Below are 72,089 nucleotides of genomic sequence, written 5' to 3'. Positions count from 1 at the left end.
TATTGATAATGGAAACTAAATATTTCAATCTACTAGAGTGAAAGAAAATAGTTGCAACATATGTTATTGCCTTTAAACTTGATATCTTTTGTCAGATAATTTATATAGAGTCAAATTAATCAACTTCTTTGTCTAACTTAAAATCTTCCTGCTCCAATATTTATTTCTAATTTTTTTCTATATTTTCTTATTTTATAATAATGCTTTTCACCTTTAAAAAATAAATGTTTTTATCTTTACTTTATCTGGAATTTATTTTGTAGACTGTTTTAAATATGGATCTAACTTAATTTTTTTTCTCAGATGGCTACCCAGTTGCCTCCAGCTCTTTCTTCAATTACAGAAAATGTTATTTCTCATGTGCATTTATATCTGGTTTATCTTCAGATTCTTTTGACTTCTACTGATTTTTTTAACTATTTTATTTCCTATTCATGTCCTATTCATCACTATAGCTTTCTAGTATATTTTGTTGTCTAATAAGACATGTCCCCATCATTTTTTCTAAAAATTGATTTATTCTTATATATTTTCTATTCTGTAATAATTTGAGAATCGATTTGATAGGTTCCATAGAAATTTGATTAGGATTGCACTGAACTTAGATTTATGAAGGATTTATTGAGTCTTCTCAACCATAAATGTACCATACTTATTTTACACCCCTCAGTAAATGTTGTGGTTTTCTTCATATTCATATCAGAAAATTTTATAACTATCACTGTTGTATAGATAGATAGATGATAGGAAGATAGAATCTGCCATGTTGCTGAATTTTCTTAAGAGTTCAAATAGAAAATTCAAGGAAGACTGCCTGATAAACTACTTAGATTTTTATATAACTCCAAATGATATTGACAGTATCTCTTTCTTGTTAGTGGCCATTACTTATTTTCCATATCTTATTGCATTATCTAGGACCTCCATTATTATGTTGAATAGTAGCGATCATAACAGCCATAATTCTCTTGCTCTGGATTTTAATAGGAATGCTTCTAATATTTTAACATTAAGTGATATGTGTGCTGAAGGGACGTAAGTGTTTATATAGTTTGTATCCCACAAGTGAAAGCAAACTTTTGTATGTGTGTGAAGCAGCTTCAATCTCACAGACAGTGTTGGAAAAGACTTAATTGTGGAAGGTTTCCTCATCTTCAGTCACAATCTTTTAAGGAGCCCCCAAGAGCATCTTGAGAAAAGAGCCCTAGTTAACATTTTCTATCACTCTTTAATATTCCTCATTGTTCTCCCATTAACCCAAGGACATAAAAATTCCTCCCCTTAGATTAAAATCAACCAGAATTGGTCTTATTGGTCTTATATGTGTCAATTCTGTCTCAATTCTGTCACCATGCAACTCTGCCCAACATATTCACTCCTGCCCAAAGTGCCTGAAAGTCATCATTGCAACAGCCCATCTAGGCAGCACCATTCCTAGTCCCCTGAAAATCACTCTTTACTATTGTAATGACTCTTAATTTGGGGCCTTTTAAAATAACTCTCCTGACATACATCTGGATGGACCTAATGGATATCTGGTTAGGACCTCTTCTGTCCAGAGCTCATCATTCCAGGCAGTTAGCTTTGATGTGTGCATGACCTAATGTTTCAGAGGTTGTCTATCAGGATAAATTATTCTGCACTCATATAGTATCATCACTTACTGTATGCCTAGTACTGTACTAGAATATTTAGTGAATAACAAAAGCATAAAAGATACTGGCTTTTTCCTACAATTTTTCTACAATTTCTCACATTGTAACTGATTCACAAATATAAACAAGACCTGTTTCCATGTCTGAAAAATTATTCTTGGAGGAGGGGCATTCTTAAATTGGGGCCTAACAGACATAGATCAGTATAGAAGGTCTAGAAATATGTTTTGTTTTGGACTGATGCAACATGATTAGTAGGTCCATCTTGGCTGCATTCAGAATTGGGATACATACTATTGCATTTCTCTCTATATTGAAGCCCTTGCTTCATAATTAGACACTAAGTCACCATCATCTCCATCATCTCCTTTTCACTCATATTCTGACAAGTGCCAAGCCTGCCTCATGTATCTCCATAGGAAGTCCATGCCTATAACCACATTTACCTCCACCTGGAGTACTGTAAGTATTTAGCCTCACCTGGAGTATCCCCATCTAAGTGGCCTCCACACCTCCAATTTCTCATCCCCCAATCAATTATATCATTGTGATAGCTACCATCACAGTCTTACAGAGAAGCTTCAAGCATGCCAATCCTATCCTCAGAAATGTAATGATTCCCTATTGCCTACAAACTTAAGTCCAGACTTTTTATACGAATGTTTAAGATCCTGGATGACTTTTCCTACCTCTTTACCAAGCAGTGGGTTTTCCATAATCCAACCACATGTAATTGCACAACCTAAGTCCTTACCTTTGCTTATACTGTTAACATCTCCTGGAATATCCTCCTCTCTTCTTATTCCAAGGCCTTAGTCCAATGTCCAATACCAAAACATTTCCTGCATTATTTCCATCTCTCATTAATTCTGTCTTCCTCTGGACTTTTCAGTCCTCTTAAACTATGTGTGGCAATTAAATCACACTGCTGTTTTATATATATGTAGCCCTTTTTTTACCCTTCTCTACTAGATAGATTGTAAATCCTCTGAATAAGGTATTGTGGGCTACATCATTGCTATATTTTCTTAGGATGATCACAGTGCCTAGAACATAGGGCCTTTGTGAATTTCTTCCACATTGAATGGATCACGCAAATAAACTGAGATAACCAAAGATTATAAGGCTACCCTTGATTGGAGTGATTTCTATTCACAATATTTTGCATTTGTGGCCCAAAAGAGTACATATAAGCCAGCTTTAGACACTGAGTAAACCAAAGTAGCAATTGTCAACTTTTTTCTCTTCCCTAGAATATTTACAATGTTGCCCTACCCACTTGCTGTTAAATACCAAGAGGGAAATGGTTAAAACAGATTTCTGAGCCTATTGATTTTCTTCACACATTTATGAGCAAAAAGTTAGAAAGAAATTCACAGCAGAAGTGCATTTAGAGAAGGCTAAGAGCAGCAGAAAACCAGATGACACATCCTGGAATGGGAGCAATCAAGGTTCTATTCAATCCTTTCCTTCTACCCTCTGCATCAGAATATTTCCCCCTTTGAAACTTCTGCACAGTTGCACAGGTGTATTGAATTCACACTGATCCACCAAAAAAACAAGAAAAAAATTGTTTTTATGTCAACAGCATCCAGAAATTTCAGCAAATTATTTAAGATGTAAAGATTAAAAATAATCCACTAAGGATTATCTCCTACTAACAGGAAAGTGATGATACTTTTCAGCTGCAAATAATCTGTTGATCTAACTGTAAAACTGTAGAAAATATAATCCGTTTGTAGAAAAAAAAAAATTATCCCTAGTGCTGTGCCAGGTAATGGGAAGGCATATGCCTAGACCAGGAGTCAGCAAACTTGCTGTGAAGGGTTAGGTAGTAAATATTACAGATAGTAACTCTGTTGCAACTACTCAACTTGGCCTTGTAGCCAGAAAGCAAATTATATAAACAAATGGTCATGTCTGTGTTCCAATTAAACTTTATTGACAAAACAGGCAGTTGGCTTGCAGCCATAATTTACCCAGGGCTACACCATATGTTCTTTGATTACAGTGATCACATCTTTCTTAGTAACCATTGCATCTTCCATGTCCAGTTTAGTGCCTGACTTTAGTGACTGTAAATTTAAAAAAATTAATTTTACAAAAATATATTTTCTGTCCCCAGAGAGCTTACTATCTAATTTTTATTGTAAGACAAAACAGGAAAATGTAGAGTAAGAAAATTTCAAGGATTGTAAACATGAGATTGGCTCCTAGACTTACCATAAACTCTAATAAGGGTTTATATTTCAACTAATCCTATCTCCATATCTCAAGAAGTCAGTTTTTGTAACTATTGAAAATGGATTTAGGGTTAGAATTAGTTATAAAACTACTACAATCAATGGCTTTTCAGGTTGCTTTTCTGAAGCTCAGCTTAGGTCAGAAAACCAAAAGAGGCCCCATAAAGGTCACGAGATAAATAGAGACTGAGGTAGGCCCCTCTCTTTTCACCTTTACCTGCCATTTATAACACATGAATTTCTCTCACAACATGGAAGAGTCAGACTCCATTGCCACCATCAGCAAAGTCCTTAAGAAGGGCTAAATAAGGGAGATACAGCAAGAAAGCGGGCATATTCAGAAAGACAGGATTATTTGATATGGAATTCTTTCCCTAGCCAACACAGGTCATCTCCTGGGGGCCTATAGCTGGATCTTGGTTTAAGATAAGTTGATGACTGGTATATAAATCAGAATTCCAAAAGTAAGCAGATAGTATACTCAGGATAATTCATGGATAGTTTATTTACAAGGTGTGGATAGCATATAGGGAAGCCACAAGGGATGATAATATCCCAGGGTTAATAAGAGCAGAGACATCATCACCCCTAAGCCCAAAGGACAAGGGGAGGAAGAGTTGTGGGAATCCTGAAGAAGAGAGTCATCAAGAACACCCAGATTCTCATGTGAGGGGCAATGACCTTGTGTTGAGGGACATGGCCAGCCACAGGTAACCTCGCAGGGAGGGAAAAGGAATGTAATTCTCCATTCTCATTTCCCTTCCTCTCTTTGATGTCCTGCCAGGGCTCCTGTTTGATTGAACCAAACCAGATCCCAGGGGCCAGGAAGCCTGTTGGCATGGTCCACATTGGTCAGCCTCCAAGGACAGGGAGCAGGGTGGAGAAGGTTGAGAGCAGTTCTGGAGCAACAAACAGAAGATGTCCAGCACAACCAGAGCTCAACAGAGCTGATAGCTCATTACCCCAAGGCTGTCTGTTGAGGGTTGTTAGGTACATTGGGATGACATCGATTGATCATCCACACACTCCCATTTTTCTCCTGAATGAGATTTTCACCACTGTCTACAAGGAAATGAATTGAGCAATTTTCTGTTCCCTTCAATATAAGGAGATCTCTTGCCAGCCACTCTCATTTACCAGACGGTAGGTGATACCGTGAGGTCTGTTTGACTCCTTCTGAGGCAAACAGCCAGGGAGACAGGGCGTTGGGGTCAGGAGCTGTAGTTCTCAGCAGTGGCTCTGCCCCTAGGTGACTAGGTGACCACAGGGAGGTCACTTCTCCTGGGGCTTAGTTTCACTTTCCTAATTTAAAACATAACGTGACTGGATCTGATGATCTGTGATCAGATCTTTTAACCTAGCATTCTATTGAAATCATTTAAAATTTTGTAACAACAACAAAAAAGTGTTTGTGCACATGAGCATTTTCCTATCATAATAATAACAGCTCCTTCTTATCAAGCACTTACTACTCAGTAGGCATTTAGGCACTGTGCTTAGCTTGTTCTCTCTCCCCATCTCTTCCCTTCCATTTTCTCCCAAAAAAATATATTTAAATCCTCACAATAATCAATGAAGCACTTGAGTCTTTTTCTTGTTTATCGTTCAGTGACTTGCCCAAAATGCATGGTTAGTAAGTGGCAGAATGAGAATTCTCACCACTCTCTAATCCTCAGGATCACGGCCCACTTTCTCCCTGCTGTTGTCTCACTTCCCTAGGTCAGGCACATATAGCTAAAGATCCCAAGTGTATATTACCTACTCCTATAGGAGAGGCCTCAGGGCAATGCTGGAGGACCATTTCCCAGAGGAAAAAAGTTTGGGAGTTTGGGTATTGAGGTCCACAAGAATGACACACAGCTGAGGAGAGGTTAGGGAAAAACAATTCCAGACTGGGACCATCAAGTCCTGTGGAGGCCTGGGGGTGAGAGAGCTAAATACCATAGCAGGCCTGAAGGTCAAGGAGACTTTGATGCAGAGCAAGAGTGCTTCCTCTCACCTTTTTAGATGTTTTTTTCCTGTAAATAGCATGTAAACTTCATTGAACAATCTGAAGAAGCATTGACCCATTCTCTCCATAGCAGCCTCAAAAAGCTCTGAAGAAGCAGCTTCTCTATCCTACCAAACTTTCCAGAGATCTCAGGCAACAGAAGATTGGGGTTCTTAGTTCCTTGTGATCTGGTATATCTAAGCAAATTGAGCCACCAGAGCCCAAGCTGGGATTGCTGCTGATTGTTCGGCCACCATCTGGAGAGCCTCTCTGCCATGTCTTGGCTGCCCTTTGAAAGCCAAGCTTTTCTGTTGCTTATTCCAAAGGAAGCCAATGTCTAAAGAGCAACTGTAAGGCCAAGATGCCCCATCTGTGAAGCTCCCAAGATATTCTGAGGCTAAGAGTGCTTTTCTGACCCATCCTCCGAGCTTCCAGTGGGCAAGAATCCTCTGAGCCAACACACAGCCCTCGTGATAGCCTGGTCAGTGAATGGCACCTACCATGAGATGCCAGGGACACAATTCCCCTGGAAAAAGAAAGGATTTGCTGGCCTCTCTCTGCAAGGGCAATGGGGGCTTTGGAGTTCATCAATGCTGCATCTCAGAATGGATTACTCTACTGGGCATAGGCAGCAAGTAAGCCAGGGTTATTCCTCTTTACTGGCAGGAGCCATACCAACAGAAAACCTTGGCAGCCCCATTTGACCTGGATCATGAATTTGAAATTCTCTGCATGGCCTAGCAAGGCCTGTAGATCCCACTTTGTTCTGCCAGAATCCTTCCCTTGGCCTCATCAATCCATGTAATCCCTTCCTTATTATCTGGCTACACTGATGGTTTTAGCGTAGGTTGCCTCTGAGCTGCCTGAAACCTGCAGTCTGTTACCACTGCTGTTGCCAGAAATCTCAGCCCAGTAACCAAGGCCTAAGGGACTCTGGGGCCCTCCATCCAGGCACCAGGATGGAAACAACCACTTGGTCTGGCTGTTCTTGACTCAAAGAAATGTGAAGATCTTTTTAAAGTAGCCTATAAGTGATAAGATGGTTGATGCTGTATGTTGATCTGCCCGTTGTCTGTCCTCACAGCCTGTGCTGACATGTCAGCAAGAGATACATTTTCCTTCTGCTGGTTTGCTGATTCTCCCAGCTTCCCATCACTGACAATCACTCTGAAATAGCTGGAACTTCATTTCCTCTTTAAACTGTGACACCTGGCTCTTTGGATTGCTTTCATGAATGGGATTTCACAGATGAAGAAACTGAGTTACAGGGAGACCAAGCAAGCCATTAAAGGTAACAGAGCTTGTCAGTGGAAGAGCTGAAATGCAGGGGAGGAAATAAGACTGGACACATCTCTTACTGCACGGTGGGCATGGCAGCAGGCCTCTTACACATCCCCTTAATTGCTAACCCATACTGGATATGGACGTTGTTCTCATTATTGCTGCCACCTGTGAGAACACCTAGTCCCAGCCTTCATGGAGTTTGCAGCCTCATGTTCTTTCGTGATACCACAGTGACTTAGGTTTATTCTACCCATATTCTACCCATTTTGAAGAACTGTTCCTTTCATATTCTCTTCTTCTGAAAGCTTTCCTCTTATTTAGAAATTGAAATCCATGGATGACTAAACTTGCATTTTATTTCTTCTTGCCAAAGCAAAATTGAATCAGAAACTCATGAAATTCACCATTAACCAGGTTCCTTTTAGTTTGTCCCTTAAACCAACTTTGACCATCCACTCTGTAAAAGGCAACAAAAGGCATCTGAGAGAAGAGGTTCTGTCCTCTAGAAAGTTAGAAAGTAGATGGAAAAAGACCCAGAAATTCTATTCCTGCAGGAACTCTTGCATATGAGAACCTGGAGAGAGACAGTTTTAAGAATGATCAACAAAGCTTGATCATGATATATTTTTTACATGGAACAACCCAAATATATCAAAAATAGAATGGACACATAAAGTGTGGTATAGTCATACATGTAATCCTACCCAGTAGGGACAATGTGTGAACTCCAAATGCAGGCATCTCTGAAGATCAACCCCAAAACATAATATAGAGCCACAGAAGTCACAAGAGAATGCAAGTCATCTGTCCATTTATGTGATACTGAAAAATGAAAAACTAAATGAAATAACATCATATGTTGAGTGTATAGGTTGTGACACTATAAGGTGAGCAAGGGCATGATTCCTCCACTCATCAGGATGACCTTTGGGCCTGGGGACGTACAGAAGGGTTTGACTGAGAAGGGACCAGAAGGTTCTTTTCAGGTAAACGTTCTGTGTCCTCATTTGGAAAGTGGGAACCAGGTAGTCTTTCTTGTGCTGCTTCTTTGAAGTGTATAGATGTTTTTTGTAGATCCTTTCATATGTGTGTGTCTCTATATACCCTAGAATGTAAACTTGATGGGGGTAGAGTTTTGCCTGTTTTATGTATTGCCAGGTCATTAACACCTTCAAGGGGACATTACAGATAGCTGACATTCAATACCTATTTTTGAATCAGTGAATGAATTTCAGCCTCTCTTTGAAAGATTAACAAGAATGTGTATTAAATTCTCCCTGTGAATCCACTGTGTTTTCCCTTTGCATTAAGTTAAAATTCAGACACACTTCCACCTTAACTTCATTTTGAGCTTCTGCTGGCTGTGGTTCCAACCCACAGCCTTAGATTTCAGTTTCTCTCTCCCTCTTTCCTCCACACAACCCTAACTCCTATAAGACTTCAACAAGGAGTAAGGTGCCCAGAAAGAGAATTTGCAACCTTAAAAGTTCCTTTTTAAAATTTAGAATAAAATATAGAAGCAAATCAAAACTTCACAATTTTATCTTATTTGTGAGCTTGGGTTTTTTAAATAAGGACCCCTCCTTTCTAAATCAGACTGCATTTGTGTTATGAGAAAAATATGACTGGAAAAAGAAATCCTATAAACAGAGAAAACAGATATTCAAGGCGCAAAACACAAACATCCTAGCCCCTCTTCTGAGTATATCTTTTAAACCAGAAATGCTACATCCTACTGAATTGCTTCCAATTAGCAAATTAGAATCAGAGCCCAGAAAAACTGCCTTAAAGTCCTTTCAAAATTGAGATTCACCTGGTCTCCACCCTGGGTTCAAATGAAACTGGCTCTCTTGGTCCTGTCTCCCTATGCACGCAGAATTCACACCAGTCTCTGGTGGGCATCACCAGTGTGGGTGGAGGACAGTGGATATGGGCAGCTGCCCCTGTTGCAGTGATTACTTCTATGAGGTTTGCCCTGTGCCCTGTCACTGGTAGAATGTGGGCCATGGGTGAAAATTAAACAGCCTGGATTAGGCCTCATCCTACCTTTCCCCAATGCCATGTAGAGCTTACAATGATGTTTTGGGTGTCACCTGGAGAGAATATTGCCAAGAAGAGACCTTCAGAATGTCTAACAGACTTAACCCTGTGATCAGCAGAAAAGCTATAAAAACAGAGGAAGAAAATCAAAAAAGAAGGTCAGGGCATGTAAGCAGAGAGTCTCAGGACAGAATTCAATGAAGATTTAAAATATTTGAAGATAAGTGGTCCAAAAAGCCTCTTTTGAAAGAATAGACAAAACTGAAAATAGATACCAGGAGCTACAGTACAGAGAGAAGAGAAATCTTCTAGTACCTAAATTCTTGTAGTACCTGGTGTCTATGTGTGCAGGATTTTGTAATGAGGCTTCCACCTTTCCCTCTACCCAACTCTCCCATACATATACACAACAAAAAAGAGACATTTCACTGTGCAGCAGCAGATTAATCCCTTCTCTTTGCTGTCTCTAGACTTCCCATTTTAGTTGGTTGATTCTCCAGTACTTAGTGGTGTACAATCAGATGATAATATTACTATGAATACTACGACCACTACTACTACTACTAGCAGTTAAGGTTATTAAGCACTTCCTGTGTACCAGGCACTGTTGGAAGCATCTTATAAGTATGAGCTCATTAATCTTCATAGTCCCTTCCCCATAGGAGTAAATGCCCTCCTTATATACAAGAAAGGTGAGGCACCATCTATGTAACACACTCAAGGTTACACAGCTAGCAAGTGATAGCATACTAGAAAAACTGGAGGGAAGATCAGTAGACTTAGGCAACTAGGCTCAGGCAGTCCACCTAACATAGGCCTGGGGGTTATGAAGGAGGAAGAGGAGAGAAATGTCAAATAGGTTGGACATCGAGAAAGACTTTTAGCAATACCAGACTAATAGCAGGTGGAAAAGAAGGAGGAGAGGAAAGGTGCTTATCAGAAACATGGCTTATAGGTTATGAATTTTATCAACTTTTATGTTCTTAAAGATACATACGTAAAAATTGAGCTTCCTTTTGTAATGTTTATGTGTTAGACTGGGTTCTCAGATCCTAACTCCATAGAGTCCAGAACATATAAGGACCCTGCTTTTATGTGGGTTACCTAAAGTGCTTTATGGTTTCATATGTGTCCTCTGACCAGTTAAGTGTAAGTCTCATGAGGATAAAATGTAGTGGTGATGTGTGTTTGTGGAGAGGGGGCAGAAAAGAGTGAAGTGCCTCCAAATAGCTTAGAAATGAGATGGCTGCTCTCATAATGAAACTATGAAATTAGCATATAATGGATGCATTCATTTAACAAATATTTATTGAGCACCTACTACATCGTAGGCACTGTTATATACAGAGAGATATAGCAGGGAACAAAATAAATTTTTTGGAGCTTACATTCCAGTAAATAGAGAAAGATAATGAGCAAATAAATGAGTAACTATTTACCATAATGTCAGTTAATGGCTGACTCAGTGGTTCTGAGCTAAAATCTTGAAAGTTGTCCTAAGATTATATATCTACCAGCTCTGCAAATCTCATTTTAACTATAAGATTGAATGTATTGCCCACCAGAGAGGAGTTATAGAAGAATGGATAAGAGTTACAGAGTCCAATATCAACAGAGTCCATGAAGAAACTATGAGAGAGATATATTTCAAATCCAAGCTCTACCCTCTTCAAGCCATGTGGCTTTGGGCAAATTATTTATCCTCTCTGTGACTGAGTTTCTTCAAATGTAATGATACTGTCTACATGTTATATTTCAGGTATACATTCAGCAAGGCAGTATCTATAAAGTGTGTACCACGGAGAGTGCCTAATAAATGTTGCTACTATAATTGCAGTGACCCAAATGTTGAAGATGCTGGCCCCGCAAGAATTGGCAACACTCGTACATGCTAGACAGATGTGAAAGCTGCTAGAATGTACAACAAGAGTCCAACTTGGTGACAGAGATCCTTACCATTTATCAGAAGCCTCAAATACTTAGGTTGAGGACCAGAAAGACACTCAGCACAGATGGAAAATGCCCTCCAGAGATACTGGAATCAGGTTGTCTGTACATTTTTCTGTTTTCAAAATATTTCTTATTTTTCTTATTAACAAGAACAAACATCGATAATCATTATCAAGCATTAACTGGGTGCCAGCACTAAACCCATATTCTAGAGAATACAAGGACAATGATAATAAAAGGCCAAATTTAGTTCCCTGCCTCAGGGAGCTCACCACCCAGCTAGGATGTATGATCTAAAGAAATTCTTGGATCAAAACTCCCCCAAAAGCAGCACAAGACAAAGGCAAGCCTGGGGGTGTCCTCTGAGCACCACAGAAAAGAATGAGAAAGATGTCACCTGGAAGGAAGGCAGAGTTCATAGGCGGATGCAAAGAGCACACTTTTGTGGAGCCCTCCTAAGTGCCAGCCACCAAAACACACAATTCCATTTCCTCCTCACACATACCCCATTAGGATAGGTCCTTAGGTCCATTTTACAGATGAGAAAAATAAGTCTCAAAGTTAAATAAGCTTCAAAGTTGAATGATTGAGACCGGGCACAGTGGCTGACGCCTGTAATCCCAGCACTTTGGGAGGCCAAGGTGGACAGATCACTTGAGCCCAGGAGTTCGAGACCAGCCTGGCCAACGTGGCAAAACCCCATCTCTACAAAAATTAACTGGGCATGGTGGTGCATGCCTATAGTGTCAGCTACTTGGGAGGCTGAGGTGGAAGGATCGGCTGAGCCTGGGAGGCAGAGGTTGCAGTGAGCCAAGATCACGCCACTGCATACCATCCTGGGTGACACAGCAAGACCCTGTCTCAAAACAAACAAACACACTAAAAAAGTTGAATGACTTATCCAAAGTCATCTAGCAATTCAGAGACCATCCCAGGATACAATTTGTATCTGCCCATAAATCCTTTATAATTTTCCCTATTATAGGGAGTAGTGGTCAAGGGTAATGGTCAAGGGTGTGGAGGTATCAAAGGACAGAGCTAGGATTTCAACTCTTACATCTAACTGTGTGATTTGGGAAAATTATTTCACCCCCCTGTGCCTGTTCTATCAGATACAAAAGATGTTTCATGACAATATCTCTCACAGCATTGTTGAGAATGAAATGGTATAATCCTTGTCCAGCACATAAGTGGCATTCAATAAGCATTGGCTGTTGTATCAAATATGACATTGCCATTACTTCCTTCTGCCATCCACTCAGGGGAAGCCACCCTAAGAAAGCTCTAAGATCTGGAGACAAGCACCCTTAGGAAGGAGCGGTATCTTGAGAGCGAGAGTGGCCATTGTGGGGAAGTCTGGGGCAAATGCCTAGACAGGCTTCCAGGGCCTGGCAGATCCCACCCACCAGCTACCCGGTTCCCTTCAGAAGCTGCATTGCTTGGGATGGGCTCTTTTGCAAACTACTGGCCATTATAGCAGACACTGTCACTTCTCCCCTCATGGTTTATGTACTCACTGTTGTTCCTTCCTGTTCTAAGTGCTTGCTCTGACTGCAGGAGTAGGCAAGGCTCCTACATAGAGCAGGCCCAAAATAGGTGGATGTCTATGCCAGCCTCCTTACCTCCTGGAGCAGGACAACTCAGAAGTGTGTTCTCCATTGTCTGCCAGAGTCCCCGACAGGACTGAGCTCCAGTTGCCCACACAGTAACCTGCTGATCAACACATCTTTTGTTGCTCTCCTTCCCTTTCTTATGTCACCTCCACATTTCCCTACTTGTGTTTCCTGGGATCACCCAAATCTTAGTTTCAGAGTCTGCTTAAGGGAGAACCCAGCTGTAGACAGCTGGACTCAAAAAGCTCTCCAGCTCAGCACACAGTTCTTGGTTAGGCCACCCCATTGCACCCCATTAGCCCTCTCTTAGTTTCTCTTTGCACTGGGACTTATAATGACAGCCCTTTTGCTTGAGTAGAGCTTATTACCAAAATACAGTCTTCTTATAACAGAAACTGAAATGAAACCACTGTCACCAGTTTGCCAGTTTTGTTGTTGTTGTTGTTTGCAAATGCTGTATACTCCACTCCCATCCCACCCACCTGCTCAGAATGGTGTCCTCTCATCCCTGGCTACCTTGATGCTCTTCTCAGGGGAGAACTGAAGGAAGTAGTCAATTTCTGAAGTATCTCTGAACTAAGGAGTGTTTAAACTGAAGAGTTAGAAAAAAAAGGTTTCCTGAATCAGCAAAGATTTATGCTAAACAACCCTTTTATGAAATGACCCACTGAGAAAGGAAAGCTTCACTGCAGCAGTTTCAGAGATTTCTTGGGTAAGAGAAAAGGAGTCATAGTCTTTCTAATTAGCTGACTCTAAGTACTTAGAGAAGTCTCCCATGATGCCAGCCAGACTCTTAGCAAGTGCAAAACAGCTATTTGCAAAGGCTTATCAGATATTTAATTGAATTATTTAGAAAATAGTTAGTGGGTGCAGCGCACCAGCATGGCACATGTATACACATGTAACTAACCTGCACATTGTGCACATGTACCCAAAAACTTAAAGTATAATAATAATAAATAAACAAATTTAGAAAAAAAAAGGATGTTAAAATTTCAGGATTGAAATAAAAAAAAAAAAAGAAAGAAAATAGTGGTTGAGAACCTACCATGTGCTCTGGTAGGCACTGACCTAGAGAATGGGGATAGAATAGCAACAACAAATAAACAACAACCCCAAAACCACACAGAGTCTCTGTCCTCATGAGACCTACATTCTATATCAGTTTATTGCTACATAGCAAGTGGCACCAAAACCTAATGGCTTAAAGCAGTAACCACTTACTTTCAATTCTGTGGGTCAGCAGTTGGGGCTGGGCTTAGCTGAGCTGGTCTTCTGTTGGTTTCACCTGGGTCCATTCATGCACCTGCAGTTATGTGGCGCCTTATCTGGGGCTGGTGGTCTAAGAAGGCCTGACTCCCAGCTGGCAGGTGGTGCTAGCTGTCAGCTGGTTGTTCAAAGGGCCTCAGCCGAGACAGCTTATCTCTGCTCCACATAGCCCTTCTCTTTCCAGTAGGCTCCCTCAGACGTTCTACAGTATTGTGTTTCAGCATTCTACTGGTAAAATCAAGACACAAGGCCAGTGCAGATGTAAAGGGTACTCCATCTCTTGATGGGAGAGGCATCAAAGATACATATAAATGGCAGGTATACAGGTTTGGAAGGAATTTGTGGCCTTTATTTATTTGCAATCTATGGTTATTCTAATAGTTGAGTCAAATAGCAAATATATAACAATGTTTAGCTAGAATTTCTCAACCCTGATTCCACATAAGAATTACCTGGAGAGCTTTTTTAAAAAATGCCAGCTCCTCTATCACAACCAATTAAATCAGGGATTAGAGCTTGGGAACCTAGGCAGTTACCCAGCTCTCCAAGTGATTCTAAATTGCAGCTAGGTTTGAGAATCACCACTTAAAGTGCTCTGAGGGGAAATGAAGCAGGGTAGAGGAATGTCGAATGAGATAGCTGTGTGAGATGTGGAAATCAAGGGAAGACTCTCTAAAGAGGAAACATTTGAGCTGAGATCCACATGGATGAAGGGGGCCAGGGAGCCTTGGTGCTACTTGGAGAAGGGAGGGAAGAGCAAGTGGAATACCCTGGGGCCTGAGATAGACAGAAGAGGCTGGGTGGCAGGAGCAGATGTGGTTGGTAGATGTGTTGGGAGAATGGTCTAGACCATTCTAGACTGGAGGTAGCAATGCCTTTTAGGAATGATATGTCTGGTTTCCCAGGAGTCAAGGCCTTGCACTTTGATGAGTTGCCTCACTTGGTTTTTGTAGAGAGATAAAGCAATAAAGAACGGACTGAATAGACTGTGGAAGGGCATATGATTTTTTAGAAGGTATTTATTGAAGAACTCACCAATTGAGCAGCCATCTCTAGAATATGGGAAACAAAGCAGGAGAGGAGAAGAGTATAGAATATGAGAAAATAACAACAACAAAAAATGGATTGCTTATGAGAAGCCAAATGTAGAAAAAAAGAACTCTAGGCTGAGAGACAATGGAAGCTGTGAGCTGACCTTCCAGGCAGAGACACAGCACCTGGAAATGTATAGGAAAGAAGGACAGGTAGCGGCTGGAAATGCGGGCATTAGAAATGTCACAAGACATAATCTTCCATGGCAATTGTGCTGCTTATTATGTGTAGGGAAGGCAAAATCTTCTCTCTTCACACTTAGTTTTTCAGCTGGGCATGAGAATTTGACTGATGACAGATTAATAAAAAGGGGAAAAGCATGCAAATGTATTTAATCAAAGTTTTTTTGTAAGCCCTCATAAGGAAATGAAGACTCAAAGAAGTGGCAAAACCTAAATGCTTTTAGACCAGGTCAAACAAAAAGAGGCAATTGTGTAAAAGTAAACTGTGTGGGGAGGCTAAAGGAAGATAAGAACGATTTTAACAAGGTCTGTTTGTACAGAATTCTCTCGGTCTCAACTTCCTGTCCTTGATGATAAGAATGTTCTTTCCCTTCTGGTACAGGGAGGCCATCTTTCATATGGGGGTTTATCTCCTGCTTTCAGGAAGATAACGGGGAGGGTCAGAGCACATTTCTTGCACCTGCTGGCTTTTTTAAAGGGCCTTTATCCCAAAATAATCTGTGTGCCAAAGTAGCATATTTTGGGGTGGCAGATTCTGCACCCTTCAAGTTAATGTATGAAATCCCTGGCTGGAAGACTTTTGCATGATCTTCTAAAGGTGCTTCCCTATGTGTCATGGCGTTTACCCTTCACATTGCAGCTATGGGGTGGGGGTCAAGCGTGCCAGCAGTATGTTCTCCATTTTTGTAAGAGCAAACAGAAGCCCTGAGAGCCAGAAGGCTGACACCACATCCCCCAGCTACTAAGTAGCTGAAATGGGAAAGAAAGCAGAGATTCTAGCTCCTGCTGTCCTTACTCACCTTCCCAGCCACCCCCCTCTTCCCTACTCAGCTGACATTCTGCAGTCCGCCCTTGTCAATGCACATTTATGGACCACCAGAGGGATCTTCAGCATCTTGTCCTCCTACCCACCTTCTCTGACAAAGTTTCTAATTTGCTACTTAGGCTGTAGCTTCCCAGGAAGAAGCCAGCCCTGTGCACAGTTGTTATTTCACAAAACACCATTTGTGTCCTCACTGGAGGGAGCGGTGTCTCTCACCTTGTGGAGCCACCTTAGAAGGTAACAAGAATGGGATGTAGCCCAATTCCCAGTAATGGAGACCCTAGCAAGAAGGAAAAGTTCTGGAAGAAACAAAATTAAGACCTAAATTGGATACTCCAAACCCACCAAGGGCTAGCCACCAAGTGAAATATGGTCAGTGTCCCCTCTCCAGAAACTATATGGCTGGAGGTTTCACCATCTTCTTTCCTGCTCATGGTGGAACCAAAGTCAGCAAGCAAAGGGTTTGAACTGCATTGAGAGTTGGCCACAGCCTCACTCTGTCAGGCTTCTCCCTAAAGGTCCTGAGAGCCTGTATCAGAAGCAAGCAGGAGGCAGAATTCCAGACCCCTCTCCAACCCATTGAGTAAGAGTCTATGGGGTTGGAACCTAGAACTGCTCATTTTAAACAAGCTCCCCAAGGTAATGTTGCTGCAAGTTAAAAATCAAAACTTTAAGTAAAAACTTAAATTCAATTCTCAGCCCTCTAGCAACCAAGTGAATTTCTCTCTCATTGGTCTAGTAGGAAATTCCAGACCCAGAACCCTTTTTCAGAACATGTCATAAACAAGAGGCCTTAGAGCAAGACCATGAGCCCCTACTCTAGCAGAAAAAGGGCATTTCCCCAAGGAAGCACTTTTAATAAGCTCTGTAAAACAATTCATTCTGTAGCCCATGTTACCTACAGCATCCTCCTGGCTCTCTGTGCACTAGCAGGAGCTTAGTAAACTTGAATGAGGAGACCCCCAAGACCAGGGGTCTTGCTGGCTTGAGCTTACTCCTCAGATTAGGGTTTTGACATTGTTGATGGAAATCCTAGAATATAGTTCTGGGAGAAAAGAAAAGGGAGACTCTGACTTGTGCATTTCTCACGGGTAAAAAGGTTTTGTTCTGTTGGATCCACACACTAGGACTAGATGAGGTGTGACCATAAGATGGTGAGAAGTGGGAGAGGAGACGAGGCCAGGAGGCAGGTGAAGATTCAGGGAAGCCCAGCTCCACCTCCTGGGCGGCAGATCTAGTTCTCTTCTCTCTCCCTCTCCTCTCTCCCCTTTCCTTTCCTTCGCTCTCAACCTTTTTATTTCTCTCTCCTTGTCTCTTTCTTGTATCTCCCTTCATCTCCCACATTCTCTTTTTCTCTTTCTCTCTCGCTCTCTCCCCTTCTTTTCTTCCTTTTTCTCTTTCCCTGCTCCCCTCACCTATTCCCTCATTTCTGCTACACAGATTTACCAGGTGTCCAGTCTGTGCTCAGCACCATGGATAGCAGAAAAGGAAAAAAACAGTGGCCTCTAGGAGTTCCCTAGATCATGGGGAGGATCAAAGAATAGGCAATTGCAGCTCAGTTATGAGTGGTGAGGTGGAGATACCTAAAGCAGGCATCTAATGCAGGTTGCGGTCCCAGGAAGTAATGTTTAAGCAGACACCTAAGAGAACAGTGTGTAGCACACCAGTAAAAGGCTGGAGGCGGGATGGAGAGGACTCTAGGCTGGGCAAGGTCCCAACTCAAGAGAAAACATGGCACCTCTGAGAGTCCAGGGCTGCTACACACAGTTGTGTAGGTTGCATCCTGCACCAGGGCCCTGGGTCAATGAACAAGGGTCTAGAGCCTCCCTGGGGCATGGACCTTCCTTTCATACAGTGAGTCTCCTATATTGAGAGGAATGGTGTGCCTGTTTCTTCCACTGTTACTTTTCTTCCTAGTATACTGGCAAAAGACTGGGACAAGGACAGTAATACAGAAACTTAAGTGGGAGCATTTTTGTTCTAGTTTCTTTGTTCAGGAATACAATGATATCTCAGACTCTACCCAGGCTGAGGCTCACCTGATATGGTCAAATCTTGACCATTTCCTCCACACTTTACTTTGGGCGTATTTGGTACCTCTGCCTTCATATTATGCTCTCTTCCTCACAGTCATTGTGCTCTTAGGTTGCACTTCATGGAAGTGGTTTGTTTCCCAAATTTCTAGCAAACGTTTACCTAGTGATGCCTCATTGCCATTTAGAGAACAACTTTCAACATGAATATTGGGAATCATCATTTATTCTCCCCTTTGGAAACAGAAGACATTTTGATATATTGCATTCTTTTTCAGAATTTGGCTCCAAATATGATCCAAAGGCAAAGAGTTAAATGTGTCTAAAAGACATATGCATACTTTTCTAGTAATTAAAATTCATTTAATTGATCAGGGAGATGGTTTTCAGCCAAGACAAAAATGACCTCAAGATACCAGCAATTCCTTCCTTCACCTTCAGAACTAAAACCACAAGGAATACTAAGAGTTCCTGTCAACATCTCTTTCCTCTATAGTTGAACCGAAAAAGCTAGACTTTGCTCTCTCATTGAAATTGTGTTGACTCAGCCTTGCCCATCAGAAATCTTTGAAGGAAAGATGATTGTCCATAGAAATGGGATTCTAAATATTTAGAAAAAATATATATATAATATATAATATATTTGGGGAAGATATTTTGAAATAAATGGACTTCACTTTCTTTAAATAGAAGAAACTATTTCTTTGAAAATAGAGTCAGTGAGAAAAGAGGCTCCTCCGACTTTTAACCTTCCTGCACTATCAGGAAAGGAAAAAAAGAAAAGTTGTTTTGCCCTCCAACAAGAATGAGGGGTGAGAAAGATGCATGGTAATGATCTGTGATGGCATGTCCCAAAGTATGGAGATGTGGTTGGCAGACATCAAATCACAAAGGCAAAAGTCATAGACAAAGAGATGAAGAGACCTGGAGGATTGTCCTGTACAACTTCTTGTTCTAGAGGTGAGAAAACCAAGGGTCACTGAAGACAAGTAACTTTCCCAAGCCACAAAGCAAATCAGTGACAGTGCTGAGATGAGTCCCTAAGATGCCTAATCTGCAAATAACTTTCTTCAATACCATGAAGAAAATAAATAAGCTTCATTCACACTACTGTTTCTTGGGTATTCAGTGAGGTTAGTGGGAGACAATGACTTTAGACATGGAGGATAGAAGCTGATGGAGAAGAGAGTTACTTCCTTTTCTTAACAATAGACCAGAGATAGGAGTCAGTAAAAGTCTGTATGCATGCATAAACATGAGTGGGGTGTGTGTGTGTGTATGTGTGTGTGTGTCTGTGGTTTTTGGTAGAAATGGCACATAAGCAACACATGCATGGAAAAAAAGCATGGATCTTGATATCAGAAAAACTAAGGCTCAAATATTGACTCTCACATTTACCATGTGATCTTGATTAAGGGAGGCAACCTCTCTCAGCCTCGCTTTCTTCATTTCTAATGTGAGGATAACAAGTTAGCAACCACTTACATGGAGCTTTGGTGTGCACATTGAGCAAGGCAGAGAATGTAAAGTCCCTGCACCAAATGGTTAAAGGAGAGGTCATTTTCTTCTTTAGGGAGCAATTATTAGGGAGAGAAATTTATATTGTTATAAAGGAAGACTATACATCCTGTTTTCCCACATTCTTTAAATTCTCAAGAATTAAGATGTTTTCAATTGTGAAACAGAAGGGAGGAAACAGGAAGGAGCCTTTATTAAGGATGAAAAATTGCTACAATTTTAATTTTGAAAGCAGGCTTATTGACAGAATGTGGGTATGTTTTCAGAATAATTAACAGGAAAGCCAGGACTGAGGAAATTAATTGCTATCAATATAATTGCCTTCCAAATGGCAACCTTGAGGCTGATGTACAATAAGGCCTTAGTTTATCGATGGGATTAGGTAAGGGCCCTGTTTGATAGGCTGCTCACTGGCTTGGGAGACCGAAAATGTAGCTCTGTCCATCATAATGGGATCTTCCTAAGATGGAAATGAATATTTGTTAAGTTTCTACAACATGCTCAAAGTATACTAGCTGCTGTTTTCTATGAAAATTTAAATATCAATCTTATAAATCAGGTAGAATTAATTCTATTTTACAGAGGAGAAAAGTGAGGCCTGAGAGTTTGCTCAAAGACAAATGTTTGGAAATTGGTAGTCAGTTAGAACCCAAATCTGCCAAACTTCAAAGCTGTGATCTTTCTTCTCTACGAGAACACGTTCCACAAAGCATGTAGTGGATGTGAGAGTAGAGGTAGACTTAGGACACTAGAGATCCAAAACTCATTTTATTGATGGTTATTCCACTCATCCTAGGTTTTACGGCCACCATTTAATAGCTTAGTGACTTTGGCAAGTTTCTTAACTTGTGTAATACTCAATTTTCATATCTCTACCAATTTTGTGATTTTGAATGTGTCACTTCCATCCTACTCCTGTAGGATGCTGTCAGAGCCTAACTTTAGTGGGTAGAAGAGTGGGAGGAGATGCTTATAGAAAAATGTGTATGTGTGGTTGTGTGTGTGTGTGTTTTAGGATAGGAGGTATAAACCAAAAACTTCATATTATTTCCTTTCATCACAGTCAACCCAGTCCTTATCCACCAACTTGGATACACTCCCATTTCAGTGGCTGAAGGTGAGAATATATTTCTGACTGGTTTCTCGAAGCATGGAGGAAAAAGTTTGAAAGACTGGAGATAAGGGTGTACATGGTGAAGACATATGGATAAATATACACGTGTGGGCACAAAGAAATCTGTATCTCATGGTAAATCCCACCAGAAAGCATCCACCTTGGAAGATGCATTGAAATACCAAGGAAACAAAATGACTGGGATATTGATGTTAGACAGCCTTTGTTTTCAGCCACTGCAGACATCATCTGATGAGCAGGAAAACAGAGTGACCCTGGCTGCAGAGATGGGTCACAAATGGGCCCAACATGATGGTCTCACACAAACACATCCCACAATTCATTCTTATGACACTTTGTATCTATCCTGTACTGCCCTTACCATAATTATAATTAAGCCTTATCCCTTTCCCCAAATGGAGACTGAGGGGGAAAGAGCTCTTTCTAGAGTAGACATTTTGCAGTTTCTCTTTGCGTAATTGAGGGAGCCTTGATGAAGGGGCATATGGTCTCTTTCTTATGCCGGTAGGCCCCCTATGTCTCAATCTGGAAGGAGGAAGGAATAATAATTGGACTTACTTTGTGGAAAAGGAAGGGCTCTGCAGCTCACAGGCACTAGAGTAGCTACATTTTTCCTCTTACGGCTTAAGAATCTGCTTTCTCTGAGAACTAATAATGTCTTCAGAGATGTGAGTATGTGCACATACCAACAGGTACCATGAATTAAACAGATGTACCTGTAAATCATTCTGTCAGAAAAACCAAGCAGGAAGATATACCTGCCCCCACCTAAGCCTGTGAGATTTGGAGCTCCAAATTCCCTTCCCATGCTGGAATACCAACAGGTATCTCCACTGATGCTGCCAAATTTCTAGGAAACCAGTCCTGATGCAAGGACTCAGATTTGGGAAATTGTCCAATGGCAGGATAAGAGAGTGAGAATTGGGTTGTTGATCACCTCACATCAACAGGGGTGGCACTTTACACAGGAAAAGATACAGGAAGAGTGAGTATTTAAGGGCAGAGAAACTGGGAGAAGAATGAGAGCCTCTATATAAAAGCTACTTTCTCACTGAGTTTTGGAAAAGTTGTATTTAGCACATAGCTTTGTATTTTTCTTTCCTATGTTGTCTTTTCCTTTTTGAAAAGTATATATTTTATTAGAAACAACACACATTCCAGCACATGTATATCTAAGTGGACAACTCAATGGATTTCTTAATATGAACACACCTCTGCAACTCCAACTCCCAGGTTAAGTCAGAGACTGTCTTCATAACACCTGTAAGTTACTACTCATCCCTCCTTAAACTCAACCACTGACTTGGTTTCCTGATAAGATAGAGAAGTTCATGCAAGCCATGTTCCCATGAAGAACAAGAAAAACTTGATAAGTTTCAAAAGGTATACATGTAAAGGCATTAGAGTGCTGCAGAAACAATGAAGACTAGCAGCAGTGAAATTCTATGGGGGAAAGCATTGCAGAGGTGAGCTAGGATTTAGCTGCCCTTTGCCAATTCTGGGCATGAGCCAGAGGCTGAAAATTTGGGCTTGGCCCAGGCAGAGCAATGATGCTAGGGCAAGAGCTAAGAAAGTGGTACAATAAGGCTTGGAGCAGATGCACAGGGATGCAGTGACTTAAATGGGAAATGGAATGGCTTCAAACTGAGAACATTTTCTCTTAGGACATTTGCTAAATGTTGAAGCTGCTTGAAGCAGAAGGAGAAAGCACTATGACCTGTATACTAAAAACTCTAAGCCCCTAAACTGACTGAATGGACCCCCTCTTGGCCAAGAGGATCTCAAAGAAACTGGAAAAACTAGTTCAGGCCATGATGGGAAAGGGGGTCAGACATGCCTCATTATACCCTCCTCCCTTTGGAGTTAAGAGGTAACTGACAAGCATTAACATTAAAACAGAGCTCTTAAGCCTGGCAAAATAGACTCTATGTAGCAATAAGATACCAAATTCCAACCTGATTCTGGTATAGCATCACATGACAGAGAGCAAGCACAGAAGGAAATCAAAGTAAAGTATTTTACCCCAAAATGTTTTTCCTTGATATATTTTGAATGATCGTGCAAAGTGTCTCTGGTGGGGGAAATTTGCATTCTGTAGAGAATCTCCTGTCATTATTAGGTCTTTTCTGAAGAGTCTGACATCTTTTAAGGCTTGGAAAGAGATCTCTTTCTCTAAAGCTTGCTACCTGAAGGCTTCATTTACATGACAAGAACCTTGGCTTCCCCCTGTCCCTGCCCCACCTTACCTTAACTCAAGCATCTCTTTATGCTGACTTCAACTCTTCAGGCAGAGCTTAACTCTTTCAACTAGCTGCCAATCAGGAAATCTTTGAATCCAGCTATGACCTGGGAGCCCCAGCTCAGAGACGTCCCATTTTTCTGGGCCAAACCAGTGTATACTTTTCATTTATTATGTCTTTACCTATAACTTCCATTTCCCTAAAATGTATAAAACCAAGCTGTAACTAAACCACCTTGGACACATGTTCTCAGGACCTCCTGAGGTTGTGTCATAGGACATGGTTCTCAACCTTGGCAAAATTAACCTCTAAATTGATTGAGACCTGTCTCAAATTCTTTTTGGTTAACAATCCAAACTCTGAAAAGAACAGTAGAATATCCCACAGTCTCGCAGTGCCTAGGAGACAAGGAACCACTATGAGAATGGGCTCTGAGAAACTACAGACCAGGGGTATTATGGACTTGTTACAGGTAGTTAGGCTTTGATTGGGGCTCTTCCCCACCCACTAGGAATGTCAGGTGATGGTTTGAATCATTACATTGCATCTCTAGAAGTGATGAATTGGCAGCCAGCACCAGGGAGAGGCCATTTGCTGATGGTCCATATCTGTGGCATTAAAGTGTTCATTGAGTACAGTTGCCAGGGAGAAGCAACTGCCCAGGCCTGTGCACTAAGAGACAAAACGGCAGAGTTTGACCTTCCAGGACACTCCACCAGAAAAGGGAAGAAACCCTTAGGTGGGGAGGCTTTCTATTGATCACAGGACCATGTGATCAATAACCAAGGGGAAAGACAGATGATAAAAACAGCACGCGTACAACTTCCCTAAACACACTGCTTGTGCTCACCTGCCAGGGTAAGGAGGGCACTGCACATATGGGCAGCCCACCCTAAGGGAAGAATCATGGGAAAGGAGCCAGCCTCTAAGGTCCTAAGATAAGTTTAAACACCACACTTGACCTTCACATCCCCAGTTGGGACTCTTCCAGGCACACGTGCCTTTCTTTCCTGGTCTAAAGCCTTTTTAAATAAACTTCCACTTCTGCTCTGAAACTTGCCTGGATCTCTTTCTCTGCCTTACACCCCTCAATTGAATTCTTTTTTCTGAGGAGGCAAGAATTGAGGTTGCCACAGACCTGTTTGGAATTTGCCACCAGTAACTGGGATACCTGTCACCTGTAACAGACTGAATTGTGACTCCTCTGAATTCATATGTTGAAACCCTAACCCCCAGTATTTCAGAATGTGACTGGATTTGGAGACAGTATCTTTAAAAAGATAATTAAAATAAGATCATCAGAATGGCCCCTAATCCAATATGACTAGTTTCCTCCTAAGAAGAGGAAATTAGGAACCCAGAATGGTGGCTCATGCCTGTAATCTGTACTACTCAGGAGGCTGAGATGGAAGGATTTCTTGAGGCCAGGAGTTCCAGATCAGCCCCAAGTAACATAGGAGAGAGACACTCATCTCAAAAAAAAAAAAAAAAAAAAAAAAAAAAAAAAACCAGAAGAAGAAAAAATTTGGCCACAGACACAGGTACAAATGGAAGACCACATGAAGACAAAGGGAGAAGACAGCCATCTACAAGCTAAGGAGAGAGACCTTACAAGTTACCAACCCTGCTGATACCTTAATCTCAGACTTCTAGCCTCCAGAATTGAAAGAAAATAAATTTCTGTTGTTTAAACCACCCAGTCTGTGGCACTTTGTTATGGCAGCCCTAGCAAATGAATACAGCCCTCAAGGGAGTCATGAAGCAACATTTACTATCTGCAACTGTTTTCCCCCTGAGCACTTGCTAATCTGAGCACATCTAAAATCTGCAAATCCAGGTTTGGCCTTGGCAAAGGGCCACTGCTATGGGAGAGATAAACTAGCAGAATTGGATTTTGGCAGTCATAGTGGGCTGAAGTGACAAAATTGAAGATTTGAGGAGCCTCAAACATATAACCAATATCCTCTTCAATACCTTTGCCAAATTCTGAAGTTATAAAAAGTGGTGAGTCAAGATGCAAAGCCAAAAATCTCCTTAAAGTAGAGCAAAAAATTCTGCAGTTACTCAGTACTAAAAAAAAAAGAAAGTTGGGTTCTCAATTAAGTTTCCTGATGGCCACAACCTAACAATAGGAGGAAATTAGATTGAGGCTGATAATTATGAAAAGTGTAGCCCAGGCTTGACCCATTCAGTCCCTGACTGGAATAAGGAAATTAGCCACCCCATCCCAGCCTCCTGACATCCATTTGCCCATCAGAGGAAAGGACAAATCTACCTGTGAAAGATAAGATCAGCTGAAACTCTGCAGTGTTTTAAAGATATTTAAATAGTAATGATTTACTAGGGATGTAGAAACAGGACCATGTGATCAATAACCAAGGGGAAAGACAAATGATAAAAACAGATCCACAGATGATTCAAAACAGTCAACAGTCAATTCTTGTTATTTGTGGTAGCTATGCTCTATAAATTGCTAAGAATGCTGAAGTAATGAATAGTGAACTATTGCTACACAGGGAAATATAGGATGTGGTTCTGAAAACCTCTGGTCACAACAATTTTATCAGCCAAGATTCTGTTGGCATTATATAAGTTTGTTTGACAACTTCTTGTAAGATGAGCCAGTGTTATCAGCTTTGACGACCTGCTCTTCCACATAAATCTTCCTGTATAATACTACTTGGCAGGTATTTAAAAAATTTTTCCATGGCCTCATGATCTTCAGAGCCTCCTTTGCCTACATTTAACATTTCTCATGCTATATCACCTTTTCAAATGTGCGAGCCACCATCATTAACTGGGAAGTGTGTAACATTTTCCTGACCCTGAGTGATGTTACAGTAAGTTTATTTGACATTCACCATCATGGTAGTGCTGTACATTATGCTTTTGAGAAATCAATCATCATCTTAATAATCCACAATTTTAGACACTTTATAATCTTTTCCATGGCTTCATTATGCACTATACATGTTACTTTAGCACTTTCCAGAGTGGCTTTACTTACAGACTGGCAAATTTTCTCTTTCTTTTTCTGCATGTATCACATTATTGACTCATTAACATTGGACTCATGACAAACAGTACTATAACTCATGCCTGAACAAAGCTTGTCTAGTATACATATTTTCTCTGTAAGGTACATCACAGCCATCTTGCACATTGAAACACCAGACAGCACTTTAGCACAATGCTTGGGAGCCATAAACAGCAAAACTGCCAAATAAAGCACAAAAATGCAAAAATAGACAATAAGACACCTGTTTACAATAGCAGAGCTGAAACAATACTGCAGAGTGTCACCTTGTTCAATCTCAGCTGGGAACATGTGCATCAAGAAAATAAAATTTTTCACCACTCTGCACATTTCCATAAATGACTGTGAAAGTGCCATGAGTATTGATTTGGGGTTTACAAATAAATTTTAGCAAGCAAGCAGATTCACAAATATGGAATCCACAAATAATGAGGATGCACTGTATTCATGTTAACAAAGACTTCAAAATAACTACAATTCATATGTTTAAAAGTATAAAGAAGGAAAAAAATTAAAGATTTTCATCAGCGAACTGGAAGCTATAAAAAAAAGAATCAAATAAACATCAAATTAAAAACATAATGGATAGATTTAACACAATATTGACCATAGAGAAGATGGGGTTATTTAACTGAAAGAAAGGACAAACTGAATATACTGAAAAATGGAGGCAGGTGGACTAATTTAATAAATAATAAAACAGAGCACAGTATACATGTGAGGGACACCAAAATCAAACTGCTAAAAATGAAAGACAGAGAAATCCTTAAAAGTAGAAGGAGCTAAAAATGCATATTACCTCCAAAGGAGTATTAATAAACTTGAAGGCTGACTGTATAATGGAAAGTATACATGAGATGATTTTTTTTTTTTTTGAGACATTGTCTTGCTGTGTCGCTGAGGGTGGAGTGCAGTGGCACGATCTCGGCTCACTGCAAGCTCTGCCTCCCAGGTTCACGCCATTCTCCCACCTCAGTCTCCCGAGTAGCTTGGACTACAGGCGCCCACCACCACACCCAGCTAATTTTGTTTTTGTATTTTTAGTAGAGACAGGGTTTCACTGTTAGCCAGGATGGTCTCGATCTCCTGACCTCATGAGCTGCCCGCCTCGGCCTCCCAAAGCGTTGGGATTACAGGCGTGAGCCACTGTGCCCAGCCGAGATGATCTTTTAAGTTCTGAACTGAAGAAAATAATTACCCTGATTGCTCCTGCCATTGATTAAGTGTTGCTGTTTTTGAGCATTATATAAATGGAATTGTATTGTACTCTTTTGTGTCTGGCTCCCTTTGTTGAATATTATGTTTTTGACATCCATCTATGTTATTGCATTTAACAGTAGTTCACTTATTTTCCTCATACAGAGCAAAGATCCATGTAACAAAGGACCACAAATAATTTAGCTGCTTTACCATTTATGCACTGTTTTGTTATTTCCAGTTTGCAGCAAATAATAAAAAATACTGCTATAAACATACTTAAGCATGTCTTTTGGCATCACATTTCTATTGGTTGCAGTCTAGCAGTGGAATTGCTAGATCATGTACAATGCAAGTGCTATAGACTAAATTGACTCCCCTCCCCGCAAATTCTTGTGTTGAAGTCATAACCTCCCATGTGTCTGTACTGGACATGGGGCCTTTATGGAGAGTAAGGTTAAATGAGGTCATAAGAGGGAAGCCTTCCAATAGAACTGGTGCCCTTATAAAATGAGGAAAAGACACTGGATCTCTCTCTCTCTTTCTCTCTCAGCAAGAAGGCAGCTGTGCACAAGCCAAGAAGAGAGCCCTCACCAGAGCATGAACATTCTAGCACCTAATCTAAGACTTCTAACCTCCAGAGCAGTGAGAAGGTATATTTCTGTTGTTGAAGCCACCCATTCTATGGTATCTTATTATGGTAGCCTGAGTTGACTAATACAGTCTGTACTAAGTGACAGTATATATTATTAAACAAGTTTCTGAAATGTTTCAAACCAGCAGTTTACAATGGTTTCAACTGATCCATATCCTTTACAAGAGTTAGTATTATCTATATTTTTCACTGTGTCAGTCTTGTTGTTCTGTTGTGGTATTTCATTGTGACTTTAACTCCCCTGATTAATAATGATATTAATCATTATTTTGCAAAGTGCCTTTTCATGTCTTTTTTTTCATATTGATTTACAGGAGCTCTTTATTTCTTAACAAATGTCTTCTACTCTCTTTATTGTATTTTTCTTTCTTAATCATGAAAATAAGTTCTTTATTGCAATGTAGTTCAATGTATCAATCTTTACTGTTAGTACATTTTGTGTTCTGTTTGAGAAATCTTTGCCTACCCACAAGATCTCAAAGATTTTATCTTACAGAAGCACTTTTTAAAATCTTTAACATTTATATCTACAACCCATTTGGAAATAATTTTTACATTTGGTATGAGGTTAGGCTTAAGATTTATTTTTTTCCATGTACATATTTATTTAGCCCAGCACAGTTAGTTGGAATGTATACTTATTACTGTTTCTTCTATAATAAATTAACCATATGGATATGATTCTGCTTTCTCAATTTTCTATTCTATTCCAACGAGATGGTTTTGTTTTCATATGCCAATAACACACTGTCTAAATTACTGTAGCCTAATGTCTTGATATCTTATGGTGTAAATTCTCCATAATTTTTGTTCTTTTTCAAGATCACCTCAGATATTTGTAGACTTTTTGTATTTCTATACAAATTTTAGAATTACTTTGTCAATATCCACAAAAAACAAAAACTTTCTAAAATTCTAATTTGGATTGCATTTAATATATATTAATGGTTGACAATTAACATTTTTACATTATTGAATCTTTCATATATGAATATATACCATTTATTTATGTATTCTTTAATTTCTCTCAAGAAAGTTTTTAGATTTGTGTTTATAAGTTTTGTTAGACTTACTCCTAAATATTTGATGCTTTTGATAGTATTGTCATTTTAAATCTTATTTTAAAATAAGATTTATTTTAAAATCTTTTATTTATTAGTTTATAAAAAATACTGATTTTTAAAAAAATGTTAACCTCATACCTTCCTAATTTGCCAAACTTATTTTAGTGTAAATCCTTTGGATTTTCTAACTGATCTTCAATACAATGTTGGATATAAGAGAGTTAACAATAGGAGGAGCCAAGATGGCCAAATAGGAACAGCTCTGGTCTACAGCTCCCAGCTTGAGCGACGAAGAAGACGGGTGATTTCTGCATTTCCATCTGAGGTACTGGGTTCATCTCACTAGGGAGTGCCAGACAGTGGGCGCAGGTCAGTGGGTGCATGCACCATGCGTGAGCCGAAGCAGGGCGAGGCATTGCCTCACCTGGGAAGCGCAAGGGGTCAGGGAGTTCCCTTTCTGAGTCAAAGAAAGGGGTGACGGACAGCACCTGGAAAATCAGGTCACTCCCACCCGAATACTGCGCTTTTCCGACGGGCTTAAAAAACGGCACACCGCGAGATTATATCCCGCACCTGGCTTGGAGGGTCCTACGCCCACAGAGTCTCACTGATTGCTAGCACAGCAGTCTGAGATCAAACTGCAAGGCAGCAGCAAGGCTGGGGAAGGGGCACCCGCCATTGCCCAGGCTTGATTAGGTAAACAAAGCAGCCGGGAAGCTCCAACTGGGTGGAGCCCACCACAGCTCAAGGAGGCCTGCCTGCCTCTGTAGGCTCCACCTCTGGGGGCAGGGCACAAACAAAAAGACAGCAGTAACCTCTGCAGACTTAAATGTCCCTGTCTGACAGCTTGGAAGAGAGCAGTGGTTCTCCCAGCACACAGCTGGAGATCTGAGAATGGGCAGACTGCCTCCTCAAGTGGGTCCCTGACCCCTGACCCCCGAGCAGCCTAACTGGGAGGCACCCCCAAGCAGGGGCACACTGACACCTCACACGGCAGGGTATTCCAACAGACCTGCAGCTGAGGGTCCTCACTGTTAGAAGGAAAACTAACAAACAGAAAGGACATCCACACCAAAAACCCATCTGTACATCACCATCATCAAAGACCAAAAGTAGATAAAAACCACAAAGATGGGGAAAAAACAGAACAGAAAAACTGGAAACTCTAAAAAGCAGAGCGCCTCTCCTCCTCCAAAGGAACGCAGTTCCTCACCAGCAATGGAACAAAGCTGGACGGAGAATGACTTTGACGAGCTGAGAGAAGAAGGCTTCAGACGATCAAATTAATCTGAGCTACGGGAGGACATTCAAACCAAAGGCAAAGAAGTTGAAAACTTTGAAAAAAATTTAGAAGAATGTATAACTAGAATAACCAATACAGAGAAGTGCTTAAAGGAGCTGATGGAGCTGAAAACCAAGGCTCGAGAACTACGTGAAGAATGCAGAAGCCTCAGGAGCCGATGCGATCAACTGGAAGAAAGGATATCAGCGATGGAAGATGAAATGAATGAAATGAAGCGAGAAGGGAAGTCTAGAGAAAAAAGAATAAAAAGAAATGAGCAAAGCCTCCAAGAAATATGGGACTATGTGAAAAGACCAAATCTACGTCTGATTGGTGTACCTGAAAGTGATGGGGAGAATGGAACCAAGTTGGAAAACACTCTGCAGGATATTATCCAGGAGAACTTCCCCAATCTAGCAAGGCAGGCCAATGTTCAGATTCAGGAAATACAGAGAATGCCACAAAGATACTCCTCAAGAAGAGCAACTCCAAGACACATAATTGTCAGATTCACCAAAGTTGAAATGAAGGAAAAAATGTTAAGGGCAGCCAGAGAGAAAGGTCGGGTTACCCTCAAAGGGAAGCCCATCAGACTAACAGCGGATCTCTCAGCAGAAACCCTACAAGCCAGAAGAGAGTGGGGGCCAATATTCAACACTCTTAAAGAATTTTCAACCCAGAATTTCATATCCAGCCAAACTAAGCTTCATAAGTGAAGGAGAAATAAAATACTTTACAGACAAGCAAATGCTGAGAGATTTTGTCACCACCAGGCCTGCCTTACAAGAGCTCCTGAAGGAAGCACTAAACATGGAAAGGAACAACCGGTACCAGCCACTGCAAAATCATGCCAAAATGTAAAGACCATCAAGACTAGGAAGAAACTGCATCAACTAACGAGCAAAATAACCAGCTAACATCATAATGACAGGATCAAATTCACACATAACAATATTAACTTTAAATGTAAATGGACTAAATGCTCCAATTAAAAGACACAGACTGGCAAATTGGATAAAAAGTCAAGACCCATCAGTGTGCTGTATTCAGGAAACCCATCTCACGTGCAGAGACACATATAGGCTCAAAATAAAAGGATGGAGGAAGATCTACCAAGCAAATGGAAAACAAAAAAAGGCAGGGGTTGCAATCCTAGTCTCTGATAAAACAGACTTTAAACCAACAAAGATCAAAAGAGACAAAGAAGGCCATTACATAATAGTAAAGGGATCAATTCAACAAGAAGAGCTAACTATCCTAAATATATATGCACCCAATACAGGAGCACCAAGATGCATAAAGCAAGTCCTGAGTGACCTACAAAGAGACTTAGACTCCCACACATTAATAATGGGAGACTTTAACACCCCACTGTCAACATTAGACAGATCAACGAGACAGAAAGTCAACAAGGATACCCAGGAATTGAACTCAGCTCTGCATCAAGCGGACCTAATAGACATCTACAGAACTCTCCACCCCAAATCAACAGAATATACATTTTTTTCAGCACCACACCACACCTATTCCAAAATTGACCACATTCTGGGAAGTAAAGCTCTCCTCAGCAAATGTAAAAGAACAGAAATTATAACAAACTATCTCTCAGACCACAGTGCAATCAAACTAGAACTCAGGATTAAGAATCTCACTCAAAACCGCTCAACTACATGGAAACTGAACAACCTGCTCCTGAATGACTACTGGGTACATAACAAAATGAAGGCACAAATAAAGATGTTCTTTGAAACCAACGAGAACAAAGACACAACATACCAGAATCTCTGGGACGCATTCAAAGCAGTGTGTAGAGGGAAATTTATAGCACTAAATGCCCACAAGAGAAAGCAGGAAAGATCCAAAATTGACACCCTAACATCACAATTGAAAGAACTAGAAAAGCAAGAGCAAACACATTCAAAAGCTAGCAGAAGGCAAGAAATAACTAAAATCAGAGCAGAACTGAAGGAAATAGAGACACAAAAAACCCTTCAAAAAATTAATGAATCCATGAGCTGGTTTTTTGAAAGGATCAACAAAATTGATAGACCGCTAGCAAGACTAATAAAGAAAAAAAGAGAGAAGAATCAAATAGACACAATAAAAAATGATAAAGGGGATATCACCACTGATCCCACAGAAATACGAACTACCATCAGGGAATACTACAAACACCTCTACGCAAATAAACTAGAAAATCTAGAAGAAATGGATAAATTCCTGGACACATACACTCTCCCAAGACTAAACCAGGAAGAAGTTGAATCTCTGAATAGACCAATAACAGGAGCTGAAATTGTGGCAATAATCAATAGCTTACCAATCAAAAAGAGTCCAGGACCAGATGGATTCACAGCCAAATTCTACCAGAGAGGTACAAGGAGGAATTGGTACCATTCCTTCTGAAACTATTCCAATCAATAGAAAAAGAGGGAATCCTCCCTAACTCATTTTATGAGGCCAGCATCATTCTGATACCAAAGCCAGGCAGAGACACAACAAAAAAAGAGAATTTTAGACCAATATCCTTGATGGACATTGATGAAAAAATCCTCAATAAAATACTGGCAAACCGAATCCAGCAGCACATCAAAAAGCTTATCCACCATGATCAAGTGGGCTTCAGCCCTGGGATGCAAGGCTGGTTCAATATACGCAAATCAATAAATGTAATCCAGCATATAAACAGAGCCAAAGACAAAAACCACATGATTATCTCAATAGATGCAGAAAAAGCCTTTGACAAAATTCAACAACTCTTCATGCTAAAAACTCTCAATAAATTAGGTATTGATGGGACGTATTTCAAAATAATAAGAGCTATCTATGACAAACCCACAGCCAATATCATACTGAATGGGCAAAAACTGGAAGCATTCCCTTTGAAAACTGGCACAAGACAGGGATGCCCTCTCTCACCACTCCTATTCAACATAGTGTTGGAAGTTCTGGCCAGGGCAATCAGGCAGGAGAAGGAAATAAAGGGTATTCAATTAGGAAAAGAGGAAGTCAAATTGTCCCTGTTTGCAGATGACATGATTGTATATCTAGAAAACCCCATTGTCTCAGCCCAAAATCTCCTTAAGCTGATAAGCAACTTCAGCAAAGTCTCAGGATACAAAATCAATGTACAAAAATCACAAGCATTCTTATACACCAACAACAGACAAACAGAGAGCCAAATCATGAGTGAACTCCCATTCACAATTGCTTCAAAGAGAATAAAATACCTAGGAATCCAACTTACAAGGGATGTGAAGCACCTCTTCAAGGAGAACTACAAACCACTGCTCAAGGAAATAAAAGAGGATACAAACAAATGGAAGAACATTCCATGCTCATGGGTAGGAAGAATCAATATCATGAAAATGGCCATACTGTCCAAGGTAATTTACAGATTCAATGCCATCCCCATCAAGCTACCAATGACTTTCTTCACAGAATTGGAAAAAACTACTTTAAAGTTCATATGGAACCAAAAAAGAGCCCGCATTGCCAAGTCAATCCTAAGCCAAAATAACAAAGCTGGAGGCATCACACTACCTGACTTCAAACTATACTACAAGGCTACAGTAACCAAAACAGCATGGTACTGGTACCAAAACAGAGATATAGATCAATGGAACAGAACAGAGCCCTCAGAAATAATGCCACATATCTACAACTATCTGATCTTTGACAAACCTGAGAAAAACTAGCAATGGGGAAAGGATTCCCTGTTTAATAAATGGTGCTGGGAAAACTGGCTAGCCATATGTAGAAAGCTGAAACTGGATCCCTTCCTTACACCTTATACAAAAATCAATTCAAGATGGATTAAAGACTTAAACGTTACACCTAAAACCATAAAAACCCTAGAAGAAAACCTAGGCAGTCCCATTCAGGACATAGGCATGGGCAAGGACTTCATGTCTAAAACACCAAAAGCAATGGCAACAAAAGACAAAATTGACAAATGGGATCTAATTAAACTAAAGAGCTTCTGCACAGCAGAAGAAACTACCATCAGTGTGAACAGGCAACCTACAAAATGGGAGAAAATTTTCACAACCTACTCATCTGACAAAGGGCTAATATCCAGAATCTACAATGAACTCAAACAAATTTACAAGAAAAAACAAACAACCCCATCAAAAAGTGGGCAAAGGACATGAACAGACACTTCTCAAAAGATGACTTTTATGCAGCCAAAAAACACATGAAAAAATGCTCATCATCACTGGCCATCAGAGAAATGCAAATCAAAACCACAATGAGATACCATCTCACACCAGTTAGAATGGCGATCATTAAAAAGTCAGGAAACAACAGGTGCTGGAGAGGATGTGGAGAAATAGGAACACTTTTACACTGTTGGTGGGACTGTAAACTAGTTCAACCATTGTGGAAGTCAGTGTGGCAACTCCTCAGGGATCTAGAACTGGAAATACCATTAGACCCAGCCATCCCGTTACTGGGTATATACCCAAAGGACTATAAATCATGCTGCTATAAAGACACATGCACACATATGTTTATTGCAGCATTATTCACAATAGCAAAGACTTGGAACCAACTTAAATGTCCAACAATGATAGACTGGATTAAGAAAATGTGGCACATATACACCATGGAATACTATGCAGCCATAAAACATGATGAGTTCATGTCCTTTGTAGGGACATGGATGAAATTGGAAATCATCATTCTCAGTAAACTATCGCAAGAACAAAAAACCAAACACCGCATATTCTCACTCATAGGTGGGAACTGAACAATGAGATCACATGGACACAGGAAGGGGAATATCACACTCTGGGAACTGTTGTGGGATGGTGGGAGAGGGGAGGGATAGCATCGGGAGATATACCTAATGCTAGTTGACGAGTTAGTGGGTGCAGCGCACCAGCATGGCACATGTATACATATGTAACTTACCTGCACAATGTGCACATGTACCCTAAAACCTTATAATAAAAAAAAAGAGTTAACAATAAACATACTTGTCTCATTTCTGATCATAGAGGCAAAATTTTGATATTTTATCATTAAGTATTATGCTCATTATAGGGTTTTTGTAAATAGTGTTATCAGATATGGGATGGCCTTTACATTCTTGGTTTGCTAAGAATTTTTATTATAAATGGGGATTGATTTTATAAATGTCTTTGTTGAGATTATTATATTATTTTTCTCCCCTATTCTGTTAATGTGGTAAATAACATTGGTTATTAAATATAAACAAACTTCACAAACTCTGTTTGCAAACTTTATTCCTAAAATAAAACCAGTCACCTGTCTACCTACCCCTCCCCCGCACACACATGCACACATATACATCACTGGAGTTATTTACTAATTTTTAGTTTAGACTTTTCATTTATGCTCTTGAGATTTTCCTGTAACTTTCTTTTCTGGTCCTGTATGTGTTAGGTTTTGGTATTAAGTGTATGCTGTCCTCATAAAACAAATTTGAAAATGTTTCCTCTTCTTTTTAACTTTCTGCAAGCATTTGCATAAAATTCTTATTTATTCCTTCAAGATTTAAAAGAATTTACTGGAGAAGATGACAGCTGGGCCTAGATATTTCTTTGTGAAAGAGTTCTTTATTGCACATTCAATTCCTTTGAATGATATAAGACCATTCCGATTCTCTATTTCTTACTGTACCAGGTTTTTACAAATGGGCTTTTAAGAAATTTGTCCCCTACGTCTACATTTCCAAATTTTCAGGAATATAATTCTTCAGTATATTCTCTTGTTATCTTTCCAAATCTCTGAATGACCTGTGGCAATCTCCCTTTTTATTTCTGCTATTGATTTTTTTTTAATTTCTCCTCTTTTCTTCTTGCCTAGACTTGCTAGAGATTTAACAATGTTATTCACCTTTTCAAACATTCAACTTTTGGCTCTTTGAATCTTTTGTGTTTATATTTTCTGTTTCATTAATTTTGTTCTTTGTTATTTTTTCTTTCAGTTTCATTTGGGATCTATTGAATGTTCTTTCTGAGAGTGATACTGAGATTTTTCAGCCTTCCATCTTTTATTAATGTATGCATTTAGACCTAAAAATTTCCCCTTAACCACAGTTTTATTAGCATCCTCCAAAATTTTATATCATATTTTCATTTTCATTTAGTTTGAAATATTTCATAATATTACTTGTGATTCTACCTTCAATCCATGGATTGTTTCAAAATATGTTGCTTAATTTCCAAGTAATTGGGGATGTTTTAGCATTCTTTTGTGCTTGATTCCAGCACAGCCTGAATGAAATTGTTCACTTAAAATATATTGAGCACCTTTTCATGACACCTCAGAGGTGATCAACTGCTTCAAGATGAAACTGAATATGTCCTTCCCAGCCACTGGCTTCCAGAAACTCATTGAAGTGGATGATGAATGCAAATTTCATACTTTTTATGAGAAGTGTGTGGTAACAGAAGTTGCTGCTAACACTCTGAGTGAAGAATAGAGTGGTTATGTGGTCTGAGTCAGTGGTGGGAATGACAAACAAGGTTTCCCCATGCAGTGGTGTGTCTTGACCCATGGCTGTGTCTGCCTGCTACTGAGAAAGGGGCATTCCTGTTATAGACCAAGGAGAACTGGAGAAAAAAAGCACAAATCTGTTCGAGGTTGCATTGTGGATGTCAGTCTGAATGTTCTCAACTTGGTTATTGTAAAATTTAAAAAAGGAGAGAATAATGTTCCTGTACTGACTGATACTATGGTACCTCATTACCTGGGGCCCAAAGGAGCTAGCAGAATCCACAGTCTTTTTAATCTGCCTAAACAAGATGACATCCTCCAATATGTTGTAAGAAACCTTTTAGACAAAAAAGGTAAGAAACCCAGGACCAAAGCACCCAAGAGTCAGCATCTTGTTATTCCACGTGTCCTGCAACACAAACACCAGTGTATTGCTCTGAAGAAACAAAGTATTAAGAAAAATAAAAAAGAGGCCACAGAATAGGCTAAACTTCTGGCCAAGACAATGACGGAAGCCAAAGAAAAATGCCAGGAACAGATTGCCAAGAGATGCAGACTGTCCTCTCTGCAAGCTTCTACCCTAAGTCCAAGTGCAGTCAAAAATAAGATTATTTGAGTAATTAGAGGAGATTAGACTCTCAAAAAATATGTATATTGATATTTATGTTTCTGCTTGTAATCAGTTTTGTTCTACATGCACTTAATAGAATGTGTATTCTGCCACTGTTGGCACTGTGTTGTACATATGTCAGTTAGATCAGGTTTTCTTGAATTGTGTTTTTACTGATTTTCTATGTCCTCACTGAGCATTTTGCTCTGCTTGTTCTGTCAGTTACCAAGGTATGTTAATGTGTCTTACTGTGATTGCACATTTGTCTATCTCTTAGTTTTTTACTTGTAAATTGCTTATCAATTAGTTTTTGTTTTATAATAAAATTTACTTTTTAGGTTTACAGAAAATTGACAGGTAGCACAGAGTTCCCATATAAGCTCTCCCTGTCACACATATACAGTTTCCTCTGTTTTTAATATCTTGCTTTAGTATAATACATTTGTTACAGTTAATGAAACAATATTGATTTGTTATCATTACCTAAAGTTCAAAGTTTGTATTAAGATGCACTCTTTGTGTTATATAGTTCTCTATGTTCCCTCAAATGCACAATGTCATGAATATACCACTATTATACAATAATACCCTAAAAATTCCCTATGCTCCACCTATCCATCCCTCTCCTCCTTCTAAACCCTGGCAGTCACTGATCGTTTTACTATCTCTATAGTTTTGCTTTTTCCAGAATGTCATATAGTTAGAATCATATAGTGTGTATTCCTTTCAAGCGGACTTCTTTTGCCTAGAAATATGCATTTAAGGTTCTTCCACCTATTTTTGTGGCTCAATAGCTCATTTCTTTTTACTGTCAAATAATATACTATTGTATGGATGAACCACATGTTGTTGATCTATTTACCAACTAAAAGACATCTTGGTTGCTTCCAGTTTTGGGCCATTATAAATAAAGCTACTATTCACATTCAGATTTTTGTGTAGACATAATTTTCAACTCTTTTGGGTAAATACCCAGTAGCACAATTATTGGATTATATAGTAAGACTGTATTTCGGTTTTTAAGGAAATGGCAAACTATCTTCCAAAATGATTGTGTCATTTTTGAATAGGAGCAATGAATGAGAATTCCTGTTTGCTCCACATCCTCATTGGCATTATTTGGTGTTATCAGCCAATCATTGATCCTCTTGGCAGGTGGTTAGAACAGGGCCATAACGCCTTAAACCAATCAGGGGACTCCCTTCTTTGAGGTTTATTCTCAGACTTTGTAAGGCTTGGTCAACCTCTGATCCAACCCCACTTCTATAATGTAGCCCTTGAAGGATTCACCCTGAAAATCTTGTGTGTTTTCCAAGATCCCTGATTCACCCTGAAAATCTTGTGTGTTTTCCAAGATCCCTCATTCTTAGAGTCTCAAACTTCAATGTTTTCTCTCTCCTGTAGTGTTAGACTGATGAAAGTGCCACTTAGCTTTTTCGTCACACTGTGCTCTTTCCTGAAACTTATCATATTCTCTCTTGCTCTCATTCTCTGCCTCTTGTTCTGTAACTCCTCTTTAAGAAAAGGCAAAAGCCTCAAGGGAATAACTGTCACAGGCTGACTTTCCTGCATGTCCCCTATCTCTGTAATCCTGGCCCCTCAGTTCTGGTAACCTCAGAATCTCTCTAGTGCTTTTAGATAGACTGTATTTAAAATGTCTATTCAGCAAAGCAGTTGTTGAGAATACATAATTGATTAAAAGAATGTGTAATTCTTTCCTGATGTCTGTATTGTCTGGCAAGAATACAATCTCCCTGAGGGCCAGGACAAACTTGTCTTTAGCCCTACCATCATCTGAGTCATTAGCGCAGTGCTTGGCTCCATAAATTTTAACTGTCTTTTGGAAAGAACAAATAAAGAAAAGAAGAGGAGAGGCAACTTTAAAAGAAACTTCCTCTTATAGAATCAGTAACATAAAAACAAAGATTCTTATCAAAGATTCTTGAAGCTGAATGTGCTTGAGTTGTGTGCACCAGACTGCCCTGCAGTGGGAGTAAACATTTCTGAAACTTAACAGCTCATTTTCCGTTCTCCATCTTCCATACTCCTCTGTCCCAGTGGAAATGGAAATGGAGGCCTCATATTAACGGCTCCTGGTTTCACTGGATTCGATGTGGTATTGAGTGATTGTTAAAAGAAAAATCTAAGGAGAAATCAGGTTAGTGGTTTATGTGAAACAACAGTAATATTTGAATTAAAGCTATAAATCAACTATGCAAATAAGTCTGTGCTCAGGGCAGAAATGCAATCAAATGGCCTGCAGAAGGAAACTTAATAAGCCCTGCCTCTCCTTCTGTTACCTTGCAGTAAGTTTCCTGAGATTCAGGTCTTGTGGGGACACTGAGAGAGGGTAGTTCCAGGCATTCCAGTAGCTCTCACAGCAACTGTACTGGCACCTGGCAGCATTCTAGCACCTCAGAAAGGGTTGAACAGTTTGCATCTGTGTCTCTATCAAAAGGCATTAAATATGCATCTGATCAAGATAGTAGTCAGGACTATGAAGTGCCTATGGGGGAAATTTGCTTGAAATTATGACTATATGTACATGCTTTCTTTCTGAAATGGCTTTGGGGCTGAAATTCTCACAAGAGAATTGGTTAAAGAACAGGAGATGGTTCAACAAAGATTGACTCTTAACAGTTTGGGTGGAAAGTAAGGGGGGCAGCAAGACCAAAATTCAGGGCTTATTACTAAAGATGGGGCCCAGCCCTGCCCATGGAATTTTTAACACTTGTTGGTGGCCATAGAATCATGGTAGCCAAGTAATCATAAGTCTTGGTTTGCTCAGGATAGTCCCATTTTATTTGTACTGCTCCAGTGTAATTGTTATTAGCACCTCCTTTTGTTCTTAAGAGTGTCCTGGTTAGGATGATAAATTATAGGGCCACCCTACAAAGTAAGGATTTCCAAAATTATTTACTTTTTGAATAAGTCAAACACTCAAGACTATTATTTCACAGTCCAGTAGGTCTCACAACTCATAGCCCAGATCTACATCCATTAATGAGAGTAGTAAGTTTCCTCTCCCTATAACTATTCAGGTAAAGACTAGAAAAGGAGATGAGGTCAAGGAAATTTGGACAAAAAACAAGGGCCTATGTCAATGGTTTTGTGAGAGTCCTTCTTTCCCTGAGGTTCAGCAAATCTGAGAAAAAAACTCATAGGGGAAATAGTTTCTCAATTTTGTACAAGAAGATGGTAGCTGATGAAGAGGCTGAGCCCAAGTTTTCTCACTTTCTTTACTGGAGACTGATTATGATTAGGAGAAAATAAGCCAGACAGGGAAACATTTAGAGTGGTTCTAGGTACTGCATGTCTAACTCAACTGAAACCTGTACACCCACTCCAGTTTGAACTCTAAGGGCAGTAGAGTTTTTGTTACATGCAAGAATTCAGGTGGGAAGGAGGCAGGGAAAGATTGGGGGGGGATAGAAGTCTCCACCAATCATGCCCCCTGCAAGAACACCAATTTAACAACTTATCTACACAGAAAAAACACGATCATAAGAACCAAAAATCAGGCAAGCCCTCATAGTATCTGGTTTTAACATTGTATCACTGAAAGAGACACTGAAGAGATAGAAAACAACAATCTTGAATTGCTGACGCCACCCCTCCCCCACCTCTGGCCGCAATGTGGTGCAGAGTGTTCCTGGGCGCTGGATGAGGGTGAACACAGAAATTATGAAGCAATAAACTCCGTGCTGTTCTGCTACAGCAGAAAGAAACACCAGACCAAACTCAGCTGATGCCAGCCCATGGCAGGAGCATTTAAACCAGCCCTACCCAGAGGGGAATCACCAATCCCAGTGGTCAGAACTTGACTTCCCACAGACCTTACCACCGAGGGACAAAGTACTCTGTGTCTCTAAATAAACTTGAAAGGCAGTCTAGGCCATAAGGACTACAACTCTTAGGTGAGCTCTAGTGCTCAACTAGGCCCAGAGACTAATTGGGTGGTGGGGCATCCAAATACTGAGATATCAGCTGAGGCAGCCAAAGGAGTGTTGGCAGCACACCTCCCCTACCCCAGGCTGCACAGTTCATGACTCCAAAAGAGACTACTTCCTTTTGCTTGAGGAGAGGAAAGGGAAGACTGGGGAGGACTTTGTCTTGCATCTTGGATACCAGCTCAGCCATAGCAGGATATGGCCCTGGTCAAAGTTGTGAGGACCCATTCAAGGCCCTAGCTCCTGGACAACATTTCTAAACATACCCTGGGCCAAAACGGAACCAACTGCCTTGAGGGAGGGACTCAGTCCTGGCAGCATTCATCACCTGCTAACTGAAGAGCCCTTGGGCCTTGAATAAGCAGCAGCAATACCCAGGTACTGTGTCAAAGGCCTTGAGTGAGCCTCTGAGACTTGCTGGCTACAGGTGAGACTCGGCATATTCCAAGCTGTAGTGGTTATGGGACAAAACTCTTTCTGCTTGAGAAATGCAGAGGAGAAAGTCTTGAGCCTTAGGTACCAGCACAGCACAGGAGTTAAAGCATCAAGTGGGATCATGGGGTCTCTAATTCCAAGACTTGACTCTTGAACAGCATTTCTGGACCTGCCCTGCACCAGAGGTGATCCCACTGCTCTGAAGGGTGAGTCCCCGGCCAGGCAACATTCACCACAACTGACTTAAGAGCCCTTGGGCCTTAAGGGAACATCAGCAATAGTCTGGCAGTACTCCTCGTGGCCTGGGGTCTCGGTGGCTGTGGGTTGAGGCTTTTCTGGCTTTAGAAAGGGAAGGGAGGAGTAGGAAGGACTACATATTGTGGTTTGAGTGCCAGCTCAGCTGCAGTACAGTAGAACACCAGGTAGACTTCTAAGGTTTTTGACTCCCAGATGGCACCCCTGGACTCACATGGAGCCTGGGGGACCTTGCCAGCCTGAAAGGAAGGACCTACACCCAGCTGGCTTTGCCACCAGCTGATTGTAGAGCCCCAGGGCCTTAAGCAAACATAGGCAGTAGCCAGGAAGTGGTTACAGCAAGCATTAGCCAAGACTCACTGCTGTGCTGGCTTGAGGTCTGTTCCAGTGTAGGGGTGCTTGTGTCACTTAAACTCCAGCTTTAGGTGGCTCAGAACATACAGAAAGAGAGAGACTCTGTTTGGGAGAAAGTAAAGGAAGAGAACAAGAGTCTCTGCCTGGTAATCAAGACAATTATCTTGGGTCTTGTCCAAGACTGTCAGTGTGGTACCACTAATGAGTCTGTAAGAATCATGTTATTAGGCTTGGGGTGCCCCCTAAAGCACATACATCTTAGATCACAACACCCAAGTCCTTTCAAATATCTAAAATGTCTTGCACAAGAAGGATGGGTAAAAATAAGCCCAGACAATGAAGACTGCAATAAATACCCAACTCTTCAATGCCCAGAAACTGAAGAACATTTGCCAGCATCAATATCATCCAGGAAAACATTACCTCAGCAAATGAACTAAGTAGATCACAAGGGACCAATCTTGGAGAAACAAAGATACGAGACCTTTTAGATAGAGAATTCAAAATAGCTGTTTTGAGAAAACTCAAAGAAAATCAAGATAACACAGATAAAAAATTCAGAATTCTACAGATAAATTTAACAAAGGGATTGAAATTATTAACAAGAATCAAGCAGAAATTCTGGAGCTGAAAAATACATTTGGCATACTGAAAAATATGTCAGAGTCCTTTAATAGCAGAATTGATCAAGCAGAAGAAAAAATTATAATGAGCTTGAAGACAGGCTATTTGAAAATACACAGAGGAGACAAAAAAATAATAAAAAACAATGAAGTACACCTACAGGATCTAGAAAATAGCCTCAAAGGCCAAATCTAAGAGTTATTGGCCTTCAAGTTATTGAAAGTTTATTCAAAGGGTTAATAACAGAGAACTCTCCAAATCTATAGAAAGATATCAATATCCAAGTACAAGAAGGTTATAGAACACCAAGCAGAGTTAGCCCAAAGAAGACTATTTTAAGGCATTTAATAATAAAACTCTCAAAGGTCAAGGGTAAAGAACTGATCCTCAAAGCGTCAAGAGGAAAGAAAAACAAATAACATGCAATGGAACTTTGATACATCTGGCAACAGACTTTTCAGTGGAAACCTTACAAACCAGGAGAGAGTGTAATGACATATTTACAGTGCTAAAGGAAAAAAAAAAAACTTTAGAATAGTATATCTGGTTAAAATATCCTTCGAACATCAAGGAGAAATAAAGACTTTCCTAAACAAAAGCTGAGGGATTTCATCAACACCAGACCTGTCCTACAAGAAATGCTAAAGAGAGTATTTCAATCAGAAAGAAAAGGACATTAATGAGCAATAAGTACTCACCAGTAGGAACAAAACTCACTGGTAATATTAAGTACACAGAAAAACACAGTATTATAACACTTTAACTGTGGTATGTAAAGTACTCTTAACCCAAGTAAAAAGACTAAACAATGAACCAATCAAAAATAATAACTGTAACAACTTTTCAAGACATAGCCAGTACAATAAGATATAATTAGAAACAACAAAAAGTTTAAAAGTTGGGGGATAAAATTAGGGCATGGATTTTTTTATTCATTTCAATATTTATACAAAGTGTTACATTGTTGTCAGGTTAAAATCATGGGTTATAAGATAGTATTTGCAAGCCCATGGTAAACTCAAACAAAAACATACAATGAATACACAAAATTAAGAAGCAAGAAGCTAAATCATATCAGAGAACATCACCTTCACTAAAGGAAGGCAGGAAGGAAAGAAAGAAGAAAGAGGAGACCACAAAACAAAAACAACCATAAAACAAATAACAAAATAGTAGGTGTAAGCCTTTCCTTATCAATAATAACAATAAATGTAAATGGACTAAGCTCTCCAATCAAAACACATAGAGTGGCTGAATGGTTGAAAAAACAACACCCGTTGATCTTTTGCCTACAAGAAACACATTTCACCTATAAAGTCACACATAGACGGAAGATAAAGGGATAGAAAAAGATATTCCATGCCAATGAAAACCGAAAAAGAGCAGGAGTCACCATAACAATATTAGACAAATAGATTTCAAAACAAAAACTGTAAGAAGAGACAAAGAAGGTCACTGTATAATGATAAAGGGGTCAATGTGGCAAGAAGATGTAATAATTTTAAATATCTATGCACCCAACACTGGAGCATCTAGATATACAAAGTAAGTATTATTGTAGCTAAAGAGAGAGATAGGCCCCAATACAATAATAGCTGGAGACTTCAACACCCTTCTTTCAGCATTGGACAGATTTCCCAGACAGAAAATCAACAAAGAAACAACAGATTTAATCTATAGACCAAATGAATCTAATAGCTATTTACAGAACATTTCATCTGATGACTGCAGAATACACATTCTTCTCCTCAGGACATGGCTCTTTCTCAAGGACAGATCATATGTAAGATCACAAGACAAGTCTTAAAACATTCAAACTATCGCAAGAACAAAAAACCAAACACCGCATATTCTCACTCATAGGTGGGAATTGAACAATGAGATCACATGGACACAGGAAGGGGAATATAATACTCTGGGGACTGTGGTGGGGAGGGGGGAGGGGGGAGGGATAGCATTGGGAGATATACCTAATGCTAGATGACAAGTTAGTGGGTGCAGCGCACCAGCATGGCACATGTATACATATGTAACTAACCTGCACAATGTGCACATGTACCCTAAAACTTAAAGTATAATTAAAAAAAAAAACATTCAAAATCATGCAAATAATATCAAGCATCTTCTCTGACCACAATGGAATAAAACTAGAAATTAATAACAAGAGGAGTTTTGTAAACTATACAAAGACATGAAAATTAAATAATATGCTCCTGAATGACCAGTGGGTTAATGAAGAAATTAAGAAAGAAATTGAAAATTTTCTTAAATGATAATGAAAACACAACATACCAAAACCTATGGGATACAACAAAAGCAATGTTAAGAAGGAAGTTTATAGCTATAAGTAGCTACCTCAAAGAAGAGGAAAAAAATTCAGATAAATAACCTAATGATTTTGGGTTATCATAACCAAGTGGGTTTTTTTCTTGGGATGCAAGGATGGTTCAACATATACAAATCAATCAATATGATACATCATATCAACAGAATGAAGGATAAAAACCATAAAATCATTTCCATTGATGCTAAAAAAGCATTTGATAAATTTCAACATTTCTTCATGAAAAAAACCCTCAAAAAACTGGGAATAGAAGGAACATACCACAACATAATAAAAGCCATATATGACAGACCCACAGCTAGTGTCATATTGAATGGGAAAAAACTGGAAGTCTTTCCTCTAAGATCTGGAATGTGACAACACTGCCCATTGTCACCACTGTTATTTAACATAGTACTGGAAGCCCTAGCCATTGCAGTGAGACAACAGAAAGATATCAAAGGCATCTAAATGGGAAAATAAGTCAAATTATTTTTTTTACAGATGATATGATCTTATATTTGAAAAAACCTAAAGACCACAGGAAAACTATTAGAACTGCTAAACAAACTTAGTAAAGTTGCAACATACAAAAATCAGTAGCATTTCTATCTGTGAGTGAGAACTCACTCACTGTCATGAGAACAGCATGCGGGAAACCACTCCCATGATCCAATCACCTTCCACAAGGTCCCTTCCTTGACACATGGGGATTACAATTTGTCTTACAATTCAAGATGAGATTTGGGTGGGGACACAGCCAAACCATGTTATTCTGCCTGTGATCCCTCTCAAATCTCATGTCCTTCTCACATTTCAAAATGCAATTATACCTTCTCAACAGTCCCCCAAAATCTTAACTCATTCCAGCATTAACATGAAAGTCCAAGTCCAAAGTCTCATCTGAGACAGGGCATATCCCTTCCCCCTTAAAAAATCAAAAGCAAGTTAGTTACTTCCAAGATACAATGGGGGTACAGGCATTGGGGAAATGTTCCTATTCAAAATGGGAGAAATTGGCAAAAACTTGCCCCATGCAAATCCAAACCCAGCAGGTCATTAAATCTTAAAGCTTTGAAATGGTCTCCTTTGACTTCACGTCTCACATCCAGGGAATGCTGATGGAAGGGGAGACTCCCAAGGCTTTGGGCAGCTCTGCCTCTATGGCTCTGCAGGGCATAGCCCCTGTGGCTGCTTTCACAGGCTGGCGTTGAGTGCCTGTGGCTTTTCCAGGTGCAAGCTGTCGGTGGATCTACCATTCTGGGGTCTGAAGGATGTTGGCCCTCTTCACACAGCTCCACTAGGCAGTGCTCCAGTGGGGACTCCGTATGGGGCCTCCAAACCCACATTTCCCTCCCATACTGTTTTAGTAGAGGTTCTGTGTAAGGGCTTCACCCCTGCAGCAGACTTCTGCCTAGACATCCAGACATTTCCACACATCTTCTGAAATCTGGGCAGAGGTTCCCAAAGGTCAGCTTTTGCCTTCTGCATATCCACAGGCCCAACACCACGTGGAAGCCACCAAGGCTTCAGGCTTACACCCTCTGAAGCTACAGTCTGAGCTGTACCATGACACCTTTTTGCCCTGACTAGAGCTGGAGCAGCTAGGACAGAGGACACCAAGTTCCAAGGCTGCACAGAGAAGAAGGGCCCTGGGCCTGGTCCATGAAACCATTTTTTCCTCCTAGACCTCTGGGCCTGTGATGGGAGGGGCTACCTTGAAGATCTCTGACATGCCCTGGGGACGTTTTCTCCATTGTCTTGGCAATTAACATTCAGTTCCTCATTACTTTTGTGAATTTCTGCAGCTAGCTTGAATTTCTCCCCAGATAATGGGTTTTTCTTTTCTACCACATACACAGGCTGCAATTTTCCCAGAATTTTATGCTCTGCTTCCCCTTTAAGTTCCAATTTTAAATGTCTGTAAGTGCATATAACTGTATACTTTCAGGAAAAACCAGGTCACGTCTTGAATGCTTTGTTCCTTAGAAATTTCTTCTGCCAGAAACCCTAAATCATCTATCTCAAATTTAAAGTTCCACAGATCTCTAGAGCAGAGGCAAAGTGCCATCAGTCTCTCTGCTAAAGCAGAGCAAGAGTGACCTTTGCTCCAGTTCCCAATAAGTTCCTCATCTCCATATGAGACCACCTCAGCCTGGATTTCATTGTCCGTATCACTATCAGCATTTTGGTCAAAACTATTCAAAAAGCCTCTAGGAAGTTTCAAAGTTTCCTACATCTTCCAGTCTTCTTCTGAGCCCTCCAAACTGTTCCACACTCTGGCACTTACCCAGTTCCAAAGTTGCTTCCACATTTTCAAGTATCTTTATAGCAGTACCCTACTAATGGTGCCAATTTCCTGTATTAGTCCATTTTCACACTGCTATAATGACACTATCTGAGATGGGGTAATTTATAAACAAAAGAGGTTTAATGGGCTCTCAGATCCACATGGCTGAAGAGGCCTCAGGAAACTTACAATCATAGCAGAAGGTAAAGGGGAAGCAAGCACATTTTACATGGCAGCAGGAGAGAGAGAGAGGGGAGGAGGATGGGCCAGACACTTATTAAACAACCAGATCTCATGAGAACTCACTGTCATGAAAACAGCATGGGGAAAACCACCCCCATGATCCAATCACCTCCCACCAGGTCCCCTCCTTGACACATGGAGATTACAGTTTGGCTTACAATTCGAGATGAAATTTGGGTGGGGGCACAGGTAAACCATATCACTAAGTAAAATAAGCCAGGTACAGAAAGACAAATATCACATGTTCTCACTTAATTGTGGGATCTAAAAATCAAAGCAGTTGAACTCATGGGCATAGAGAGTAGAAGGATTGTAACAGAGGCTGGGAAGTGTAGTGGGGGTTTTCAGGGAAGATGGGGATGGTTAATGGGTACAAAAAATAGAAAGAATGAATAAGACCCACTATTTGATAGCACAACTGGGTGACTATAGTCAATAATAACTTAATTGTACATTTTAAAATAACTTACTTAAAGAGTATAATTGAATTATTTGTAACTCTAAGGATCAATGCTTGGGGGGAATGGATACCCCATTCTTCATGATGTGCTTATTTCACATTGCATGCCTGTATCAAAACATCTCATGTACCCCATAAATATATACACCTACTATGCACCCACAAAAATTAAAAATTTTGAAACAATTAATTAAAATAAAAAAAATGTGGGTGTATATCTGCACCTAGGGTTTTGTGTCAGACAGAATAGGGTAGGTTTTGATGTAGTAGTAAACAAAATTTCAGTGGCTTAAAACAACATAGTTTTGCCAGGAGGAGTGGCTCATGCCTGTAATCCCAGCACTTTGGGAGGTCAGGAGTTCCAGACCAGCCTGGCCAACATAGTGAAACCCTGCCTCTACTAAAAATACAAAAACTAGCCAGGTGTGGTGGCAGGCATCTGTAATCCCAGCTACTTGGGAGGCTGAGGCAAGAGAATTGCTTGAACCCAGGAGGCAGAGGTTGCAGTGAGCCAAGATCACACCATTGCACTCCAGCCTGGGTGACGAGTGAAACTCCATCTCAAAAAACAAAACAAACAACAAAAAAACATAGTTTTGCTTTCTTCTCAGCTACACTTTCCATCGTGTATTATCTGGGAGCTCTCATCCATGTCAGACTTGCTCAGGAACACCATATTTCCTTGATTATTGAAGCAGTACAAAGAAAAAAGGGTGAATCACCCACTAGCTCTGAAAGGTTCTGCTGGCTATGACATATGTTATTTCGACTCACATTTCATTGGCCACAGAAAATCACATGGATATGCCTAATTTGTTATGGGAAGGGAAGTCATGCCATTGTCGTGGAAGGCAGAGAAGAGGAAATATTTAGAAAATAGCACAAACAACAGGTTAATGGCAGAAAGTATAGAGATGGCATGTCAAAGTGCCTGGTACACAACAGGAGCCAAACACATGCCAGCTTCCTGCTGAGAGATGCCCAGATTCTTTGGAGCCTTTCTGTTGCCGCTCCCCTGTTCTTCCTTTCAGATGAGACTCCAGCACCAAGGATTGCTTACTCTGTAGACTCAGAAAGGGTAGAGTCCTATATTCCTCAAACAGGCAAAGAGTTAGTACCTGAATCATAGACAAGGACTTGTCGTATTCTGGCCTCAGCATTTTGAAACAGCAGCAGCAGCAGCAGCTAAACATCCAGCATTTATATGGCACAAGTGGTGTGCCAAGCACTTGCTGAGTTTCACTATTCTATGAGTCTCACCATGTATTTAATCCTGACAACAACTATGTAGATAGTTACTGTTAGTACACTCTCTTTACAGATGAGAAAATGGAGGCAAAAATGTTAAAGTAACTTTTCCCAGGTCAATGGTTAGTAATTATCAGAGCTGGGATTCAAACCCATGCAGTTTGCTCCAGTATCCAAGTTCCATTACTTCTACGCTAGACAAATTGGGGAATAAAGACATGCCCATCTTATCCAATAGCATCTGATGGCATAGTACATACTACAATATGGTTTCTCAGGAAATGGAACCCCTGGGGTCTTATGAAATAATTTTCTTGGCACTCAAAGAACATTAAATAGCATCGCCTCATATGATGGCAAGTGCATTTTCTTTTTATTGCTTTTCTCCCTTTGTTTCCCAATCCTTCTGATTATGTCAAAAAAAATATCAAAGACATGCTAGCACTAACCATTATTGTTAATCTCACTTTGGAAGAAGAGAAAGTCCCCCAGCATATAGCCTGCTGAAGGCAACCATATCCGCCTACATAGAAAAAGAATGTTTTTATTTCATTGTACTTGTTTATTGTTATTCTTTACTATTGGAAAGTGATTCAATATTTCCATTTATGGCAATAGTGTAGTTTCACTTTAAACATATTTGTTTAATAAAAATGAGCTGATGTGATAAAATAGAAAATAAATAGCATGGCTAGTGTGCAGACAGGCCCAGAAGAGTAGAAGCAGTTGGTCAAAGACTGGAATGTGGGAAACACTATTCTGGAGGGATGACTTTCCAGGGCAGTAGGCTGGACTTAGGGTAGATGCCAAGAAATTTCTTTCCTCTAGTCAGCTGCTAGTCAGTTAACAAAGAAAACAATAAGAATCTCCTCTTTTCTACCAATGACACCTGTTAAACCCTAAACCCTGCAAAGGTACACATTTAAGATGAAATGAGCCTGAGAGAAAGTGGTAAGGTGAAACAAAGAGGGCATTCGATTAGCAGGGGGAGAAGTGGGCCTGCATCAGATCAGTAACAAACTGTGTGACCTGGGTGAATTTTCTACCAACTCAGAGCCTCTACCACCATCTATAAACTAACTTGGGGAAATACAGTCTACCTCCCACAGTTCTTGTGATTATTAAATCATATCATGGGGAAAATATTACCTGACTTATCTTGTTAGCTGTTGGGAAGATCAAGCATTCATTCCACAAATTTATAAACCTACCATGTACTAGACAGTCAAAGGACAACCTCAGCTTTTGCCCTGTGAAGCTCAGTCAAGTAGGAAATTTCACTAAGAGCAGCAAGAGAAACAAAACCACGGAACTGCCACTTACTGAGGATTTGCCAGTGGCCAGGTATTGAACCAAGTGTCCTATATGTATAAGCCCATTTCATCCTAACAGTAGTTCTGCAAAGAAATTTACGTATGTATCACCACCCCCATTTTACAGATGAGAATCCTGAGACTTAGAGGGATAAAGAACTTACATAAAGTTATTCAACTGGCGAATGGCAGAGCCAGGACTCAAACACATCTGTTTTCTTTTTAAAACAGAGATCATTAGGCCAGGCATGCTGGCTCACACTTGTAATTCCAGCACATTGGGAGACCAGGATGGGAAGATTGCTTGAAGCTAGGAGTCGAGACCAGCCTGAGCAACATAGCAAGACCCTGTATCTACAAAAATAAAAATAAGAATATCCAGGCACAGTGGTGCATGCCTGTAGCCCCAACTACTCAGGAGCCTGAGGTGAGAGGATCACATGAGCCCAGTTCTAGTCTGTAGAGAGCTATGATTGCACCACCGCACTCTAGCCTGGGTGACAAAGCCAGGCCTTTTCTCCACCCCCCACCCCACCTAAAAAAAAAGAAGTTATCCAGACAAATAGAGGTGGGATAGGTTGGAGCTGCACTTAGAGAACCAGCCCTGCATCCACCAAAGCACTTTGTAGATTATGAAGCATTAAAGAGGGAAGACTTGTTGATATTCACTATTCCTACTGCATTATTTTTAGAGTCAAATTTTCCCCATGTGTGGCATTTGAAGTTCTCCAAAGCTCCCATGCAAGTGTATGGGGTATTTCCAGTGTTAGGGCAATGTTCTTCAGTGCTTCCCAAGCTTTCATGGATACGGGAATCATCCCAGGAAGGAATCTTGTTAAAAGGCAGCATCTAAGTCAGTAGTTCTAGAGAGGGGCCTGAGATTCTGCATTTTTTGATAAGCTTCCATGGTCTATGCTGCTGGTCCACAGACTACAGTTTGAATAGCAAGGGATTAAAGGCTTGCTTCAGAGCCTATGGGGTGATCTTTTCTACCCCTTCCAACGCATAGTGCCCTACTCAGCTCTGAATCAAGGTGCGGCCTACACAGCAGCGGGGGCAGCCTCCCTGCCATGGTGGGAAATGAGCAGGAGCAAGTAGGACTTTTCAGTCCAGCACAGCAGCTTCAGCACAGAAAGGAAGAGGAAGGTTCACAATCCCCAACAGTTATCAGTCAGAGGGAAGCTAGTGAAGCTAGTGAGAGGAGCTTTTACTGTTTTCCAGTCACTGCAATAGCCCTTCTGGGCACTCAAGGGCACAACAAAGTGGTGGTTATTAAGGCTAATAAAAAAGCATGTAAAATGTGCAGTTAAATAACATTAACCCAGGGGTTGGTAGCTCATTTGGGGATGGGCTGTCTCTGCCCCTTGGTAGTGGCCTTTTTGTTTATTTAGTTGTTTCTCTGTCTCTAGCTATCCTGGCACTGGGCAGGTACACAGAAAGCAGATAAGGGACATCAGGCCCTTCCTTGGGGTCATCTCATCTTAAGAACAATAGCTGTGTTTAGAACCAGAAAGACCTAGTGCAAAATGCAGCAGTGTAACTGTTGGCCAATTACCTAAGCTTACCAATCTATATGTGCCTCAGTTTGTCAGTCTATAAAATGAGGATAAGAATAGTACCTACCTCATAAGGAGTGTTGTAAGGATTATAGAGATGATGTGCACAAAACACTACCACTATTAATGTAACTCTTTCAAAGTGCTGGTCATTTTATATTATCTCATTTAATCATAAGGTTCTGAATGTGTATGTAACTTATTCAAAGACCCAGGAAGAGTGTGATTTGAATTAGATCTGTCTGGAATCTAAAACGATAGGTAGTTTACTTTCTACTTGACTTCACTCTCTCAGCACCTATCTGTGCCATGAATGCCTCATAGAGCTTACGTACACATTGGCACTTCATGGACATTTGCCTATTTGACTTGGTCTAAGTCCTAACCCAATATACACACTGAGAATCACCTGGAGGGCTGCTCTGGACATTGACATGAGGCACACACTGGGGGCTGCTAAGAAACCATGTAATATTGGCAAAACAAGGCTTGTTGACAGGCATCACAGAAAAGCAGCAGGGGATGGCATCAGATAATGCAGACCTTGTCTCAACTGGAAAACGTGGCCATGATATCATTCCTCTGGGCTCAGAGAGGATATAGGAGTATCAATAGCTACCTTGTCTTCCTTTCAGAGCTGGCTGTAAGGATCGAGTGAGATCACTTATATGAAAGTGTCAGACATTGCAGGTAAGGCTTTCTCATCATTGTTATTATAATCAGAATGACAGGTAGAAAAGTCCCAAGAGAACTCTAAAGCCATTCTGCTTTGGAGAAAATATTGCATTGAAAGAGACAGAAGATGAGAAAGACCCAGGGCTGTGGAAAGACTTATTATCTTCTATGGAAATATAAAAGTAACTGATTCCCAGTCTTAAGGCCACTGTGGAAAATAATAATGTGGCTAAAATTCATGGCCTGGTGGGCAGATGAATGTGGATTCATCTAATAAAAAGATGTAAAAGTGATTTAAATAAGCTATTTGGCAATATTTAAACTTTACCTGTGAAACTGACCCAGTTTTCTGGGCCACATGTGTAGCCTAGCAGCAAGGGGACAAGAGTCCCATTAAATAAATACAGAAAACCTGTCAAAGGATCTGTTAAAACTAGGAAGACTCTATCAGAAGCCTATTCAAAGCTCTGAATTGAATTTTACAGCTCAAGAGGTGAAGGAGATCAGTCCATGATTTACAACAGAGGGCAGCACAATTAGTGAGTCTGTTTTTTCAAGCTAACTGAGCAAGTCCCTCCAGAGATACACATGACATCTGGACAACTGTTCCCAGCTAGGAGGGGAGGCTGAGACCAAACCAGCATTGACCTTCCAGCACACCCATATGTGCACTGGTCACCAACTTTCTAGAATGAGGCTGCAATGATTGTAATTGGCCCCTTCCCTTGGGAGGCATCTCTAGCAGAGTTACAAAGCAGTGTCTTTTCAGGAGCTCACTGAGTAAGCCACAGACTTTCCCGGTCATTCATTTTTCAACTCACACTTACGGATCAGAGTAAGCAGATCTGAATCCTCCTCATCACTCTGTTTTCCAAGTGGAGCTCTCACTGGAATTAAAGAAGCTGTAATTAAAGTACCTTGTTTGGGAATGCTGCAATTAGTCACCAATTCAACATGCTATCAAATGTAATTCAAATATAAACACCCAGGCTGCAGGTGCCAATGCCCTGATGAGTTCTGGGAGATAGTGAGCCCTGCCTGCCTTCTTCATATGAACCTGTCGCCCCTGGGTGACTCACCTGGTGAGGTAGATACTGGCTCTGACCTGATCTATGGGAGTAAGCCCCAAGGCATCCTGTCTTCCCAATTATTTCTAAGCTTCGGGAGTTGAACTCCATAAGGAAAATGGCTGTGCTTTTGTCAAGAGTAGGCCGAGGTGGCCTTCCAGGGGCAGCATGACTCAGCGGGTTTGGAGCACAGGCCCACAACCCCATACATTATGTAACCACACCACATGAGGTACATTAACCACTCACGTAAGCTCGTGCTTGGCTCAGAGCCACTATTGTCTGTAAAAGGCATAACTACCCTGCTCATGCTGTACATACAGCTTGCTACCAGAGAGAGAGAATAAAGTCATGTCAAAACTGCCTCAAGTGTTTTTCCAGCTATCCACCACTTGCCTACCCACTCCCCTCAAACCTCAACTTGGTCTGGAACCTGATATTTGGCATGACAGACTTCCAAGGAGTTGATTTTGTCTCATTGCCACAAAGAGAAGCTTAGGGTAAAGACAGCTTCTTCAATCTATATTTCAAAGGGAATAATGTGGCTTCATGATTAAACATAAGCTTTGAGGCTATATTTTCATTATTTCAGTCGCTAAAAATGCTGGGGCACTGAAATCTCAAGTGGCTTGGTTGCAGCGTTGCCTCCCAGTCTGGCATCTGGCTTCAGCCCCTTCTGATCTGTTCTCCATGCATATCTTTTTTAAAATACAAATCAGATCAGGTTACAGTCCTGGTCAAAGCCCTCCACTAGCCCTCACTCCACTTGGAATCAAGTCCAGGCCCTTTCCTTTGGCCTCAATGCCCCAATGCCCTACTCTTGCACATCCACCCTCTCACTGTGGAGCCCCAGGGCCTTTGAATTCACTGTTGACTCTGCCAAAAAACTTCCTCCATAGATCTTAGCGTGGATGGAAGCTTCTCGATTCTCGACTCTTCAGTGAAGCCTTTCCTGACTTAACATACCCAGGCTCTTCCCAGGCATTCCTTATCACACCAGTCTTTTAAATTTTCTATCCCATCAATGTCTGATAGTTTCTTGTTTAATTCTTTAGTCTTTCTACTTTCGCTGAGAATGCAAACTCCTTAAAAGGAATTCTTTGTCTTTGTCCCCCACTTTGTGAAGCAGAGCCTGGCACATAATAGAAAATATATTGGTGGGGTGAACGAAGCAATCTTCATAACAATTATTTATAAAATAAGGATGAACCTGCCTGAGCAGGGTAAGGTGAGTTGTGTGGCATGGCTGGTATGGAGCAGAGCCTCAATTCAAACCTGTCTTTAATACTCTAAAGTAGATCCTTTTTCCACCCTCACTGTCTTCTGTTTTATTTCTTTCCCTTCCTCTGTTCCCAGCAGTTAATACAATGTTGTCTGAACATTTCATCTTTACGTTAAATGCCGGCGCATGACCTCAAGTCTCTGCCTCTTCTATCTGAACTGACTCATGGCTCACACTTTAAATGTCTGCATTCCAGCCTCCACTGCTTTTCTGAATCACTAGGAAACACTTATTCAAAGTAGACCCAGCCAACATATTTTACCTTTTATCAAGAGGTGCTCATGAAGTATCCTACATTTCTGTCCATTGTGCCTGCAGAAAAGCAGCATCCACCACTCTGCAGATCAGAACATGGAGGGGAAGTGTTTCTCCTTGAGGAAGATTCAACCAAGATTGCTATCTTGGGGCTGGTGGGCCAAGCTTTCTGGAATGGAGGCAACACAACAGCTTCAAAATCCCAGACTGAGGCTTGGGGGCAGAACAGGAAAGAGGGTGAGGTGAGTTAGTGTGGGCACCTGGTGCCAGTTGCAGAGAGCTCATAAAGCAGGAGGCAGGGTTGGGGGGTGGGGGAACATCCACACCTGTACTCACCTTTTTAAAGAAAAAATGAGCAATATTGAACTGGGAGTCCAAGCACTTCCCTTTGAACACTTGTCTATTATTTGCTTGCTGCAGAGCCTCGGGCAAGCCCCCTAACTTCCCTGGCTCTCAGAATCCTCATCTCCTGTGGATCAAGGTCAGCACCCCATCCCTGCTTACCTCAGGGCTTCCATGAAGACCATTCCAGATGATCAGTGGGAGTGGAATCTGTGCAAGATATTATCGTGGTTCTTACATTAATAGATGCCACATTTTGCAATCAAATTCACAGTATAAAGATGTGGCAGGGAGAGTCAAGATAGGTAAAAATAAGGATACTTTTATAATTTTAAATTATATATTTTTTAATTATAAAAATAAGGAGTTGGCTTCCCATCTCACCACCTATGCCTTTTCATTACTCAGCTACCAGCCCCAACACTCTGTACTAAGGGCCTTGGGCCCCCATGTTCTGCCCCATCCATTCTGCAAACTTCTCTCAAACTCTTCACTAGACCCAAATTTGGCCAAGAACAATACTGCTGCTGGCAGGAGGAGCTCTCCTTGGGCTCCTGAAGTCAGAACCTGTGGTCCCTGAAAGAAAAAAAATCCAGCCCTGGCCCCCTTCCAATGTAAAAACATTAAAAGAAGTCACATTAAGAAACAAGGTTTACCCTGAGAAGTATGCCCAGTCCAGGGCACTGTCCTCCATAAATGAAAAGCAAATCCATCATGTAAGACCAAGGATGAGCCTCTGAAAGCAAATGGAAAAGGGCTTGTGGGGGTGACAAATTCCATCACCATAGGAGGTGGGCTAATGATGTACATAATCCAGCCTCATATCTGCATCATGTTCTCGGCCCCATATGTCCTAAAGTCATTTGGTTGAGAAAAGGAAGGGGAATGCATTATTCATGGGTATAAGACTATTCATAGTACTATTCCTGCCACTGACTAAAATATTTACACCTCCATGGGGAGGTCTGAGCAGCTAGCCTTCTGGCACACCCACGTGAGTTTGTCAAGCCATTTGAAGAATTGGCATCCTCAAGGGAGACAATACCATATTCAGGGAAGATATTCAGCCTCTCTACAAAGGGGTCACCCAGCTGAGAGCTGGTGAAGCACACTGTGTCCAGTTCAACATACCTTTTTTGAGCCCCTGCTAGATGTGGGCTATATGCCAAGAGTAAGCTCTTGCAGATTTAAGGGCAAGTCATAGTTCTGTTGCTTATTGCCATGGGATAATATATGACTTAATCTTTCCAAGTCTGAGTTTCTTCATCTGCTAAATGAGGATAACAGCAAAGCCTATGTCACCCAGAAAAAAGAAAAACAAAAAAACAAAAAACTGGAGTTCACTCACCTGGCAAGTAACAAAAGACTCTCCACGAGAACACAGGTTTTCATCAATCATCAGTAAGAGTTTTATTACTTGGTGCAAGTGAGAACCCTGGGAGTATTCTCCAAAGCAGCGTTTCCCTGAGGGAAAATGGCAGGAGGGTTTAATGGATGGATAGGAGAGAGGGCACATCGTTGCATGTAGAGAAGGGGTCCCAGTGATGCAGAGGCAGTGAGTCATTCTGCCAGCACATAGGTTGTATGTTATGGTAGTGAAGCTGTGGCTCCTCCTGGAGTGGAAACTTCAGCATGGTCATGAGGAATGTTCACTTGGGCTCATCTCTAAATTGCCAGGATCTGTCAGGAGCTGGTTCCAACTAACAAGGTGACTGCATTCCACATGGAGTTTGGGGAAAAACAGGCTGAAGGGCAGGAGGCTGTAAAACAGGCTGATTGTTCAAGTTGATTAAATTCCTATAATCCTTGGAGACCTTCTTTGTCTGCTTATACCTGATTCATCAAACTTAGTGTTCCAATAAAAATGCATATAAAATTGATTGTAAGTAAAAAGTGCTATTCAAATGTTATCATCAGGGAGGACAGGAAGTGTATATAGAGAGGGGAGAGTACAGTGTCTTCCTCAGCTGGCTGAAATAGCAGTACATCTCAAGATACTTCCTTGATTTCGGTAAAATGGAATGCTTCCAACGGTGGACTTACGTGACAGGCAACAGTGGTTAGAACACAAACTTTGGAGCCAGACTGACTGGCTACTTCACCACTTTCTGGGTGACCATGGATAAGTTACTTACCCTGTCTGTGCCTCAGTTTTCCTATCTGCCAAATGGGGAGAATAGCAGAATATATCTCACAGGACTATTGCGAAGATTAAATACATTAATATATGTTAAGTACCTAGAACAGTGCCTGACCCAAGCAAACACTATGCAGATGCTTAGTACCTGTTTTTATCACATAGACATTCAAAAAGCACATTGTTCCCCGCCTGAAAGTGTCTTAGAACAGAAGCCTTCCCTGACCACTGTATTTTATGTTGCCCTTACCCATTACCCACTACTTGGGTTATCAGGTAAAAGATGGGATGCTCAGTTAAATTTGAATTTCAGGTAAACAAGGAATTACTTTTCAGTACAAGTATATCTCATGCAATATTTGGGACTACACTAAAAAGGAAATAATTCCTTGCTTATTTGAAATTCAAACTTAACTGGGTATCTGGGATTTTTATTTGCTAAATAGGGCAACTCTACCACCCTATTATCCTGTCAATAATTTCAGGCCACAAAAAGTGCTATAAAACTGGCATTTTATTATTTATTTATTTATCTGTAGAGACAGGGTTATGCCATATTGTCCAGACTGGTCTCAAACTCCTGAACTCAAGTGATCCACCCACCTCGGCCTCCCAAAGTGTGGCAGGCCAGGTCTCACTAATGTAGGCCTTCGTAACAACTGTTTCAGCACTGACTGAGTGGTTAAGATAAATATTAAAAGCTGATAGAGTCAGTGCCCTCATACAAAGGCTGGAATGTAACAAAAGCCCGCCAAAAGTTTTGCCTAGGCCTTTCTTGGGCCTTGAAGCATGACAAGATAAAGAAGGAATTCTTAATAGGACCAGCTCAGGATTAAAGAAGTTTTACTGGGGGTCTGAAGAAACTCACCAGGCCTCCGCAAACAAGTTTAGTGGGGATCTGAAGGAACTCCCCAAACCTCCATGATTTAGCAGGGACAAAAGATAAGGCTAATCACCCTAGCACCAGGACCCACTTAGATTAAGTGAATTTACTGAGGCTCCAGAGGAAGGTCTTCAGGACTCAGATCTTATAGATTAAAAGAAGTTAATCACTTACGTCTTTAGATGAATGCACGCTGACACGTAGACATATAGCTTAGAAGGTATATAAGCTCTGCAAAACTTCTTAATTTTGAGCTGGTTGGGTGATATTTTCCAAGCCTTCTCTCTGTAACCAGTTTCAGAAATAAAAACTCCCTCCTTTCCCAGTTCATCTGCATCTTGTTACTGGGCCATGAGAATAAGCAGCTCCACCCTCCATTTGGTCTGGGAACAAAAGTGCTAGGATTAAAGGTGTGAGTTACTGCACCTGGCAAAACTGCCATTTTAAATTTATCAGAAAGTCTTCCTCATTAGAATGTAAGCACCATGAGAGCAGGAATCTTGTCTATCTTATCTCTAGCTATTTTCCCAGAGCCCAGCAGACTACCTGGTCCATGAAAGGAGCTCAACATAAAGGTGTTTTTATAAAGACTGCTGAAGTTGACTGAAGCAGAGCAAAAGAGAGGCCCTTGGCTGCCTTCTCTAACTTCTTGCTCTTCTGGTCTCTCTCTCAAATGCTATTTTCAGGTATTGTTCTAGTCCACATACCCAGGTCTGAGACACTTCCTGTTTGCAGTCTGAGGGACCCCAACCCTTCTCAGAGCTTGGCCTTCATTCCCAGAGTGGCGGCCTTGGCATGGGGTTATGAAATGTGCCATAGTTTTCCCTTTGAACTGTGAACAATCAATTCTCTGCATTCCAGTTCTGTCTCAATCCTGGGCTCCTCCACAGACCACAAGAAATGGACTTGCCTTATGCTAATGGCATTTCATTTATCATTATGGAGTCGAATGAGGAGAGACCATTAAGCGGAGCGTGATGTTTTATTAGTGTGTTTTTCTGAGGTCTGTGACTCTGCATAACAGAATGAATAAAAATGACCTAAATTTTACTTTATGAGACATTTTCCGGCTGCACTAGCTCAGCTGCCCAAGCCTTTGGTAAAAGGCGTGAGGCTTCAAGTCTTCCCTTTTAAAGCATTAGTACAGGTATGGCTTTCGCTCAATTTAATTTGATGTTTTACATTTGGTACAGCTCCAGTTTCCCATAAAATGAAGATCTCTCGATTCTTCGTGATTTTTAGTTTAAAACAAGGTAGACTTTAGGGGCTTATGAACCAGAATGCCTACCCTGTGCCTGAAATTGGCAACACTTGCCACAGTTTTAAAAACCATGTTTCCAGGTGTGGCTGAAATTGTTCACAGTCCTTTCTGATTTGGAGTGTCCATATTTGCTTTGTCTGATGTACTGCATTTAAAAAGAAATGGCTCTTTGCTTTGGAATTGAGTTTTAAATTGAATGGGTGGTTACGGAAGCAGCACTGTTACATGAAAACACCGGCTTTGGGACTGGTCGGGGGGTGGGCGGGCAGTGAGAGGAGAACGCGCTGTCTTTCCTCCTAGATTTGTTACAAGGACTTAGTTATCTATGTAAGAGCTGCTTTGCTCCTATAAAATAATTTTTACAAGAAGCAAATAAAAAAGAGGGACAATAAAATAAATGGGCTTCCCCAAGTGCAGATGGATGATTTTTGCAAGTCTCTTCAAAGAGGACAGCTGATAACGAACTGTGTCCCAAGCCTCCTCTTGCTGGAAACAGGAGGGAATTCTGTGGCTGACACGCAACCATATGTTGAGGATGTGAATATTGCTTCACACATTCTAGCAGTTTCAAAATGCATGAGGGCTTTTTTCCCTTTAAGAATCAATAACTCATCAAAAAAAAAGAAAGCTATATGCACAAAAATGTTAATTAACAACATTATCAATACTAGCAAGAAATTACAAGCAAGCTCTATGTGCAACATTCTGGAAATTAAGTAAATTATGGTGCATGGACGATGATGAAGATAATGCATTCAATGAAATGATAATTAGAAAGATTTTGTAGGTACATAGAAAATATTTAAGCTAAAGTGCCAAATGAGAGAAAAATGACCAAATTATATGTGCATTGTGATTGCAACTATATCAGTATAACTGTGTAGATGGGCACAGGCTGGAAGAGGAAAATAAAAAATGATAATACATAATAGTTGTATAGAATTCATTGGATTAATTGTAATTAATCACTATTTTTAAAAATTATTTTTGAAAAGGTAAAAACATTTTTTAAATAATGGCTTGAAAACAAATGGCAGAAATGTGCATTTAAACATTTAACGTGCAGTTTAAATGTTTGAATCTAGAGACTAGGCATCATCAGTTCATCCTGGAGCTTGTTAATAAGGTAATATTCTACTTATAGAAGTGCTTAAATTCTCCAAATACTTACTTAGAAGGATGAAATTCAAACTATCTAGGGAGATGCTTCCAAAAAGAAAACAAAGTCATTTAATTTTAGGATGAGGTCTCAAACATACCTGTGGTAAGCTCCTGGTCTTACTGATGGAGGCCCAGAAGGATTGGAGACTTGATCAGGCGCTAGGACTAGAACTGAGCAGTCCTGATGCAGGACAGACCTAGTGTGTAAGTCACCGAGGGTGACTGGGAAGGTGGATGACCACGAGGCTCCCTCCCTGGGTTTCTACAGCCCACTTAAAAGCCTAGCAAGGGCCAGAGCTCAGTCCTGCTCAGCCCTCAGTCAGCACAAGACACAAAGTGCACAGCTGGGCCCAGCGGTCCAGCTTTGGAAGGATAGGGCTGCACAATGTTCTGTTGCCCTTCCTATGTTTGCAAATGGTCTTTTCCCTGCCTAAGGCTCTACTGGTCCTTGACCCACAGCTGAATCCTTGGAGTCAGCACACTCTGCTCTGTTCCTAGAACGCTTTACTTCTTTTGCTTTAACAAAGCGCTGTCCTCACGTGGACCACTGGTGGAACAGACAGGCACTTCTCTTGGGTCAGCCATGCTTTGCTCTCAGGGAGTTCTCACTCCAGTCCTGCTGGCCATACTGCATTTTCCACAGGCAAAACCCAAAGAACAGAGTAGTCTTGATTCAAGGTGCTGTGCTTTGCTCCCTGGCAGGCCAGCTGACACCTGGCTCTGAGTCACGGCCTAGAACCTCCAGGGCTTAGAAGGTGCAGGTCCTCACTTGCCTTTCTGCCCAGCTCTGGAGTACAGATGTCCTTTCTGGCCAGGTGTGGTGGCTCATGCCTGTAATCCTAACAATTTAGGAAGCCAAGGTTGGAGGATTGCTTGAGCCCAGGAGTTCAAGACTAGCCTAGGCAACATAGCTTTTTAGTGAGACCCTGTCTCTACAAAAATGTTTTAACACATTAGTGAGACATGGTTGTGCACACCTGTAGTTCTAGCTACTTAGGAGGCTGAGGTGGGATGATCGTGTGAGCCCAGAAGTTTGAGATTGCAGTAAGCTATGATCTCACCACTGCACTCCAGCCTGGGAAACAGAGCAAGACTCTGTGTCTCTAAAAAAAAAAAAAAAAGAAAAAAATTTCCTTTCTATGCCTTGTCCTTTGTGGTCCTTGGCCTTTGGAACGCGATGAAACACTCTCAGATGGAAGTTCAGGTTAACTGAATGCTTTTCATTACAGCTAAAACAGGAGGAGGCAACACTATAACTTATCTGCTCTGTTACTTGGTCAAGTTACTTAACCTCTAAACCTCAGTGTTCATATTTGTAAAAAAAAAAAAAATGGGATCATAACAGTAGCCACCTCACTAGATTCCTATGAACATTTGATGAGAGAGAATACATTAAACATGCAGGGCAGTTCCTGGCCCATAGGAAACATATGCTGTGATTTGCTATTATTTTTTATCCTAATTTTCTTCTCTGTAAAATAGGAGTTTTAACACGTCTTCACTGCCACTATAATGGTGGTCACCATCTCTAGATGGTGAGGAAACACCATCTTCCTGTCTCTAGAAGTCAACAACCTCACACCCTAGAGGTTACTCTCCCAAACATTAGCATCAGATGAGCTGCGGTCCTGAATCTGCCTACCCAAGCGTGGAGCACTGTGGTGATGCAAGGACTTGCTGTCACGGTGTGGTGGCCCCTTTCCCCATGACATGAGCGCTAGAGTCTTTGTCCCGAGGGCAATGGGCACCAGGCAGCTCTTGGCAGCCTCATTACACCTGTGCAAGAGGACCATCATCACCACCTCAGAGATGTGGAGACAGAGGTTAATGTACAATGTGTTTGTCACTTACCTGGGACCACCAGGCTAATTAGTGGCAGAACTTGGTTTAAAACTAGGTTTGCTCAACTCTAAAACTTATATTCTTAACCAGAATTTTGTAACTGCTTTTTGCTCTCAGTCAAAAAAATCAATTCAACCATACATTACATAAAAGAACATGTCAATATCAACTATACTAAATGTCTACTGAATTCAGGATATATAACACAATTTTTTTTAATGTGCGAGGATTTGTTTTTTGTTTTGTCTTATTTGTATTTGCTTCTGATTGATGTCTTTCCTCTTTAATAGAGCATGAGTGCATGTGGCTGTGGCTGGGCGGAGGTGGGATAAGGTGGAAGGTATATTCCAGATCACAGAAGGCCCAGCTGTTTAGACTTTTTGTGACTAATGATTGATGTAGACTCTTTAATCAAGATTTCAGGCTGGATGCAGTGGCTCACACCTGTAATCCCAGCTCTTTGCAAGGCCAAGGCAGGAGGATAGCTTGAGGCTAGGAGTTCAAGACCAGCCTGTACAATATAATGAGACCCTGTCTCTACAAAAAAATAAAATAAAAATTATTAAAAACAAATCAGGGGCGAGGATGAGAGGCGGTTGTGGCTATGTATCTCCTGAGAGGAAGGGTTTGGTATTAAAGAATCCTCTAAGCCTGTTTGATCCAGTTATCTTGCCCTATTGGGTCAGAGACCACCTTGATCTTAAACTTGACTTCCCTTAGGCCTACTACAAGTGAATTGTATCATCTAAGTTGCATTCAGATCCTGTCAATCATGGGTATTCTGGTTTAAACCACTTATTAATGTAAATTTTAAGAATTGGAAAAGAGGAAAATAACATAAGCTTGCATTAGCAGGAGAAAACAATAATAATTTCATCTGCATGTGGGAGTTGTGTCTCAGATTCAATGAACTCTGGAATGAGATGGAAAATATTATAAATATGACTCTGAAAATTGAATAATCAGCTTTACACATGGTTCCAACTGTAATGGATGGAAAGACATAAATAGAATAAAAGGAATATTTGCTCTTAAACTTTTCTGAGACTGTCATCCTAAGAGTGAGCTTATCTCTCCAAACAATTGCTAATTGAACTGTGAAATAAGGGACACAACTTATACATTTGAAGTTTCAAATTTTAAGTCAAATTAAACAAAATCCAGACACTTTTAAATTTATAGGATTAATCTCCTGTCTTTCCTGCAATAACAAGTAAATTGAATCTGCACAATCATGTTCAGTGTACGATTTTCAACTGTGTAATTATTGTTTAAAGACACATGTCTTCAATTTCTTCTGTTCCCTTTTGAAACTCAAATCCATTTCAAATCTTTTGTTAATCAGCAATTTAGTTATCAGAGAATGGTTTCTTACTGTTAGTAATTAATTCTTATATTTACAGAAAAGAAATAATGAAATACAATCTCATCCAAAAAGAACATTCTAAAACATTCCACTGAGTGCAAACACATGACCCTGCAGTGTCGCAGTTTCTTCTAGTGACACCACAAAAACTTCCTGAGCTATTTTACAAGGAACTGAAAAGAAAGTCTGATTCCTCTGAATGATCTGTCCCTTTTAGATGTGACAGTTGAGGTAATATTAAGCAACTCAATAGCAATTGTGAAAGTCAATATACAGTATTACAAGTTTATTACTTGATATTTTGCATTAGATCTTGACAGTATGACATGCATTTTCTTCTTAGGCAGCAAATACCTGCAGGACAAGGGTGCTTTCTGCACATTTGATATAGTTATAGATGTAGCAGTTTACTAAAGTAGAAAATGAATATTAGCTAATTAGCCATCAAACATGGAGGGGGCACCTTCTGACCATGTGACAGGTACTCTGTCAAGAACTGCAGAAAATGCAAATCTGAATGAGATCAGGCCCATTCTCATTAGTGTTCAGCCTGGTCAGAGAAATAAGAGAATAAAGATTCTGATAAGCAAAGAGAGGGCAGGGGAATTCCAGTGATGGGCAGTAGGGTGGCAGGGGCAGAGATGGGGGCAGGACATAGGCTTGGGGGGAGGAAATGCAAAGCATGTTTAGGAAAAAGGAAGAATATATAGCATAATAATGATCATTATCATAATATTTATTATATGCCAAGCACAATGCTAATTGTTTTACTTGCAATATGTCATCTAGGTGGCCACCTTATCCCAGTTTGCATGGGACTTTTCTGTTTTACCACTGAAAGCTGTTTCAGTAGCTCAGAATGCCTCTCAGTCCTGGACGAACGGGGATGGTTGGTCACCCCACATGCACTCCTTGCAAAATGACCTTATGAGATCTATTCTGTAATACTATCACCCTTATCTTAAAGAAGAGGGGGTGGAAGGTCAGAGTGTCAAACAGCTTATCCAAGATTGCATGGTTGCTAACACGTGGGAGCTGAGAGTGAAAGAGAGAGCTCTTACCTACTAGTATCAGAGATGAATCCTGATTCTAGAGTGTCTGCAAGGCAGAGTCCCAGTTAGCAAGATTTTTTTTTTTTAAAGAAAGTTGGTACAAAAATCATAGTGCAATAAAAATTCAAGGATTTCTCCTGTGGACATTGGGGAGTTATTGAAGATTTCTGAATAGAAGGACAATGTGGAAGCTTTCCTAATTTAGGATTGATGGCACCAATGCGGTTAGCACAAACCAATGGTTTCTCCAATCATTCTTCCTGTCTCTAGAAGTCTACAACCTCACACCCTAGAGATTACTCTCCCAAACCATTAGCAAACTAGAGAAAGCATTTTGAAGGTCAAAGAAATGTGCTCCTATTCCCAATCCATTTCAAGATTTTTTCCCTATTCATGTTAGTACTTTTCCTATGTTTCTGTCTATAGCAGAAACTAGAAATACTTGAAAGGTTATAAACAGCTTTGCTTAAGCATACTTCTTTTACAGTCTATCATGCCTCAAATCTCATTTCCTTCAGGAAATAACACGTAGAAGAGGTGCTGGTTCTAGACTTCCCTCTAAGAGACGGGAGCAGAAGCAGAGCAAATCACTGTTGAATGGCACGATTTAGACTGTGTTTGTGTGTGCGCATCTTTTGTCATCTTACCAATTTCCTGTTTGTCTGCTTATTTTCTTTTACCACTTTTTATTTTGAGCTGTTATGTGGTTTATTTAGTGGTGGGGAGAATAAGGATCCAAACAGCCTATCTGTTAAGAGGTATGCCATTTGAGGTCACCATAATTCCATAGTCTAGTGCAAGATGGCCAAGTGAAGTCTCTTGAGAGTGAAGGTGGTAATTTTCATGAAGTACCTTTCCCTGTCTGATTCAAGGGGACACATAATGCAGAAACCCGAAGCAGTGAGTCTTTGTGCTGAGAACATTAATTTAATTCCAATCTATAATGCTCCTGCCGAGTCACAAGGCCCATATATTCCCAATATCCTGCTTGTTTGAAATTGAAATCATTCCCTTTGCAAAAACAAACCATCCTTCTCCATGAGTCCCATTACATGGCCAGAACTCCTTTCTGGGAGATTATTTGATGACAAATTATATCAAGAAATTAAACAGAAACCTCATTAGTAATGTTGACAATATTCCACACACACATGAAATATTTAATGAAAATCTAGAGCTAGGGTGTTGAATTTGCACACAAAGAACCTATGTAAGATGGATTTTCTCTGAATGCAAATGCAAATTTTCTTTTCTAAAGACCTTTGCAAGTACGCAAGAGCTGTCTGCTTTTAGTCACAGGGAAACATCCATTTAGTAATCTCCTACCTCCATTGATTCCACCCATAATGAGATATCCAGAGGTATAGTAGAAGTCCAGAAACATTCAAAATATGGAAGCAGAAAGATGAAACCAGCTCAAATGGCTAGTACCATCTGCTAAGGAGTCAGACATATGAATGGCCGAAAGAACCCTTAGTCTTTAAAGGATGAGTGGAGCTGGTCAAATTAAAAATGGGTTTCTGCTAGATCCTAGTATAAGCAGCTGAAAGAATTAGTAAAAATAGGAACAGTTCATGCTTCTGCTTGGGGCACATCTCACCCTCTATCTTTAAGTCAGTTGGACCCTTCCATACAGGTAAACAGAACAATACAGCATAGTGGTATTGTTGTTTACCACTGTATATTAAAATCATCTATGGACTTTAAAAATGTCCTGATTATAGCAGACCAATTAAATCAACATTGGGTTATGGGAGAACACAGATATCTATATATCTCTTAAGTGCCTGCAGTCAGGGTCCTGTTGGGATATAGAAACCAGAAACAGAGAATTTAATTAGTCTTACCAGTTATTGAGGAATGCAGAAAGCAGCTACTACCTCTAATGCTGAGAGAAACAAAGGAAGAAGTTAGGGCTATCGAAACTTAGCAGCTGGAAGGAAGAGCCCTGCAGAACTGAGACCGTGGCCTCTGGGGTGTGCTGCCAACTGTTACTGGTGTCTGAGCTCAGGGGAGGAACCCCCCGGAGCTGGATGGGACCTGACTTCTGAGAAGAAGGCACTGGCTGGCTAGTGCTTATATCTCAGAAACAACTGCTTCTGGGATTGTGGCAAACCTGCAAATTAAAATCAACTGCTGCTACTGGGACCAAAGATTGAAGAACCACTGCTAAGGTGACAGTAAAAACAAAGAAAGCAAACAGGATGAGAAAAATCCCTTCTCCCTATTCCATCCTTTCAGTCTCTTCTAGCACCCACTAATGGCAGAGCTGGTAAAGAAGAAATGCTGTTGGCAGAATCCCAGCCTGGGCATTACCGAGCAGAACATAGGAGGTAGGTCTAAAGTAAGAAACAAGCATTTAATAACGAGCATTAGTCCCCCAGGTGATTATGTTGTGTAGGCAGGGTTGAGAACCACTGCCTATGGAAAGCTACAATTCAGGACTCTTCTCAGGTATTTCTGGTTGTTTATGCTTTGTCCAAGTCCCCCAGACTTGGTTCAGTTTTCCCATTATTGGCCTGCTCTTTCAAGCTCTGTATTTGCTTTTGGTCTCTTGACTTTTGGGTTCCCACAGTTATGGCTTACATCTGGCCCATGGGCTCCTCAGCTTTAAAGAATTTACTCTCATTGGCCCCACAGGACCCAAGCTTAGGCAATTAGAGTAGAGGGGTTGGACTTTGATGTCCATGGAGTTTGTTTTGGCTCATAATTCCAAGGACCATATTTCCCTGGGACCGCCCAGCTCTGGTGGTCACTTACAAATCTGTGCTGATGACCAGCCCCAACAGTTGTCTGCTGCCCTTGGCTTTGCTGAGAACCCAAATAGGAAAAATCTATTATCCTGTGAGGTGTGGCTAAAATGATAACATCAGCTTTCATGCCTCTGTTTTTGTTCTTTGGAGAGCCTGACTGGGTTATTTTCTTAGCTGTAGACTTCATCACTTAAAACACCCAACCAGTTAGATCAGAAGAGAAATAAAGCTAATCCTTTTTATCTGGAAGATCTCCCACATATAATGAGATACTCTAAATCCTCATTCAGATCACTTCAATGGATATTGGTAGGCTCTAATGTTCATTTAACAAATATATATTGAGCTCCTCCTAGGATCTGGGCAATGTCCTAGGCACTAGAGGAACAGCAATGCACAAAGCAAAGTAACTGCTCTCATGGAGGTCATATTCTACTTAAGAGACAATAATAAATAAGCAAACCTATAATATACCAGATGTAGTTGGGTAGTTCAAGATAATAAATTCCCATGAAGTTGTCAAGCTGTTAGCTAGGATAATAGTCTCATCTGAAGGCTCATCTGGGACTGGAGGATCTGCTCCCAAGTTAACTCATGTGGATCACAAGGCTTTGTTTCTAAACCATGTGGACCTCTCCAGAGAGCTCCTCATGACTTGGCAGCTGGGTTCCCCTAGAGTGAGTGATCCAAGAGAAAGTGATCAAGATGGGAGCCACAGTATTATTTCTAACCTAAGCTTGGAAGTGACATACCATTGCTTCTGTCATATTCTATTGGTCACAACGGATCAAATGTGAAAGGGGACAACATGGCAGCATAAATACCAAGGTTTGGGGATCACCGGGGCTGTCTCAGCTGCCCTACATGGTAATAAGTGCTATGGAGGAAACAAAACAGGGTGAAGAGATAGGGAGGGCAGAGGTTTGGGGTGACTATTGCTCTTGATACAGATGGTCACAGAGGACTTCACTCAGGCACAAAACAGACGCCTGAAGAAAGTGAGGGAGTAGCTTCAAGGCTTTCCTTTTAAAGGATTCCACCTAGGGGTTAGCTTTTGTGGGAAATCATCCCTCAGCTCCACTAAGAACCCATCACTCACCAGCCTCACTAAGAACCCCTACTATGCTCTCCCAGAGCATCTACACTTACTCTCTGAAAGCTGTCATCACACTGCCACATCTTCTTTCTTCCTTTGATGTTAGAGGGTGAGTTCTTCAGTGTCATGGAAAATGTTTGATTCATCTTTGTATCCTCAGTAAAAGGTCAGTAATTTTAGATGAGTGAATGAAATAATTAACTTACCTTCTCTGCAGTCTTTTTTAGGAACTTAGAACAAATTACTGTTTAACAATTTGTTAAATTAAGTATTAGTTTTGTCTAAAGCAAAAACTGTAGATATAGATTTATATGGCCACTTTAAACACATAAATCTACTCTTCTGCCCTGTCAGTGGCATTGCCTACAGATACTGTTAGTTTATGGAGTACCAAATGGAACAAAAATATGTGGCAACTTATCGAACGAAAATGTTTTGTGAGAAAAATATTTTTGTTCCCATGCAGCAACGTTTCTATTAAATTGTTTCTAAATATGTAAAAAGAAAAAAAAACTCAGAATGGCAACAGAATACCCTGAGGAGTCTAAAAAGCACGAAAACAGCAATATTATTTTGATAATGAAGAACAGATATGAATGATATTATTTCTTCATACTCTATTTTGGGAGGAGCTGATTTTTTTTTAATATATGTCCCTTGCACAACAAATCAAATGCTGTGACTCCCCCACAGCCCTAGGACAGAGGCAACAATTTACACAAAAGGACAGTTGGCCATACAGAAATATGTCTCCCATGTGTTTGGGAATTAACTCATCAGTCAAAGCATCAGCTATCTCTCTCCTTGTGACTCCGGAAGCATTTAATATAGTATTACTCCCAAAATTCACCCTGAGTACTTAAAGTACCAAAGCCATGGAAACTGTAATGTGCATACCAATCACCTGGGTATTCGTTCAATGCAAATTTTGGTTCAGAATCTGGGGTGGGGCCTAAAAGTCAGCATTTCTAACAAACTTCTGGGAGATTTGTGAGAGCTGGTCCTCATATTACATATTGAGTAGGAAGGTATTTAAACAGCATTCAGAGTCCAAAATCTGCCTGCCTACATTTATAGGTGACTTGAAATTTCTTTCTTCTTTTTATTTAATCAGCCTAATGAGGAAACCTATAATAATCAAGAAACAAATTTATCATATTAATTTGAAAAGTTGTTAAACCATTTATTCTTCCACAAGACAATGTAGATTTCAGATTTGAAAATCAGCATGTTCAGCCATACATTTTTATTTGAACAAGTGCAGTTGCTAAGAAATCTACAATGTAGATTCCAAACTTAATTAAATCTTACTTCTTACCACCACATCTAATGTGCTGTGTTTCAAGCATTTCCAAATTGAAAGTGAGCAAAACAAAGTCATTAAAACTAAAATTTAAAAGTTATATTAATCATCCTGTATAAAATTCCAAGTGGACACCTTCCTCCTGCACTCCAGTTACACAGGAGGAACAGAGGAATTTCACCCATGATTTATTTTATTAAATTTTCTTTAATGTTACGTTGACCTATTTCTCAAAGGAGGGCACAGACTCTGCAGGGTTATTTACTCTTTGGCTTTTGTATATGCAACTTGTCTTATTGAGATAGGCAAATATAGAATCATATTGATGAGGTTGTTGGCTTTCATTATTTCAAAAACCTAGCAAAGTACAAAAATCTATCAGAATTAATCAACTTATTACATCTGAAGCAGCTTGTTACATCTAGCTTGTTACATCAAAAGCAGTTGACCCTCATGCCTCACCCCCTACCCCAACCTCAGACTCCAGCTCCACTCTCAGAACTCTCGCCCAGATCTAATTGGGAAGGTTGCACTGGTGCCCAAAAGATCTTTGAGACCCATTTCCTGGGTCTCTGCAGCAGCGGAACCCAGCGTGGTGTTCTCCCATCAGCCAGCAAGCTGCAGGCTGTGAATCATTTCAGCCCCCAACTCGACAGCTCTCAAAGCACCTGTCTTTCACAGAAAATAACTCACACAGTGAATTTGGATATTTTTGGATATTTTAAAAATATCTATATTTGGTGGGCTTGGAGTAATCTCAGATTTACCACCTCAATTCAGCTGTGGGTCTTACTGATACACCAAACATCCTGACTTCTAAATATCTGAAGAGGCATAACAATGGAAACCCAACTAATTCCTTTCTTTGGTCAGTGACAGAGCCTATATACTCGTTCTCCTCCTCCACCTGCTTTTGGTTGCTTTTAACAAATTTTTTAACATTTTCCTTGTATAATGTAAACTAGAATTCCAACCAAATTGTGCCTAGCACAAAGGAAGTACTTAATACATTGATTAAATCGGTAAATGAATGAAGGATTACTCCAGTAAAGATTTTCAACCCAGCCACTTCAAAGGAGAGACGTGGCCATAACAATAACAAGTAGCATATACATGTGACTAGTTACCATTTCACAAAGTTTTTGCCTATATCAGCTCAACCAGTCTTCACTACAGCTCTGTG

General features: G+C 40.5%; 1 pseudogene; it reads left to right on the top strand.

The window, feature by feature from the left end:
- The first annotated feature begins 35,386 nt into the window (after positions 1-35,386).
- LOC106635196 (small ribosomal subunit protein eS6-like) lies at positions 35,387-37,386 on the top strand (annotated as a pseudogene).
- The last annotated feature ends 34,703 nt before the right edge of the window (positions 37,387-72,089 follow it).

Source organism: Pan paniscus, chromosome 8, assembly GCF_029289425.2.
Source record: "Pan paniscus chromosome 8, NHGRI_mPanPan1-v2.0_pri, whole genome shotgun sequence".
Taxonomy (NCBI): domain Eukaryota; kingdom Metazoa; phylum Chordata; class Mammalia; order Primates; family Hominidae; genus Pan; species Pan paniscus.
This window is presented reverse-complemented; position numbering and strand designations above follow the sequence as displayed.